This window comes from Phascolarctos cinereus, unplaced genomic scaffold (genome assembly GCF_003287225.1).
Source record: "Phascolarctos cinereus isolate Bilbo 61053 unplaced genomic scaffold, phaCin_HiC Scaffold_2;HRSCAF=192, whole genome shotgun sequence".
Lineage (NCBI taxonomy): Eukaryota > Metazoa > Chordata > Mammalia > Diprotodontia > Phascolarctidae > Phascolarctos > Phascolarctos cinereus.
In genome coordinates, this window is record NW_027555625.1 from 145,882,476 (window position 1) to 145,954,564 (window position 72,089).

The 72,089-nt window shown below is 43.4% G+C and overlaps 1 protein-coding gene across 2 annotated transcripts; it reads right to left on the minus strand.

Annotated features, from left to right (window-relative positions):
* Nucleotides 1–24,125: 24,125 nt before the first annotated feature.
* Nucleotides 24,126–43,551, minus strand: ARID5A (AT-rich interaction domain 5A). 2 transcript variants are annotated; one of them, XM_020988595.2, is made up of 7 exons: nt 43,427–43,551; nt 31,805–31,914; nt 29,881–30,001; nt 29,572–29,624; nt 28,510–28,607; nt 26,307–26,466; nt 24,126–26,009 (listed from the first exon to the last, which is right to left on the minus strand). In XM_020988595.2, exons 1-7 carry the CDS (start codon nt 43,428–43,430, stop codon nt 24,693–24,695), a joined length of 1,863 nt encoding a protein of 620 aa, XP_020844254.1. In that variant the 5' UTR covers nt 43,431–43,551; the 3' UTR covers nt 24,126–24,692. The 2 variants fall into 2 exon arrangements, with proteins under 2 accessions (XP_020844254.1, XP_020844260.1); XM_020988601.2 differs by lacking the exons at nt 29,572–29,624; nt 29,881–30,001.
* Between the last annotated feature and the right edge of the window lie 28,538 nt (nt 43,552–72,089).

The window sequence follows — 72,089 nt, forward strand, 5'->3', positions numbered from 1 at the left end:
TACCTCAATTATTTGATGTACCTATAGGAATAACCCGTCTGGTTTTCTTGCACAGAAACATTTAAGAAATTCCTGGAAACATCTATGGGGAAACTGGTTGGCCTGAACAGTGAAACTAAACCAACACTGCCATCTAGTGTTCTGGGAAAGGACCAGCTTCAGTTTTAGGCACAATCTTAGTTCCAATATTGGAACTAACGTTTCAGAAGTATTTAAATCCCAGATATGAGGTAGGAGTGGGTCAACTGGCTGAAACTTTCTTGCCCACAAATCCTTGGTTCCTGTTCTCTCCTACATGGGTAGGATGAATTAGCCTTGGACAGTGTCTCTTAACCTGACAGCAAGAGATCTGCAAGGGGTGTCTGGGGGTGTACTTGCATGGAAAAAAACCTACACTTTATTTTCACTAACTCTAACCGAACATTTCAACGATTTAAATACACTACTCTGAGAAGAGGTCCACAAGCTTCCCCAGACTGCCAAAGGGATCCATGACGATAAAAAGATGAAGGATGTCACTATAGTACATTCTGTTACCCATGGGAAATCTGATTGAGACCCATGCCTTCCCTTTCCACCATGCCTCAGCTTGCACCGAAAAGGGGATATAACACCTTCCATCTCTTTAAATGGTCAAAGCTTCTTCCCAAAGTTCTCTCTCTGTCAACATTAATTGTAGTTCGTGGCATATAGTAAGTGCTTATTAAATACTCATTGACTGACACAAGTATTTAGATTGTTACCAGATTTTTTTCATCAATCAACCTATCAACAATCAATTGTCTGACACAGTGACAGACATAATCTTTCAAAAGGGCACAATAAGTAAGTAAAAAACTCTTGCCCTGGCTGCTTTTCCTTGGTTGCTGAGAGGCATAGATTCCTGTCTCTCCTTTGGTCTCTTTGTCACTGAATTGCGCAGAAAGCAAGGTGTGTCTGGTAGTGAGCATCCCACACATCCTCGAAGAATTAAAGATTTGAGATAATGGAGAGAAAGAAGCAGCTGTAGCAGTTAAGCCTTGTGAACACACCAGTCGGCTTCTGATGACCTCTATTCATCCAGTCGGTTCTGATTGCCACCATCCTGCCACAGACATCGTGCAGAGACCTAAAGAAAATTGGAACATTAATGCATTGTTGGTGGAATTGTGAACTGATCCAACCATTTTGGAGAACAATTTGGAACTATGCCCAAAGGGCTATGATAATGTGTATACCCTTTGACCCAGAAATAGCACACCTAGGGCTATATCCCAAAAAGATCATAAAAATGGGAAAAGGACCCATATGTACAAAAATACTTATGGCAGCTCTTTCTGTGGTGGCAAAAAATTGGAAATTGAAGGGATGTCCATCAATTGGGAACTGCATGAACAAGTCATGATATATGAATGTAATGGAATATTATTGTGCTGTTAGAAATAATGAGCAGGTGGACTTCAGAAAAACCTGGAAAGACTTACATGAACTGATGCTGAGTGAAGTGAGCAGAACCAGGAGAATGTTGTACACAGTAACAGCTACATTGTGCGATGGCTAACTTTGATAGACTTAGCTCTTCTCAGCAATGCAAGGATCTAATACATCTCCAAGAATCTCATGATGGAAAACGCTATCCACATCCAGAGAAAGAACTATGGAGTTTGAATGCAGATCAAAACATATGTTTTGCTCTTTTTTTTCTTCTGTTTTGTTTTGTTTCCTCTTTCTTGTGGTTCCTCCTGTTGGTTCTAATTCTTCCTTACAACATGACTAATGTGAAAATATGTTTAATAGGAATGTATATGTAGAGCCTATTATCGGATCACATGCTGTCTTGGGGAGGAAGGCAGAGAGGGAGGGAAAGAAAAATTTAAAACTCAAAAGCTCGTGGAAGTAATTGTTGAAAACTAAAGATTAATTAATAAAAACAGAAAAGGGCAGGGGAACAGGCATCCAGAGAGGAGATACACATGTTTAAATCTATCTACTGCCCTTCAACATGGCATGCAAGATGGAAGGTCTCTTGCCTTTTTATAGGTTATACATGTGAAGTCATGCAAAACATATCTATAATAGTCGTATTGTGAAAGAAAACATGGACATGACAAAAAAATAAAGAAAGTAAAAAAGTATGCTTAAGTCTGTATTCAGATACCATCAGTTCTTTCTCTGGGGATGGATAGCATTTTTCATCATAGGTTCTTCAGAGTTGTTGTCTTAGATAGTTGTATTGCTTAGAATAGCTAAGTCATTCACAGCTGATAATCTTACAATATTGCTCTTACTTTGTACACAGTACATTTGACTTTACATCAGCCCATGCAAGTCTTTTCAGGTTTTTCTGAGATCATCTTGCTCATCATTTTTTATAGTACGATAGTATTCTATCATAATCACATACCACGGCTTGTTCAGCTATTCCCCAATTGGTGGACATCTCCTCAATTTCTAATTCTTTACCCCCAGAAAAGAACTGCTATGAATATTTTTGTACATATAGGTCCTTTTCTTTTTAATCTCTTTTTGGATACAGACCTAGTAGTGGTATTGCTAGGTCAAAGGGTATGCATGGTCTTATAGCCCTTTGGGCATAGTTCCAAATTGCTCTACAGAATGGTTGAATCAGTTCACAACTCCACCAACAGTGCATTACAGTCTCATTTTTCCCATATCCCCTCCCATATTTGTCATTTACTTTTTCTGTCCTATTAGCCAATCTAATAGGTATGAGGCAGTACCTCAGAATTGTTTTAATTTGCATTTCTCCAATCAATAGTGAGTTAGAGTATGTTTTCATATGGCTATAGATAGCTTTGATTACTTCATCTGAAAACTGATCATATCTTTTGATCATTTATCATTTGAGGAATGGCTTTTATTTTTATAAATTTGACTTAGTTCTCTATATGTTTGAGAAATGAGGCCTTTATCAGAGACACTTGCTTCAAAATTTTTTCAGTTACTATTGCTAACTGTATTTCCTTCCATCCTATCCCCCCATTTATTCTATTCTCTCTCTCCTTTCACCCTGTCCCTCTTCAAAAGCGTTTTCAGTCAGAAGCAAAACTGCCCCTTCCCCTAACCTGCCCTCCCTTCTATCATCATCCCCCCTTCTCTTATACCCTTCCCCTCCTACTTTGCTATAGGGTAAGATAGATATCAATACTCAAATGAGGGTGTATGTTATATTTGATCCAGTTGTGATGAGAGTAAAGTTCATTCACTCCCTCTCACCTCCCTCCTCTTCCCCTCTACTATAAAAGCTTTCTCTTGCCTCTTTTATTTCTCCTGCCTTCTTTCCCAGAAGTCTCAATGCCAAGTTCAAAAACATTACCAAACTGCTGAATTCTGGGACAGAGCCTGTTTAACCATTTCCAGAATCTGACATCTCTATGGCAGCACTCTCCAGAGAGCAGCCTGGAAACTGAAGGATTATGTAAAAAGCAAAGAATCACAAAATCTTAGAATTGTGAAATAGCTCAGAGACTATTTAGTCCAATCCTCTCTATAACATATGTGGCAAGTGATAATCTGAACTCTACTTGAAGAATTCAAGTGAGGGGAAATCCACTACCTCCCAAGGCAAACAATTCCTCTTTGGATAGCTAGCTCTGTTTCCCAGAAGTAAACCCAGCGCTCCAGATATGGTCTGACCATGGCAGAGGACAGTGAGAGTGTCATCTCTCCAGTTCTAAACACTGTGTCACTCTTAATGCAGCCTATCCCCTCTTGGCTGCCATATCATAATGTGGACTCATATTGAGCTTGCGGTCTACTAAAACCTCAAAATCTTTTTCAGACCAACTGCCATCTAATAATGCCACCCCATCTTGTATTTGGAAAGTTGATTTTTGGAACTGAAGTGTAAGACTAGATTTATCCCTCATTTGATTCATCCCAATGTTTTGGCCCTTTAAGATCTTTATAGGTCCCAACTCTTGCCATCCAAAGTGCTAGATATCCCTTCCAGCTTGGTGTCATCAGCAAACGTGTGATACGCATGCCATCTAGAGCTTCATCTATATCATTGATAAAAATGTTAAATGGCACAGAACCAAGCACCTATTGCTTGGGACACTCCATTGGAGACCTCTTTTCATGTTAATTTTGATCCATTAATGACATTTTTGGGGTCTAGCCATTCAGTCAGTTCCAAATCCATCTAACTGCATTATCATTTAATTGACATCTCTCCATATTTTCCATAAGAATAGAATGAGAAACAACTTCTGTTACAATCATGTATAGTCAAGCAGAACAAATTCTCACATTGGCCATGTCGAAAAAATGTGTCTCAACTACATACGGAGTCTATCACCTCTCTATCATGTTTCATCATGATTCCTCCAGAATTGTGATCGGAGTTGATCCATCAGAGTTCCTAAGTTGTTCAAGGTTGTTTGCCTTTATAATGTTGTTTGTTATTGCATAAATTGTTTCCCTGTTTCTGTTCATTTCACTCACATCAGTTCATACAAGTATACCCATACAGGGAGTTCTCTGAAATAGTCCCCTTCATCATTTCTTATAGCATAATTGTATTCCATCACATTCCATTTATATATAATTTGTTCTGCCATTCTCAGATTGATGGGCACCCCCTCAGTTTCTAATTCTTTTCCAATATTTTCAATATTTGACCAAAATATTTTCCAATATTTTTGTATATTCTTAAAATTGTTTTGCTTAGTGCCAGTCTCTCTCTTAATCTGTCCTTCTTATTCCCCTCTTGCTTATCCCCTTTCCCTCATGTGTTCCCCTATTGAATGAAATGTATTTCTATGCCAAACAGAATATGTAGGTATTTTTTTCCCTCCTTTGATCAGTTTGGATTAGAGTAACGATCATATATCACCTGTGCCCCCCACCCTTCCTCTTTGTTTACATAGATTTTTACTTGCACCCCTGATTATTATATAATTTTCCCCTTTATTCCTCTCCCTTATCAGTCATTTTTAAGATCATCAAAATATCCTAAAGAATTCATAAAAAAAAGAAGAGGACCTACATATGCACAAATATTTGTAGCAACTGTTTTGTGGTGGCAAAATATTAGAAACTGAGGGGATGCCCATCATTTGAGGAATGGCTGAACAAGCTATGGTATATGAATACTATTGTGCAATAAAAAATAATGAACAGGTAGATTTCAGAAAAATCTGGAAAGACTTGTATAAACTGATGCAAAGTGAAATGAGCAGAACCAGGAAAACATTGTACATAGTATCAGCAACATAGTGTGATGATCAGCTATGAATGACTTGACTCTTCTCAGCAACTGAAGGACCCAAGACAAGTACAAAGAACTCACAAAGGAAAATGCTATCCATATCCAGATAAAGAACTGATGGACTCTGAGTGCAGCTTGAAGCATATTTTTCACTTATTTTATTCTTTCTTGTGGTTTTTCCCCCTTTTGATCTGTTTCTTCTTTCACAACTGTGACCAATATGGAAATATTTTTGCATGATAGTACATGTATAGACTACATCAAACTGCCTACCATTTTCAGAAGAGGGGAGAGGAGAAAGGGAGAAAAATTTGGAACTCAAAATCTTGTAAAAATGAATGCTAAATGACATGTAACCAGGGGGGAAAAAACCAGAATACTGTTTTTTAAAAATACCTTGGAAAAAAAGATCATCAAAATATGACAGAATCACTCCTGGTCCTTCTGTGTAATTATGTGCCCCCTTATGATCCCTGATGAAGGTGAAGTTCCAGGGGTATCTTCCCCCCATCTTAGAATGTAGATAGTTTATCCTTATTTAGTCCTTTATGATTAATTGTTCTCTCATGTTTACCTTTTTATGTTTTTCTTGATTCCTATGTTTGCACTTGAAGGTTTCTATGCAACTCTGGTCTTTTTATCAGAAATGCTTGGAAGTCCTCTATTTCATTAAAGATCCATTTTCCCCCTTTAGGGTTATATTCAGTATAGCTGAGTAAGTTATTCTTCATTGTAAGCTTACATCCTTTGCCTTCTGGAATATCATATTCCAAAAATATCCAGTCTTTTATAGTGGTAGCTGCTAAATTGTGTGTGATCCTAACTGTGGCTTCTTGGAACTTGAATTTTTTTTCTTTCTGGTTATTTGTAGCATTTTTCTTTGACCTAGAAGCTATAGATTTTAACTATAATCCTGAAAGTCTTCATTTGGGGATTTTTTTTGGTGAGGTGACTGCTATATTCTTTTTGTTTCTACTTTACCCATTAGTTCTAAGAGATCTGGGCAATTTTCTTTTATGACTTCTTGAAACATTTTGTCAAGGCTCTTTTTTTGGTCATGCTTTCAGGTAGTCCAATCATTCTTAAATTATCTCTTCTTTATCTATCCTCTAAGTCAGTTATTTTTGCCATGAGATACCTTTCTTTTTCTTATTTTTTCAATCTTTTAAATTTTTAAAAAATATTTCTTATTGTTTCACGGAAGACATCTTCTCTTTTATGCATTCTGATTTCTCAGGGAATTTGTTGCTTGGGTAAGGTTTTATACCTCTTATGCGAAATTGTTAATTCACTTTCCAATTCTTTCTTCCATAATTCCCACTTCTTTTCCAATTTTTCACTCTAGTGCTCTCATTTCATTTATAATTTAAGAAAAAACCTCACTTTTAAAACTTTTGCTTCATCTCTCCCAGGAATTCTAGCTAAACTTGTACCTATGCTATTTTTATTTGAGGCTTTACTTGTTGTTTTAGAATTATTCTCTTTTTCCTAGTTTGTGTCTTAACTGTCATTGTTACCATAATGACTTTTTATGGTCAAATTCTTTTTCATTTCCTTTTTCTTCCAGCCTACTTCCTGACTTTGGAATTTATGTTCAGGCTCTGCATACTTCCAGAAGGAATGTCTGAGCTGCCCTTCTCTTCTATAGGTTCCTGTTACTGTTTTCTTTTGGTCTTGAATTTTGCGTTATTCCAAGATTTCCAGGACAACTCAAGCTAAGAACCTGCAAGTTCTTAGTGCTCCCAAATTGGGTGATTCAAGGTAAAGTTTTATCACTGTGTTCCTGGTCTGAGTTCTCTAAATTCTTGACCTGGGCTTGAGTGTGAGCAACATACCTGCGGGTTCACCCCTGGTTGGCATTCTAGTAGATTGCTGCCGGACTCAGCTACTATCGACCAGCTGAAAAGCTCTGTTGGTTCAGAGAAAGAAAGAGAGACAGATAGGCAGACAGACAGAAACAGAAACAGAAGGACAGAAAGAGAAGTATAAGCTTTCCTTTGGCCTGGGATTCCTGCCCTGGTTCATCTCTTTCAGGCTTCAGACTGTTCTGGAAGCTAGAACTGAGACCCTGCTGTGCTCTTGGCCTCAGAGCACATAACTGCTACTCGCTTCTGAACATCATCCCTGCAAAGCTGCAGTCACCTATGACCCAAAACTGGGTCATAGTGATAGAGCTGCCAATTGGCAACTATTCCTTCACCCTTAAAAAGTTTAGACTCTTCTATGCTGGATTTGGGACTTCTTTTTGTCCTGTTATATGCTATCCCTGCAGGGAATGCTCTGTATGTGGACCATCAGATCTAAGCTATCCTTTCTCTGAACTCTTTGAAATCTGTTCTTCCCAAATCTAGGGTGCACATCAGACTGTGCCCAGTGTTCCTCTCCTTCTGACTAGACCCTCATCCCCAGGTGTTCGCAGAACTCCCTGTTCTAACCTGGACTTTTAAAGGATTTACTGATCAGGACTCAATTTGGAACATTTTTGAGATCTTTGTGGATGAATTGTGTTGGGGTTGGGAGTTCAGTTGTATTTCTTCCTGCTATTCTGCCATGTTGACTCATTTCAATGTCTTTCAAAGATGACTAACAGTGGCTCAGCAATTATACCACAGTACCTTCAGTCCCCTAGGATGTAGCTCATCTGTATCTGGTGACTTAAGTATCTAAAGAACAATTATCAAGGTGGCATGCTGTGCAGTGTGAATAAAGCACTGGACTTGGAGTCAGGAAGAGCTGAGATTGGGGCAGCTAGGTGGTGCAGTGGATAGAGCACTGGCCTTGGATTCAGGAGGACCTGAGTTCAAATCCAGCCTCAGACACATAACACTTACTAGCTGTGTGACTCTGGGCAAGTCACTTAACCCCCACTGCCTATCCAAAAAAAAAAAAAAAGGAAGAGCTGAGATTAAATGCTACCAAAAGATACGTACTAGCTATGTGGTCCAGGGCAAGTCATATAACCACTCTCAGCCTCAGTTTCCTCATCTGTAAAATTGGGCTAGTAATAGCACCTACCTTACTGAGTTGTTGTAAAGAATAAAAGAGATACCCAAAGAGATCAAACAAATGGGAAAAGGACCCACATGTACAAAAATATTCATAGCAGCTCTTTTTGTGGTGGCAAAGAATTGGAAATTGAGAGAATGCCCATCAATTGGGGAATGGCTGAGCAAGTTGTGGTATGTGAATGTAATGGAATACTATTGGGCTATAAGAAATGATGAACAGGCTGACTTCAGAAAAACCTGGAAAGACCTATATGGTCTGAAGCTGAGTGAAGTGAGCAGAACCAAGAGGACTTTGTACACAATAACAGCCACGTTATGCGATGACTAATATTGTTAAACTGAACCCTTCTCAGCATTACAAGGATCTAAGACATCTCCAGAGGCCTCGGGATGGAAAATGCTGTCCACATCCAAAGAAAGAACTATGGAAGTCGGATCGCTATCACTTATTTTTACCTTCTGTTGAGTTTTGTTTCATCTTTCTGACGGTTCCTCCTATTGGTTTTAATTTTTACTTACAACTTCACTAATGTGAAAATATGTTTAATAGGAATGTAAATGTAAAACCTATATCAGATTGTGCGCCGTCTTGGGGAGGGTGGGGGGGAGGAAGGGGGAGAAAAATTTTCAACTCAAAAGCATATGAAAGTGATTGTTAATAAATCATAAATTAATAAAATTGGGGAAAAATTAAAAAAGAATAAAAGAGATAACATATGTAAAATGTTTTGCAAACCTTTAAGTGCTCTATAAATGCTAGCTATTATTATACTATTTTTTTTGAGTCTCCTATTAGCTATTTTCATTCTATCCTTTACATTCCAAAGATCTTTTTCCTTGGCCAGTAAAACTGGGAGCAAAATAAGAGTTCAGTGGGTCTTCCTTCTTTTTATTATCCCTTATCATTATCCCATCCACCCCAAGCAGCAATCTTGTCTCTTCTTTTATCCTTTTATTTTCCCCAAATCCTTTTGTTGTCCTTAGCTTTCCCTGCCAGTTCATTCTCTTATATACTCCATTACCTTCCCTTTTCCACCACATTCTGTATCTCTCTTTAAAATCTCAAAAGTGAATGAGTTTCTTAAGTAACCACATCAATGTCTTTAGACAATTTCCTCTTTTTCTACTCATTAGAATTGTTTGTGTTTTCAGAATTTTATTCTTGAGAGTTTCACATACCTTCTAGTCTGATTTTGCCTATTGAATCTTAAGCCATGGGGCCTTACCTATCCTTTCTCAGAACGCTTTGAAATCTGTTCTTCCAAAATACAGGGTGCATGTCAGACTGTGCCCAGTCCTCTCCTCTATCACAAATTCCAAACCAGAGTGATGGCTTCCCCCCTAGCTTCCCATCATTTCTACTCAGGAAACCAGTTTTTCCTTATTGACAAGAATAAGGTCCAGAGTAACTATTCTCATTAGTTTCTTCACCTTTTGAAGAATGAAATCATCATAAAGGCAAGTCAAGAAATTATTATCTGCCTGCTTGGGTGTAATCAAAGTCTCCCATACCATTATAGCATGATCTTATGTTATGCTTGTGATTTGTGGCTCAAATTTCTTTTGTCCAGGTGGTCCCCACAGGACAATATTGTTTCTATTTCTGCTTTCACTGATTTTCACCCAGCTGCTCTCCACTATGCTTCCCACTTATGGCTCCTATATTTCCTCACATGAGGAGCCATTCTTAACAAACAGTGGTACTTCGACCTCTCTTCCCCTCCCCTCTTAAATTTTTTTTTCTTTTTACTAAGAGCTGTATTCCCAAAGCTATTCATGAGTCTTTCCCTTCCCTCCTCCTACCCTCCAAGTCTTAGCTATACCTACAAGATCAAATTTGCCTCCTTACACTGGGCTATCTAATTCTTCTTGCTTGATAAACATACATTGTGTGTTCTCTATGGTGTCTAGCTTGGTCAGCATACGCAGGACATTTTGTCCTTGCACTTTCATTTGTGAATAGATAAATGATGGAATGTTTTATTGTTAGATCCTTTCTTGGATTTTCTCTCTTGTGACTTTCTGGTCATCTCTACGACTATTCTTTTTTTTCTTACCTTGTACTCTTGGTGGTGTCTAGCTTTGTCACTATATGTAGGCAGTTTTGTTCTTCCCCCTTCATTTTCTGTCTAAAGCCCATTTATCTTGTCAGATGAAATTTGTCTTTGACAAATAGACTATCTTTCCTGTATGTTTATGTCATAGTCCAAAAATCCAAATCCAGTTTTTAGGCACTAGCTCTTTCAACAATTCTTCACTTTTCAAATCTGCCCTTGCATTTAATGGGAATCTGGGATGACAATTTCACCTTTGCTCCTCAGGCCTTCAATTTCCTACCAGAAATTTCATAATCTTTAGCCATGCTTTCTAGATTCCTTCTGACTGTATCATCTGTGTTCACATGAATCACCAGACTTGGGTAGTGGTTTGAGACATCCTGAGGACACGACCTAGAAAGTAAAGACAAAAAAATCTCTTCATTGTTGGTAATAGGTAGATAAAGAGCTGTCTCAGTTCTCCTCAGTGGGGTGCTTGATACGACCACTTATCTGTTCTTCCTTTGACCCTATAAAGTCCTTGTGATTAAAAAAGTCAGAATGAAAAGTTGGTGGAGAGGTGTGGTTAAAAAAAAGCTATTTTTAAGAAAAAGATCTGGAGGGTTTAGTGGACTACAAGCTCACTATGAGTCAACAGAATAAAATCATAATTTAAAAAAACAACTAATGCAGTCTTAGGGTTAGTTAGAAGAGGCATAATGTCCAGAACATAAGTGGTAATAGTCTTGCTATCTTTTGCTCTAATTAGGCCGTGAAATATTGTATTGACTTCTGGATACCATAATTTAGGAAGGATATTGATTAGCTGGCTGTTTAACTAGAAGACTACTTATGTGGAACATGATATAGCTGTTCAAGAATTTCAAGAACTGGAATGTGGAAGAGAGATTAGATTTGTTCCTTTGGCATGAGTAAGTAGAATTAAGAGCAAAGGGTAGAATTTACAGAAGGACATATTGAAGCTCAAAAAAAGGGAAAGCTTTCTAATCATTCATACTATCCTGAAGTGGAATGGGACATCTTGGGAGGTAATAATCTCCTTCTCACTAGAGATTTTCAGGTTTAGGTTGTATAATCCCTTATCAGGTATGTTTTGAAGGCTCAGACGTGACTGGAAAGTTTTATGCAGTGGGAGTGGGGTTGGCCCTGCACAGGCTGAAGTTACCGGGAAAGGGGGGTGGGGAGGAGTGGTACAGTAAGGAGGGGACCAGCACATTTGTCCTTCTGCCAAATGACCAAGTGTGTGGGCTGCTGTTGTCTGGAAAGCTGGCTGGCCACTTTGAGGAAGATGGATGTTTATTTTTAGCAGGATCATTTATCTCCCCTTTAATTAACGAAGTCCAACAGGAGCCACCATAAGAGCCCCTGCTGCTACCCAGACTGACTCTATAAATATACCCCTATGAGGACATATTAGCATATTCCTAACAGGGAATGCACAGTAACTTTATGTCATAGTTTCCTGTCCCTCTTTTAGGCTGAGATGGTGGGCAGTGGGTAGTATACATAGAATAACAGGGAACTCCAAGAGCCTTGAGTCTCATCCCACCTTTTACAGCTGAAGAAACCAAGACCCAAAGAAATAAAATGTACAAGGTCACCCAGTGACAGAGCCAGGACTTGAGTACATATGTGCAACTCATAAAGATCAATTTAGACCCAAAAGGAATAAGATCTGATTTTTTTATATTTCAGAAGAATCTGAGACCTAGAGACAGAAAATGCCAGGCATCCCACTTATTGATTAAGTGGCATAGCTGGTATTTTAATCCAGGTGAAGCAACTCAAATTCTCTGAATTTGAACTGAATTTGAATTCTAAATTGTTGCTTGACAGCAGAAATACACACACACACACACACACACACACACTTAGAAAATTTCCCCTTTCTCTATCCACTTCTCTGATCTCTCTACCACTGTGAAAGTGCTATCTCTTTCTAAATCAACCCTATCAGAAATTTGTATTAACCTATTAGAAAGTTTAATATTGAATCCTCTCTTTATGTTCTGCTGTGTACATGGAAATGTCTTTTTTTCTCTTTTCTCGTTTTATATTTAAGTTTAAAATGATTTTTTAAAAAAAAAAATTTAAATGTAAAGAGAAAGCAATTAAAAACTGTTTCCTGATTATGAAGTCAGAAATGGGGATTAGACACAGAAATGCCTAGCTAGTTTCCTTGCTTGTGATGCCTGAGGTGAGAAGGAGGGGCTAGAGACTAGGATTAGTTCTCCATTCTGTAAAAAGCCATAGAGGGAGGGAGGAATGAGCTGCCCTGTTGCAGAGAGACAGCCAAACATCCCCTATCAACTTACCATGAGGTCACATTTCTATAGAGTTTTATTTACAGTTGACAAAGTGCTCTCCTTAACACACTCCTGGAAAATGGATAGTACAGACATCGCTATCTCAATCCTGCAGATGAGTAAACTGAGGTGCAGAGAGGTTAAGTCACATAGTTATTAAGTGGCAGAGTTGGGACTCCATATCTAGAATGCTTTCGACTGAACCACATTTTCTGGGTGGCTTTTGACCTTTGCTTTCCTTGAGGAAAAGATGAAATTAAGGGTTACCACTCTGTTCTTCTTCCCTTTCATCAAGTAATATCTCCAAGCATAAATTCTATTGCTTGGATATGGAGTTGTCCCCCTGGGGATTTCCTAAGACATCATGGAAGCTGCAGTTGAACTGTGTGATGGAGAGGAAGCAGTGTGTGATGGAAAGAGCAGAGTGGAAAGATCCCTGGACTAGCAGTCTGAGGATGTGTACTCAAGTTCTCGCTCTGTTATTAACTGACTGTGTGACCTTGAATGAGTCACTTCACATGTTTGGGTCTTGGTTTCTCCATTTGTAAAAAGAAGGAGTTGGACTAGATGATCTCCAAGGTCTCTTCTAGTTCTAATATTCCAGGAGTCTCTCTTAATGGTGCCACCTCACTCTAAATTTCTGTGATACAGATGTTATCACAGTCCAGGGGTGACAGAAAAGTTTGTCTCCAGGTGATCAGGGAAAAAGATAGGAGGCACAGCACCAAGGAAAGCAGTTGTGAAATAGGGAACTGTTGAACAAACTATGTATATAAATGGAATTGAATGGAATACTATTGTACCACAAGAAATAACAGAAGGGATGATTTCAGAGAAACCTGGGAAAACTTAAATGAACTGATGCAGTAAAATGAGCAAAACCAGAAAAACAATTCATACAATAACCATATTGTAAAGACAAATCACTTTGAAGAACTTGAGAACTCAAATTAATGAAATGACCAGCCACATTTCCAGAGGACCAATGATGAAGCATGCTATTCACCTTCTGACAAAGAGGTGATGATCTCAGGATGAAGAATTAGATATGTATTCTTGGACATGATCAACATGGAAGTTTGTTTTACTTGATTCTGTACATTATTATGAGGATTTGGGGGTTTTTTAATTATTATTTTCCAATGGGGGAAGGTGAGAGAAAATAAATGCATGCTAATTGAAAACATTTCATTTATTTTAAAAAAATCAAGTGGGCATGAAAGAAGTTCTGCTTTTAAGCAGAAGGGAAGCACCCATATCCTTCACCCTGCTGTCAAGACAGGAAGCTAGCAGCCTTCAGACTAACTCAAGGACCCTCAACTGAAAATCAGGAATGGGGATAACCTTGAGCAAAATTCTGAAATACGCAAATGTGATATCCCCTTCCCTCTATGGCTTCCTCCTCTTCCAGGGCCCATCTGGGACTGAGCCTTTGACCACCATTAACAGGAGGAGGAACCTGGTGACAGGTAACAAGGGAGTCACACTTACTAGCTGTATGACTATAGGAAAGTCACTTAATCTCTCTCAACCTCATTTACCTCCTCTGTAAAATGAGGGCGTTAGCTTCTAAGGTCTCTTGCAGTACTAAATCTGTGATTCTATGAGTGAGTTTGCCTAACATAGAGATAGGAAATAAAGTTCCACTTGTTGGAGTTTTAAAAGAAAAAGAAGATAAAACAAAACAGCCATCCACTGGAGGAAGTAGACTCTTGCCCTGTAGTTGTTTATCTTGCTAAGACTTTGATTCTGTGCCTTGAAGGAACAGGTTTGGAAGTGAATGGTAGAACTGTGGAACTGGGAGAGTCTGGAGGTGTGAGCACAGCAGAGAAACCAGTCTGGGGAAGGAAAGGAATCAACATCTGATCTCAATCACTTTTGGAGCATTTTAAGTTGCCCCCAAGAAGATTTGACTCTGAGTACTTTAATTACTTTTATTTGTACTGCTGCGTTTTGGCTTGTCTGTGGGCCAAAACAGATTGGACTGCCTGGTCATGGGTGGCCAGTTCATACATTTTCATGTGTTAGATTTTATTCCTTTTATCCTATGCTTAGCATTTAAACACTGAATTAAATTGTGCCATGCTTGATGATTAAATATGATTGAAATACAATAGGAAAGGGAAGAGGGAAGGGTTTCCTAGATAAGCTAGAGTCTAACTGGATAAATCCACACTCACCAAACCTTTAGAGTAGCCTTGCCACCCACAAAATTGGAACAACATAGGAAGAAGCTGGCTAATTTACAGTTCCATGGAGAGCTTGTCGTTGCTGCCAAAGCACTTTTTGGCATTTTATGAAATGAGTAACTACTGGGGTGAGTGTATGACTGACAGTGTCTTGGCTTTACTGTTAAACAGGAGTAGACAAATGTTTAGCAGCACCCCTGGTGGTTAAAGTTTGAAGTTCGTCTCTAACATCTTTCTGTGCCACTTCCTCCCACTTTGAATCCTCCCTTTTCTCAGCCTGGACCCCAGTGCTCTCTTGGCATCCATTTCTCTTGTCAGGGAAAGCCTTTGAGAAATTTATTTACTTAATGTGAAATAAGATGTAAGAAATTTAATGTCTTACTTCTAAGAGGGGAGGGGAGGGACTAGTATTTTAAAGTATTTACATATATAGCATCTCATTTGAGCCTCATGGCACTCCACTCTAAGGTAGGTATTATAGGTGTTAGTATCTACATTTTACAGATAAGGAAACAAGCACCTATAAATTAGGTCACACAGCTAGTAACTGTCAGGTAAAAGATTCAAATCCATGTCTTTCAGACTCCAAGGCTAGCTCTCTCTGATTCATGAAATTTCACTATTAGAGATTCATACCTTTGCTTACTCTAGGGAATGGGATTGGTGTAATCTAAATCCCTGTTCCTTATTTTCAATACCTCAACCTGAAAAAAAAACCCGTTGGAGTAGAATTCATTATCTCTGGATTCAGATTCTGGCACTACCACTTAAAAATCTTGGGCAAGGCATTTACCCTCTTTGTTTAAGTTTCCTCACCTCTGAAATGGGGATAATAACATTGATACTACCTACTTCATAGGACTACTATAAGAACCAAATGAGATATAGATAGCACTTTATAAGCAGAAAAGTTAAGATCACAGGATTGAGAGTGGAAAGGACTTTAGAGTTCATAGTCATAAAGTTGTTACTTCAGTTATTATTTTCTGGAAGATAAGGAGGTCTGGCTAGGTGATGTCTCAGGTCCTTCCACCTCTCCCATCCAATGAGTCTAGGTCACGTACCAACTTCTGACCATTAGTCTATTAAGTAAATCTTGTTTGCACTTCACAAATGGTATATTTCATTAGAAGGAGATAAGAGCTGATGACTTCATATTCCAGGTAACACTAAGGGTAATAATTCCCTATCCCTAATATCAGTGATGGAAACCTAAAATACAACTCCAGCTAAAGTTTTGTCTTTACAATGGACACTTCCTGATTTTGTTAATAATTCTTCCCTGCCAACCTTTGCTTAGAGTCCTCAGAAAATATCCACCAGTCTCTGCTGAGACACTACTACAACTTTTCCAGCTGATTCCAAGAGGGCCTTTTCAGCAGATGGACTGATTTCTCCAAAAATACCTCTAGAGGGCACCAATTATCTTTCCTTGACCACGCTGAGACTGGATCTACTCTTCAAGCTTGAAACAAAAAACAGCGTAGCAAACATTAGAGTCCAAATGCTAAACGTTACTCTTCTTCTTGCCTTCATTTTGCTGCAGGTAGTAGTGACCAGCTCTGACCGCTTCTGGAGGTTCACCCCAAGCCATCCCTATTTGTAGCAGGAAGGATTATAGATGTAGATTTGGAAGAGCTAGTTGGAGTGACTGAGATCCAAGGAGGCTGAGTGATTTGTATAAGGTCACACAGGTGATTCCAAAGCCAGTTGTCTTTCCACCGTACGTACCATTTCCTTACCACCCATCAGCGGACCTTTCAAAAGTCTGAGACTGCCTTCTTCTTTTCTATATCCCAACTCTTCCCTGTCGCTCTTAATATTCTAAAGTTTCTGATTAGGCTGTTAATCCATTACTGTGTGTAATATTTAAATATCTCTTCTTAGGAAATACAATTTTAAATCTTAGTCTTAGGTCTCATCCCTTATTCTTCTTTAGACTTCATGCCTCCAGTTATAGTCATGTATTGCATAGTGTTTTTCAGGAATGATTCTCCAACTAACTCAGTATATAGTAGTGCAAGACCACTGTATTGGAATGGCACCCCAGTGGCCATTCAGATACTTGCTTTGTGTTGTTTGACTTTTTTAACAGTATTTCAGGGTGTAAGCTTATGTGTGTGTAAATAGGAGGGAGAGGGAAGTAGAAGTAGCAGTAACCAACTAGCCTGGAACCCTTTCCTGTTAGTATCAAGGCAGTTTGCCTGGCCTAGCTGTAAAACATGATGAGCCATATAATCCAGCAAAACCCATGTAACCTAAAATGAAAAAGATTTGAGCATCTAGGCAACTTTAAACACTGTTGAGTGTAGGAGGTGAAACAGGGTCATGGAAAAGATGATTGCAAAGCCCCAAAGAGAATATGGACACCCTTCTCCTCTCTATCCAGAGCATCTACAAGGGGTAGTAACAGATCTGACCCTTTAGGAAATGTATTATAATGCCTTAAGGTTAGGAGAAGACGGAGACCTTTATGTAAATATGAATGCTTTGCATTTCCTTCAGAAAGTACATAAGGGAAAAACTTTTTAGCGATCAGAGCTGTCCAGAAGTGAAATGGGCAGCCTCAGGGGGTAGTATGGAATTTCCCTTCACAAAAGTCCATCCAGCAAAGCCAGGATGATCCCTTCCCTCTCTATGCTGGGTATAGTATAGAGAGGGAATGCATGTCGTATTGGATCCTGAGATTCTGCAATTCTATGGGAGCAGGCAGCTTAACTCCTGCCTGCCACTTCCCCCTACTCTACCTCCCACCTGAAGGCCTGAGCTGGAGGTGCTGCTTGCTGGATGCAAGAGAAGCAAATATACGGATAGGGAAGAGGCGGAACTCTGGCAAGCTCGGCACACAAAGGTCAGAGGACATCACTTTCATAGATTCATAGACTTTGGACGGTGGTGACTTTAGAATCATAGCAAGTTGGGAAAGGAAGGAATCGTAGAGATGACCTAGGAGAATTCTCCCATTTTACAGATGAGAAAACTGAATCACAGAGAACTGAAATAGCTTGCTTATTTCTTTCTATAATATCCACAGTGGATACTCATATACCTTCTGCTTTAATACTCTAGTGAGAGGGAACTCAGTACCTTCCAAGGTAGCCAATTCCATGTTCCAATAGCTCTAAATGTTATGAAAATCTTCTTAGATGAAGTCTAAATTTTCCTCCCTATCACTTTCATCCATTGTCCCTATTCTGCCCTCTGGGCATAGGTGGAACAAATTTAATCACTTGTCCTTATGTCAACCCCGGATGAATAGCATGTGTATTCTCTCTCCCAGAGTTCTTTCCCCTTCCTCCCACCCCCACAACACCAAGTGTCCTCTTCTGCAGGCTAAATATCCCTAGTACATTCAATTAAACCCGGAGTAGCATAATCTCTGATTTTCCCATTGCCCAGTGGCCCTTTTCTGGCAATCCTCTTGCTTTCTAAATGTGACACTCAGATATGAGTTATAAACAATACTCCTGATGTGGTCTGAGTATGGTGTAACTATGACCTCCAATATTCTGAACACCATTTCCCTCTTAATGAAATGAAGGATTCATAATGATGATGATGATGATGATGATGATGATAACTAACATTTCTATAGCATCCCCATCTGCTTCTCTCCATTCACACACCCTTAGTTCAAGCCCCATCACCTCTTGCCTGGACTACTGCAGTAACTGGTTTCCCCACATCCAGCCTCTCCTCTCAAATCTATCTTTTAAAGATCCACCAAATTAATTTTCCTAAAGCTCGGATTTGATCTTGTCATGCCCTTCCTCAAGAAGTTTCGATAAAATAAAAATTCTTCTCCTTGGCATTTAAAACCCTTCACAATCTCACTCCAACCTCCAGACTGATTTTGCATTGCATACCTTCACATTCTACATTCTAGCCAAACTGGCTTCTTTGCTGTTCCCCCTACAAGACATTCCATCTCTCGCCTTGATGACTTTCTTCTGCTGGCCACAACTGACTGAAATGTTCTCCCTCTTCACCTTTGCATCTCGGAATTCCCAGTTCCCATCAAGTCTCAGTTCAAGTGTTGCCTTCCACACAAGGCATTTCCTAGCCCTGTTCTTGTTAATTCCTTCTTCTCAAAATTACTTTGCATATATTTTGTATTTATTTGTGTTATATCTCCAAAATATGACAACTCTATGAGGGCAGGAACTGATTGGGTTTTTCTGCATCCCAAGTGCTGGTACAGTATTTGGCAAATAAATTCTTGTGGAACTGAATTGAATTTGTGGAGCCAGGACTAGAAGCCAGGGACTTTACGTGTAAAAATGGAGAATGTTGTTGTTCAGTCATTTTTCAGTTGTGTCTAACTCTTCATGACTCCATTTGGGGTTTTTCGTGGGAAAGATACTAGAATGGTTTGCCATTTCCTTCACCAAGTCATTTTATAGATAAAGAAACTGAGGCAAACAGGGTTAAGTAACTTGTCCAGGGTCACATATCTAGGAAGTGTCTGAGGCTGCATTTGAACTCAGAAAGATGAGTCTTCCTGACCCCAGGCCTAGCACTCTATCCACTTTGCTACCTAGCTTCTTTCATTCTAATGATGGACATCTGCTTTTGATTGAAGGGCTGACTAATGTTTAGACACATGCATATCTTCCACCCACCTGCCCTAAAAGATGGGGGTTACCAGAAGATAAATACAACAAGGAAGAAAGAGGATCAGGGCTAACATTTTGGGGCCTTTCTAGTTGCCTGGATATTCCCAACTTCCCCTCCTCTGAATGCAAGCTCCACATCTATATCACCATGAGGTGGCATAGGTTATATTTTAATGTGATCTTAGCCAAGCCTACCCAGCCAGACTATAAACTCCTTGAGGGTTAGACTGTCATAAGCACAGTGGAAGCCCCATTAGAATGTAAAAGACTAGGGCCCATGTTTTTGCCTTTGCATCTGAAGCACTTATCATAGGGCCTGACATATTGTAAGTGTTTAATAAATGCTTGTTAACTGATGGACCGACAGGGACTGAAACATAGAAACAATACCCATAAGTCTGGGGCTTTTTAAATTTTAAATTTTTTCAAATCAAATTTTAAATTTTATTTTTTAAAAACTTTATTTTGTTGAAAACAAGGGAATTCAGAAGACTGAGGAAGAATGCCCTCTCCCTATGATAACACTCTAATGGAGGGCTTGAGACATTGTGAAGAATGAAGAGAAAGTGCTCTCCTTAAGCATAGATCAATGTCTGCTTCCTAACCAGTCCAGGGAAGGAAGTAACCAGCCTGAGCCATTCAGAGAGTAGAGCACCGGTACCTTCTGTCTCACATCTGAGGCGAGCCTCGTTGGGATAACAGTAATTCAGCCTTTCCAGGAAAATGCTGAAAGAGCAGAACAACAGGGCAATGTCCTTCCCTTCTGAGAAAAGCTGCTATGTAAATGTGGTGGAGCATGTGTGTGTTGGGAAAGAAAGATGCCTTTTCTCAAAAGAGCATCAGTTCTTTAATTCTCAGATTTTATGGTCTTAAGAACATGTTGAAGCTGGAAGGCACCTTTGAGATCATTTATTCAGGGATCCTTAACCTGTTTTGTGTCATAGGACCCTTTTCACAGTCTGATGAAGCCCATGGACCCCTTTCTCAGAATAATGTTTTTAAATGTATAGAATAAAATACATGGGGAACAAAGGGAACCAATTATCTTGAAATATTATTACAAATTTTTTTAAGTTCATGGGCTCCAGGTTAAAAACCTCCTTTACAATTAGAGAACCTTTCATTGAAGAAACTCTCAAAGGAGGAGACGTGAGACATGGGCACAGCATAACAGAGTGGGCTTTGGGGGGAGGGATGTCGGGCAAGTAAGCATTCAAGAAGGATGTTTATATATTGTGGTTTGGGCTGGGGACAACTGGAAAGTGGGCAGGACTAGAGGTGGCTGAACAAATGATGGGACCACAAAGTTGGAAGGGACTTCAAGGTCATATAAAGCAACATTTCCCAACCTAAAGTACACTTTGGGCTGGTAATTAGCAAAATTTTCTACCAAAGCCTGTGCTGCCCCAAAAGTTCTCAGCAGTTCACAGGGTATAAACCAGAAGGAAGAGGGCAGTGGAAGAGGTAACCTGTAGATGATCTGTAAGGCCCCTTCTCTAAATCTTTTGAATCAAGGAGTCTTTTCTTTTTTTAGGTGTAAAGCTTGTAAGAAAGTTCCATGGTATTAAACATCTTACAGAAGCAACCATTTGCCATAAGACTAGTGGCTACTTTCTACGTGAGCAGTTGAGAAACACTGATTTAGTCCAAACCATATGTAAACAATAATAGCAACTTACTCTTCTATAGAGCTTTGTGGTTTTCAAAGCACTGTCCTCATGACCAGGTGAGCAATACAAGACACTGTTCCACTTTAAGCAGCAGTTCACTTTGGAACTCTAATCATTAGGAATTTTTCCTTCTAGCCAGGATCTTCTCTACTTTCTACCCATTTGGTCTTCACTCTGCTCTCTAGAGCCAGGCAGAACAAGTCTTAACCGTATTCCATCTTATATTCCTATATGATAACCTGAATAGTTATCATAACCTCCGAAGTCTTCCCTTCTTTAGGTTTACCATCCCTGGTTCCTTTATCTGGTTCATGCAGGGGCATGATATTGAGTCTCTTTACTATCTGGCTCACCTTATTCTAAGTTGTTAACATCTTTCCTAAAATATGGTGACTCAAACTGAACTCTGGATACGATCTGACCAGGGCAAAAAAACAGCAAGTCTATAATTCTTCCTTCTTGTGGACATTCTCCCTTTAATCATGAAGCCTAAGATCCCATTAGAACAACAGACTCAGTCCAGGAAGATGAAACATAAAGGAGAGAAGTGCAAAGTCAAGCACACACATACAAATGATGAGGGAAGTATGACTTGACAACGGTGTGTGTGGAAAAGACCTTGAGGATTCAGTGGACTGCAAGTTCAATGAATTAAGACAGGATATGCTGGTAAATGTTTAACCACCAGCTCTCAGAAAAAAAAATACACACATGACACACTTTTAAGTTTAATCTGCATTTTTAACATTTTCTTCCTCATTTTCTTTAAGTGTAGACAATCAACAAAACAATCAGTCAAGCTGAAAATTTAACTGCAGTTTTAACACTGAAAATGTAAAAATCAGCTCTGTTGAACCAGTACAAGCCGGCTCCAGCACACCACTGACTAAGAGTATGACATGCCGGCCAAAACCATTGAATGTTTCACTAACCTAGTTCCCAGACTTGTGGAGGTTCTTATCCCAAGGTACTCTGTCTTAGTCTGACAATATCAGGTGAAGGACACTGAAAGTGCACTGAAGAGGGCGACAGGATGGCAAGGGGACTCAAAACCACTTACTTCTGAGGATCCACTGAAGGAACTGGGGCTTCACTGTAGAACACTGTAGAGGCTTAAGACAGCTGGCAAGTATGTGAAGGGCTAGTCATGTAGAAGACTGTTTTACTTGGCCCAGTAGGGCAGAATCAGGAGCAATGAGGGGAAGTCAACGAGAGGCAGACTTTGATTCAAGAGGAAGAAAACAAATCTAATCATTGGAGCTGTTCAGAAGTGGAGTGGGATCCCTTGGGAGGTAGTGAGTGTTTGCTGATTGGAGATCTAGTCGATCAAAGACCAAGCGCTAGAAGGGACCTTAGAGGATATCTGGCCCAAGCTTTCTCCTCAGTGCACAGATGAGGAAACTGAGCACTAGAGAGGTCAAGTGGGTTGTCCAAGGTCACATGGGCTAAAAGTGGTAAGGGTAGGATTTGAGTGTAGCTCTTGCTACTAGGGGCAGCTAGGTGGTGCAGTGGATAGAGCGCTGGGCCTGGAGTCAGGAAGACTCCCTGAGTTCAAATCCAGCCTCAGACACTTACTAGCTGTGTGACCCTGGGCAAGTCACTTCACTCTGTTTGCCTCAGTTTTCTCATCTGTAAAATGAGCTGGAAAAGGAAATGGCAAACCACTCTGCCAAGAAAACCCCAAACAGAGTCGCAAACAGTAGGACATGACTGAAAAACAACAGCAACAAACTTTGCTACACACCACAGTGTTTCGTCTAGGTCTTTAGAAGAATCCTGCTGGGGCAGCTAGGTGGTGCAGTGGACAGAGCACCGGTCCTGGAGTCAGGAAGACCTGACTTCAAATCTGACCTCAGCCACATGATATTCACTAGCTGTGCGACCCTGGGCAAGTCACTTAACTCCAACTGCCTTGTCCCCCCCAAAAAAATATTTTGCCAAGAATAATGTAGATAGGATTCCCCTTCACATGTGGTTTGGGCTTGAGGTCCCTTTCAGTGTTGAGGGGTTATGATTGTATCAATGCGGTCCAGGATTACATTGATATTTTTGACGCCATGTCTTAACAATGGACACCTACTGAGCTTGTCATCTCATTTAAATCCCCAAGTCCATTCACACAAACTTAGTTAGCACCATCTCTCTCATCTGGTGTTAGTGCTGTTGATGTTTTGAACTCAAGTGTAGAACTTTCCATTTGTCCCTAGTTAAATTTCCTATTTACCTTATTTACATCTTGATCACATTATCCAACACTCACTATCATTCCTCCTGCACATTTGATAAGCATTTTATCTCTGGCTTCATTCAAGTCACTGATAAAAAACACAGTAAGGCCACAGCAGATCATTCCACTAGAAACCTCTCCCCAGGTTGACACTGAATTCTCTTCCCTCTCTGAGTCCCGTCTTAGAAATCTTCATAGGTTGTTGGAGGCTTTAGTGATCCAGTCTCAACCTTTTCATTTTAGAGATAAAGAAACAGGATCAGAGAAGAAAACGAGCTTGCCCAAAGTCACACAGCTGGAACTGAAACCCAAACATCTTGATTTCCGGGTTCTGTACTCAAGCCATTCCAAAACTGCCTCCCCTACCATTTCCACCAGGACAGCATGGGAGACTTTGTCAGATGCCTGGCTAAGACACAGGGGTGATGATGAGAACAGCTGACATTTGTATGATGCTTTTTTACTTCCTTCAAGGGGTTTTTTCTGTGCCTGACCACTCAGCTTCTATAAACTTGCTGAAGAGGAATCTATAAATCTCTCCTCCGATATTCACTGCAAACCAACTCTGGTTCTCTGCTCCTCACCCAAAAAGCCTCTGGCTTGGGAATGCCTGCTACACCAGCCCTGGAGTAAAGTCGGTTACCCACTGACACTGTTGAGGGGAGTATCCTCTCCTTCTCCCCACCAGGCTAAGCTTTTGTTTTTGAACCAGCCAGAGTTAGAGAGGCAGAAGTTTTCTAAATCGGCAGGAAGTGTTTGAGTGTGTCCGACCCCCTGGTTCCCGTGGCTGACCCGGCAAGAAACCACCACCAAACCACACAGTCCCTGGCTCCATGAAAATTAAGAGCAAGCAGAGGTGTTTTTATTGGGTTTTTGTATTGTTTTAATCCAGATGGTTCAAGCCAATGCCCCCTCGTGCCAGTGGGATTCCAGAGTCTCTTAAACCCTTCTTGTTCAACACCTCAGACAGAGTCATGATGGACACTTGGACACGATGGACCCGATGACAGAGAAACTCAAATTCATTGTTTCTATTGTCCCTGACTGTTATCACACTAAGAAGCCACTTGATGCAGATGTGGGCAAAATCCACCTGGTCTACACACCTGCTGTGTGCAGGCTCTTATCACAGCTCGGCCAATTTTGCAGCTCCTTGGTCTCTGGCTTGGGGCTGATTGCCTCACAAGTTCTCTCAGAGAATACACCCACAGTTTTTCAAACAGTCCACCTCATATACAGACTCAACATGGGATGGAGATATATTTTTGGAGTGAAGTGCAGCACAGCTGCCCCTGGCCAGCAGCCTAGGAAGTGCCTGGCAGCCCAGCCTGTATCTGGGAGTGCTCAGATGCTCAGAAGTATGAAAGGAAAGGAAAAGAAAAAGCCTGCTCATGCACAAGGCCCTGCCTACAGCTTGGTGTTGAGGTGGAAGGAGGAGAGGTGAGGGGCTTGGTACGTCGGCTGCATGTGCCACGTGGAGACTGGGTAGAGTCTGTGGCGGAGAGACCCCTCAAAGGACGTGGGAGGGTAGTGTACCAGGCCCGCTGCCATGGGAGAGGGGGTTGAAGTGGTGAGGAAATGGGCAGGGAAAGCAGGGATGACCAAGGGACTAAAGGGTAGTGAGGCTTGGCCTTTCAAGGGGTCAGACATATTGGCGAAGTTTAGGGGGAAACGCACCATGGTCCCCTTGTAGGCCTCCTGGGGTGGAGGCCCAAGGGTTGGACCCAACAAGTGAGGAAAGCCCAGGCTGGGCCCAGGAGGCTTCACTCCAGAGTCTTTGGGTTCTACCTCCTTGAGGAAGGGAGACACAGCCCTCAGCTTTTTGCCAAGAGCAAAGCTTTCTTCCTCTAAGCTCCGCTTGTTGCGAGAGCCAGAGCCAGACCCAGGGCTTGGGCTGCTGGGAAAAGCGGGGGGTGTTGAAGGCCCCTTAGGAGTGGCTTTAGCCATAGGGGGCACCCAGCAGGCTTTGGGCCTGGGGTAAGGGCTGTTCTTCCCTGCCCCACCTTTGTGGAATGCTGAAGGGTGGCTGGCATCCCCGCCCCACAAAAGCTGCGGCTGGCTCTCAAGCTTCCCCCCTTCTTTCCCGGGGGGCCTAAAGGGGGAGCCAGCTTCAGCCTCATCCTTAGAGCTGGGAAAGAAGTCATGTGGATGCCGGCTAACTGGTTTCAGCACCTCTGCAGGGTAGGCATGGAAGCAGCCAGTGAAGATTGGAGTCGAAAGATGGGGTTGGGCTGGGCCTCTGTCATTCCCCCCTGGTTGAACATCCTCCTTGGGACTGTGAGCTGTTTTTAGGGGTTCTTCAGGGCTAGCCAGACGATGGAGCAAGGAAGGAGGTTCCCGGGGACTTTCTTCTTGAAGGCCTGGACTCTTTGGCCCTTCTGTTGGGTAAATGACTGAGGGTCGTGTTGGACCCGCTTCTGAACCACTCAGCCTGTGGTCACAAGCCTCATCATGGCATTGCAAGGCCTCAGCCTTGCTCACCTGGGCCAGGAGCTTCTTCTTGGCCAATGGGGACATGATGCCATGGGTTCCTTTGCAGTAGAAGCTAGAGAGGAGGCGTTTGTAAGCCTCAGCACAGCCCCCAGCTGCCTCCGGTATTCCCGGGAAGGGCAGAGTGGCCATCCCTAGGGAAGGACCAGGGGGCCTGGTGCTGCTCTCCGGCTCCTCCTGGCCTGGAAGCCGAGTTGAAGAGGTTGTTTCTGGTTTTGTTTTATCAGCTATGATCTGGAACCAAAACAAACCAGTGGTTAGGGTTGGAGAAGAAGTCCACAGGCCCCCCCCCCAAAAAAAAGACTGCCCTCTAGAATGGTATGGCTCTATGTGGTAGTGGCAGGAGAAAGCATGCCCTACATGTGGATGGCAGTGGATGTGGGCCCTGGGTCTCTCACCATGGCAATGAAGGTCACAGGTGCCCCTGGTCTAGAGCCAGGAAGTGGTATGAATGAAGGAAAGGGTGAGTGGCAATGCAGAAGATGGCAAAGGGCCTTTTCAGTGGTCCCTGCACCCAGCAACGGCTCTCACCTGGCCCCCACTCCTTTCCTCCTTGGCTTTCTTTGGCTTCTCCACTACAGCTTCATCTCCCTTGGGCTCCTTAGAGACCTTGTATTGTTTCCGGGGTTTGGTCGGGGGCAACGGCTTATCATCTTCTCCCTTCAAGTGTCGCACGTAGGGAAGGACAAGCCTGGGGTGGGGGTGGAAATGTGGAGCTGGGTATATATTGCCAAATAGCCCGAGTCAAGACCCACTCTGCCCTGCTCCTTCTCCCAACCTGCCAGCACCCTTACTGCTTACTCACAAACTCAGTTGTGGATTATCCCAGCTATAAGTCTTATTTCCCAGGGAGCTGAGCTTCAAGCCTGACTCTTCCATGAAGCCTCCTCTGCCTTAGCTCATTGAAAAAAATAGCTAGCTTTTATAAAGCACTTTAAGGTTTGCAAAGCACATGACAAATATCTCATTCGATCCTCACTACTACCTTGGGAAGTAGGTGCTCTTATTATCTCCATTTTACAGATGAGGAAACTGAGGCAGATAGCAGTTAAGTGATTTGTCCAGAGTCACAAGACTAGTAAGTGCTTGAACTCAGATGAGGATTTGAAATCAGGTTTTTCTTTTCTTTTCTTTTTTTTTTGTGTGAGGCAATCGGGGTTTAAATGACTTGCCCAGTGAATATCATGGTGAATATCATGTATCTGAGGCCAGATTTGAACTCAGGTCCTCCTGACTCCAGGGCCAGTGCTCTATTCACTGTGCCACCTTGCTGTCCCTTAGGTTTTCCTTAATCCAGGTCCAGCACTCTTATCCACTGGGCCCCCTAGCTGATTCAGTGTAGTTTTTCTCTCTGAGTTCCTGGAGGATTTTCCATCTCTACTGCTCATTTGACACTCAGTGAATATTGTCTTTTGCACCACTCCATTTTCTCACTCCCTCTCCCCTTCTCCTGAACAACCTCACAAAATCTATCTGAATCTAAGATATTAGATTTGGGGGGCTGGAAGGAATCTTAAAAATTATCTAATTAAATAGCCCTTCACTTCCTACAAAGTCCAAGTAATGCCACCTCTTCTATTAAGCCTTCCCTGACCCTCCCAGGCAAAAATGATCATTTCTTCCTTGGGTTTTTCGTTGCATTCTAACTTCTCTGCCCGCCTCATACCTATTCTTCCTTTCATTAGACTGTAAACCCCTTTGAGAGCAGGATATTGGGTGTTCCTAATATCTAGTAGAGAGCTTCACACATGAGTAGAAAATACATAGTTGTGGAACTGGATCTTTATATCTTATCTTCCTTATTTGACTGTAACCCTCTCAGGGGCAGCTCAGTGTGGGTGGTAAGAAGCACAGTACCCTGCAGATGCTTCAATATTCCAGGGATCTGTGATTTTTGTTAGAGTAGGTATTTCCTCCACCAACATAGAGGGCAAACACTGTAATGACTTAGTAGAGGAAATTGCTAACACTCAAAGGGGATCAGGAGGTAGTATATGCGTATCAGGAGGTTCTGCATATGCAGAAGCTGGCACCTGAGCTATACTTTGAAAGGAGCTGGGGATTCTGTGAAGTACATGTGAGGATGAAGTACCTTCTAGATACATGCCGAGGCAGAGATTGGGGAATAATAAGGGCTAGCAGGCCAGTCTGACAGGAACAGAGTGTGAACAGAGATATATGCACAACCCACCTCACAGGGCTGTTAAGAATACTATCATGTGTGAAAAGGATTACCCAGTGCTTGGTAACAGTAAAGTACTATATATCAATGTAAGGTCCTAGGGGCAGTCCTCCTGTCTCTATCATGTAGCACAGCTACTCTGACTTCAAGAAGTCCCAGAGGTTTTATTTTTGATGGCTTGACTGATGGAGGGCAGGGATCGTGTCTTGTATTTCTCATGGATCCCTTGAAGACCTTGGCTCAGTGTTGAACCCCCAGGGAGTGCTTCATAAACACTTGGTGAATTGAACTGGTTGTCTAAGGGGCCTTAGTGGAACACCATCCCAGACTAGAGCACCACGTGCCAAAAATACTGTGTTGTCTACTTCTCCTGAATTCCCTTTCCCCTCCCATGAGGGTGATACGAAGGGGGCCCTTCTGTGAGCATTCCTAAGCTCAGAGTCTCTCTTACTGTGGAGTGACATATTCCCCAACCATAGACCAGCAGGCCAGGGCTCAGGGCTTAGAATTATTACTAGGCTGCCAATTCTTAGCCAGTGTGGCTGTGGGTACCTCTCATAGTGCCGGCGGGTACAGGTAGCTGCGCTGGTACTACCAGGGCTTCCGCCCAGTTCATCATAGACATTCTTCCACAGGCGGCGCCCAGTCACCTGAAACAAAGGGAAGGGAGTGAAGGGGACCCACAGAAGACCATGCTCCCTAATGGGTAGGCAGAGTAATAAGAACTCTCCTGCTGGGGGGTAGGGTTCTACTCTATTGGTAGATAAGAGCTGGTATGAGCTTTGTGGCTGATCTCTCTCAACTTGGTGCCCCTTTGGAATCTGCAACAAATCAGAAACCTTCTTCCATCTTCCTCCACCCAAGGACTCAGAGGATTGGAATGACTGTGAAAAAGGGGGCAGAGAGGGCCCGAGCTATTGCAAGGGCTTATTACATCAACTGGCTTTTGCCGGCCTGTCCAAGCACAGGTCAAAGGCAAGATGGATTTTGTCCACTCTCAGTTTTAATGGAAAAACTGCTGAAATTGCAGCCTATTTCTCCAGCAGAAGAGGGTTAGCTGTGGCCCTAGCCAGTCCATGCTCCCCTCTGAGGAGCCAACCTCAGTGCTGACACAAGCAACTTTCTTGGACAAGGGGAGACAAGGAACAGATGGGGGAATGGAGGAAAAAGCTGCTTTGGCCAGCAAAGTGTCAGTGGATAAGTCAAGCTGTTGTCCACCCAGCATGCCTCAGGCCCCTCAGGATGAACACAGCAAGGACTCGGGTTCTAAGAACCTGCCTGCTGAAGATTGCCTCCCCCCCACTCCACCCCTCAATCCTGGGTGAAAATGGAGCCAACTGAGTTGGCCTTCCCATTCCCCAGGAAACAGAGGGAGATATTTCCCTCCCCAGTCCCTTTTTTCATCTCTACTTCCCTTTCTTCCCACTCCCAAGATGCAGCAGGGAAGTCCACTATGATTTTTTTTTGAAAGATCTGGGTTGGAAAGCAAAGCTAGCAACAGGTTCCACGTCCTCCTTTCCTCCCCCCCAAAACAAGCTCTAAGATACATGTTTTTATTGGAAATGGGATGGAAAGACCTGCAAGGAGACCCACCCAGAAAGGCTCCTTCCTTACCAACTCATAGGCTCCAAGTTTCTCCACAGCCTTGTAGATCTTCCACAGGTTAACTGGACAGAACAGAGGGATATGCCCAAGGGATCAGAGTCTTGCTAGGGGAATAAGGGGTATTCTTCGGCCCTTTCCCATCACCCCCAAGAGCAGGTATTGGGAGCCAGAGAATCGACCCAGTTCAGAGTCAGTCCCTACCCAGCTCAGGGGCTCGTGTGTGCCCAGGCCTTTGAGCTTGTCTAGTGCCCAGGAGCTCCCCCACCCCAGGGATTTTCCCATTGCTTCCCGCCCTCCCTTTCTGGCCCAGGGACGCACTCTGCTTGAAGCCAAGGTGGGGCACCCTCTCGATAGGCGTGTGTCGCTCCTTCATGAACTTGTAGAGGCTGACCAGGAAGGCCTGCTCCTGCTCCCGCTCCCCGCCTGCTTCTGGGGACTCCTGGAGAAAGAACAGGAGGTGTCGGGATGGGGTGACTTGTCCTCCAATGGAAGCCTGCCAGGCAGAGCCCCAAGTTCAGTAGATCATGGGGGATGGAGGGTGGCACAAGGGAGAAGAGATTGACTTTTAATGTTTCCTTCCTGTTTTTCATCTCAAGTGAGAAGCTGCTAGTTCCTTCTATTTCTGGGCAGGGAGATAAATGGAAAACTGTAAGAGTCTGGGGCCTCCAGAGACCTAATCAATGGAGGAAGCCCTCAACAGACGCTCTCCCTATATTATGGGAACATAAGTGAGAGAAAAAAAAGTGTGCTGTGCTGAGATTCCCATTTCTGGGGTGGGAAGACCAGGGATCGCGTATCAAGAACCAGAACTTTGATGTCACCATGGTAAGAAACCTAAACAGGGACATCTCCAAAAGGCTCTTATGGAGATACTGACCCTGTGGCATGGTCCAAGAAAAGAAGAAAGAAAACATTCTGGCTGAGGGTAATCCCATAGGGAACCTTGCTATCTATGAAAGATAGGTTAACTAGCCTTTTCCCCAACTGGCAAACATCTTGCTCTAGCTGAGGTGGGTACTGAGGAGGATGTACACACAGCCTTGCTGTGAGCACCCATCGCTCCCGTGGATGGGTCACACAACTTGGCTAGTTCTGTACTTGGAGGGGAAAATTGGTTTAAGAGTAAAACAGGAGACTTCTTTGGAGCATCTGTGCCAGTCAGGCCATGGGAAGCTTCCTTCAGAAGACCCCAGGGAATGCCTGATGCTGCTGGGAGTCTGAGCTGCCTTCTCTACTTGTAGGGTCACTGGTGAAGAGATGATAGGAAGGGCCAAGACCAGATTTCATCAACATGGAGCCCAGGCCCAGTGGGGATCCATATAGTCTGTTCCAGACAAGTGAGGCCACAACCCATTCACCATCTTTCCTGCACCCTAGTCCTTCCTACATCCAAGTGGACGCCTCCCCTGGATATGTAAGCCTTGGCTGTGGCCAGCCCTCCTGACCTGTCCAGGCCAGCCCTGATTGACTTCCTGGAGGCAAACTTCATTTCTGGGTTTCTGCTGACACATTTCTATCAGACATGCAGGACTTTCAGTTTCCTTTCCCCGAGGGGATATTTCTGCTGGTGTCGTTCATGACTGCCCTGCTTCTGCCTGGTTGTTGAGCGGCCAGAGCCAGCAACTCAGAGCTGGCCATTCTTCTCCAAAGGCTCGGCTATGACACAGGCCTCAGAGAGGCCCTGGATATGTGCTCTCCTGCTTAGGAGACAAATGCCTCCTCCACTTCGGTCTTGGGTGCAGGAAGGGTCCAGGTGATCCCATAGGGAGAAGCTGGAGCAGTAGCTGCATGGTGCCAGATGAACAGAAGTGATCTTCCAGAGAGGTCCCTGGGAAGTAGCACCATAGGCTCAGGTCTGCTGGAGAGAGACTAGCTTTGTCCTCTGATCTGTTCCTACTTCTGAAAGGCACCAAGTAAAGTAGGTGCCAAGATGGAGCTGATTCTTCTGCCCTCACCCAGGGCTAGCACAGAAGTGGAAGAACTCCTTGGGCCTCAAGTTTCCTTTTTTTTTTCTTTGTGGGACTGTCTGAGTTTACTAGGCCATCTGGGAAGCAGGGGATGGGAATTAAGGGAATGAAAGAAGGTCTGTAAGGACCAAAGGCTGGATCTGAGGGCAACTGCAAGAATGTGGGCTGTGGATGTTCCAATGCACGAGTCAGAGAAGTGGAGCAAGGGGACCCCAGAGAGAAGCCTTCCAACAATCCTACCGTGGCCCATTCCCAAGGCTAACTCCCCAACTTACCACAGGCTCTGTGGAACTCTGGCTCTCTTCACTGTCAGGTTTCGGAGATGTTGGCTGGTCCAAGGGGTCACTCCCCTCTGACCGTTTTCTCTTCCCTTTGAGAGGGGGTGCTGCAAAGAGAAACATGAGATGGAGCAGAGGTGAGGTAGGGATAGAGGAGAAGTTGAGGAGTCTCCAGGGGGTCCTAGAGAAAAGGCAGGAACAAAGGAGGAAGCTGGCTGCTCCCCATCCAGTCATCCTGGTATTCCATAACCCTGGGATCAGGCCTGGCCGAGTGTGGCAGGGCCTTCTTTTCTTTCTAATTCCCTCACCTTATCCAATCATCTGTTCTCTAGGAGCTGAGCTACATTAAATTCAATACCCAAAGCATACATCTATAGATCACTTTGTCCAGTTATCTCACCATGCCTTCCAAGTGTAAACTCTCATTCTTTTTCTACACCTGCAAACAAACTGTCCCTCTAAATGAAATCCCCCCAATCTGAAAGCTACTCCCCTCTTCTCTTCCTCCCTATTACAACCCTTCCATCTCAACCTTCCTTTCCCCAATTACTGTGACTAGAATTCAGTTACATTCAACAAACATTTATTAAGTGACTACTACATACAAAGCTACAGAAAGAAAGACAAAAACGTAAAAGTCCCTCAAGGAACTTATGTTCTTCTGAGGAGGAGGGACAGAGAAGGGAGGGAGGTTGTCACAGCCACTTACTTGTACACAAGTAAATAAATACAAAGACTATAAATTAATACAAAGTAATGTCAATGGAGAGAGATGGCTAATAACTCAGGGGATCAGAAGAACCATCATCAAGGAAATGGCACAAGAGCTGTGCTTTGAAGAAAGTTCAGGGTGATCTGAGGCAGAGGTGAGGAAGCAGTGCATCCCAGATGAGGGGGACCAATTATGCACAGGCAAGGAGGTAGAAAGTAGACTACTAAGTACAGGGAGCAGCTAGCAGGCTGTCCTAGTTTGATTAGAATGGGCAGTGAATGAAAGGGTTGAAACCTCAAACCACCCCCAAAGCCAGAGCATCAATAAACTAGGGGGCAGGGAGTAGAATGAGGGGAAATCCCAGTTCCAGCATCTCCTTTAGTAACCACCTGCCCATTCCTGAGGGTGTTAGCGGGTTACAGGTTGAGCAGAGTTCAGAACAAGGGATCTTTGCACCAGGTCAGTCATAGAGACTTGAGATTCCCAGAAATGTGCTGGCCCTATACTCAGAAAGTAGGGCATAGTGAGTAGCATGCTAGACTTCAGAGTCTGGAAGATCTGGGTTCAGATGCCAGTCATAAGCCATGGGACCATAAGCAAGCACTAAAGCTCTCTGACTCTCAGTTTCCTCATTCACGAAATGGGAATACTAACATTTGGAGTACTTACCCCTATAGTTCTCTCCTGAGGCTCAAATGAGATATTTGTAAGGCCTATGCAAACTTTAAAGTGCTATAGAAATGTCAGGTTCTCATCATCATCGTAGCAAGCATTTCTATAGCCTTTTACAAGTATCTCATTTGATTCTCACAGCCCTGGGATACAGGTGCTATTATTATCCCCATTTTACAGTTGAGGGAACTGAGGCAGACAGAAGTCCAGTGACTTGCCCAGGGTCAAACAGCTAGAAAGTGTCTGAGGCCAGATTTGAACTGGGGTCTTCCTGACTCCAGGCCCAGCGCTCTATCTATGGTGCCACTGAGCAGCAACACTATAACATCTGCTTAAGCAGATTTGTAGAGCACAATTAACTTTTTCAAAGCTCTGTCACACCTACTATCACATTTGGCCTATAAGCCAGTGAAGTAGGTAGGGTAGTATTATTAGCCCCATTTTACAGGTGAATAAACAGAGGTCTGAAGATGCCATCTAGGCCAGGAGCTACACAAATGCAAGGATACTACCACTGCAGAAACATAACTGCTGCCATAATTAGGTGACTTGCCCAAGGTCACACAGTAAGCTGATAGCAGAGCTGAGACTATTATCATTATAATAACAGTGCATGCATTTATGTATTTGCAAAACACTGTACAAATGGTATCTCATTTGATCCTTAGAACAACTCTATGAAGTAGATATAATTATTATCCCCATTTTACAGATGAGGAAACTGAGCCCTGGATCACACAACTAGTTAAGTTTTGGAGGTCAGATTTGAACAAGTCTTCCTGACTCCAAGTCCCGTGCTTTTACCCACTGCTCCATCCACATCTCCTCTCTCTCCTTTCAGTCAGACCTTTCTGTCACTTACATCCCTAAATTATTCCAGTTTGGGAATTTCTTGCCACTGAATCTCCTGGCCCCTGTGAAATTTCCCAAACTTGCCCGGCATCATGCTACACTGGGCAAGAGATGAATCCTTTAGGGAAATATCACCATGTGGACACACATTCAGACTCGGCCCATAATTTTTCATATTATTTCTGTAACTATAATTGCTGTTATTACTAAAAAATCACATTTGCAAAATCTAGAGGACATGCCAAAACAAACTTGGAGGGGAAATGTGTACAGAGGCTCAAGAGAGAAAGGAAAACTGAGGTCCTGAGCCATGTATGACCAACCTTTCTGCCTGCCCAGTTAATGCTCATGGGGAATTAAGTGTCAACACTCCTGGCTTCTGATTTCTGAACTTGGAAGTACTTTCAACCAAGTCCCATTTTTGCTCCACTCCTCAGTGTCTCCTTATGAAGTGAAAAGCAGGACAGATTCTGAAGCACTGGGTCCCTTGCATGCCTATAGGTGGACTGCTGGGGCCTTCCACTTGGCCTCTGGACTTCTTGCTGGTTGCTCCTCCCCACATACCCATAGTGTCCTCTGCCTCTTTTCCCCCAAGTAGTCATTGCTGAGCTACACTGGGGCTCAGCCTCTAGCTTCTCCCACCTGTTACCCATGGATAGGATATGGCTCATGCTACTCCTTAAAGATATTATCACTAATTAGGCAAATTACTTCATCTCTCTCAGCCTTTTTTCACCATGTACAAAATGAAAGGGTTGAGATAGATCTTTAAGTATCCTTCAATTCAAATACCCTATGTTCTATGAATCTACTAATTTGTCCAGTTGGAGAACAATACAGGAATGCAGAATTCAAGTCACTCAGAAGTGAGTTCACTAGTTCTACACTGATGTTATCGAAGCTGCTAGATTGAAGATGAACTCACTTAGAAAAATCTTCCTTTAGTTCCAGTCCATAGGGCCAAGTAACATCTAACTCCCTGATCAAACTCTCCTACCCAGGGTGAAGGATGCCTTGCTCTTTCTTCATTACTGATTTACTTCCCTCCAGAGCTAGCCCAGTCATGTGGGGATGATCTGTGGACTGGGCATCAGGTAGCTCTGGGTACAAGTTGTAGTTCTACAGCTCACTAGTCATGTGATATTATGTAATCACTCGACCTCTCTCAGAGCCTCAGTTTCTTCATCTGTAAAAATGAAGGGGTTTCTGTTCAAATCACAGAATCTCTAAAGGGACTTCAGGAGTCAAATAGTCCAGCTCATAGCCTGAACAGAAATGCCCTCTACAGCAGCCCCGACAAGTGTTCATCCACCATTTGCTTGAAGACTTCCAGTGATAGGGAACTCATTACCACTCCAAGACAGCCTATTCTATTTTGAAAAAAACTTAATTTTGGGGAAGTTCTCTTTTCCCAGTCCTGTTCAGCTCTGGCACTTTGACACATTCTCTTGGGTTTTACATCTGAACTCTTTCCTTATTTTTTTCCCATCACTCTCTGACCCCCATCTTGCCTTCAGCCTTAGACTAGACAGCAGGTCATCCCTAAAGTTTGTGAGCAGAGCCAACTCTCCAAAACTTAGAGAACCCAGTCCCCCAGCACCACCTAGAGTTATAGAAGGAAAAGAATTCTCTCCTGGGTCCAATTACTGCTTCTCTTCCCAGCCACTGATCTGATGCTTTGTGACATTAGACACCAGCTTCTTATTCTTAGGTCTCAATTTCCTCTTCTGTGATAGGGGAGAAAAAGCTCTGCTCTACCTAGATCATTGAGATCATTGTACTTCAAGATCCTGGGAACAAAGATGGGGATGATAATGACCATAAGGTCCTTGAGGACAATAATTTTTGTTTTGTTTTGTCTGTGCTCCTGACCACCTAACTGTCTTGTTTAATAAATACTTGTTTAATAAATGTTGAATTGGATAGAAAAGTCCTTACAAACATATCACATATGGTTCCAAAAATCTCCAGAGTTCCCTCATTTTCCAGGGAGGGAAACTGAGGCACAGAGAAATCACAATATAATGCAATTTTTTAAGTAGCTACTATGAGTAGAGCACTGGGCTAAGCACTGAGCAAGTTAGAGTTCAGACAAGATGGGAATCTAAAGTTGAATAAGGTCCTCAATGGGCCCAAAGAAAGTCTGAGGTCTGGGCCAAGTCTTAGTGACTAGCCCTCTCCTCCTTCCTCCCCTGCCCCCCACATGGCTAAGGAGCCATTGTAGAATCTATGCTATTGCGGAATTTACTCAAAGCACAAGCATCATACGATCAAAGATTTAAAGCTGAGTGCACACTTAGAGAGCATCTATTCTGATCTCCCCATTTTACAGGCAAGATGATGTGGGGTCCTTTCCAGGACAGCATTTGTAGCTCTGATTCTCTGATGCTAAGACTTGAGGGACTTGATTCCAAGATTCTAAGACCAAGGTCCTAAAGAGGTTATTTTCAGTACCATATTCCTCCTAAGGATGCCTCAAGTGTGTATGGGGGGGGTGGGTAGGAGGTGGGAATCTCCTCATTTCATACACATTCTCTAAACTACTCTGAGAACAGCAATTGAGGATGGTAAAAATTAGTCTGACCCACAAAGGGTTACAGCTGCTAGAAATCTCTTCCCTTGACTTTCCAGATATGACCTTTGCAGACATTGGTGGAAGGGTAGGAATAGTTCAGGACCCTCAACTGACAGGGGTTACAAGGGATATCAAAATACTTCTCATCTATACCTGCTTTTCCCCTGGATCTAATTTCCTTCCACTCTCACCAACCCTCTTCTCCCCTTTCCTCCCATCCCCCACCACATACACATACACTACCACACAGTCACATTCATGCAAAGAATGTAAAGCCTTCAGTGAGAACAGACAGAGCCTGAATTCCTCCTAGAGTAATAATAACCCCCTGCCACCCCCACCCACCATGTAGCAGTTCCAAGAATCTGGCCTCCTCCCCCACATCTGTCCAGAGTGGTCACTGATAGGGTCTATATCCTCCAATCATACTTCTCACTTCTCCACAAGCATCAGCTCAGCCATATCACAGCCTAAGCCAACCAGGCTTCAGCCAGGGCAGTCTCCAGCCTCCAGGTCAGCTAGGGGAGTCTAAACTATGAGCAACACTGAAGTGGACAGCAGGCCGGAGCTGGACCTACCAGATATTCAAGGAGCGGCCAGCTGGCAACCTAGCCAGTATATTTGAGGGGCGCGGCAAGGTTGTTCCTGGCCTTGAAAGCAGGAGAACTTTTCCTAAATTCTCTGAGTTCCCTAGGCTAGCAGGGAAGAAGGGGATAGAGGTATGGGAAGTGAAAGGGCCTTCAGGCCTGGGCCAATGGCTGGGTCTGAAGGCAGTGGTTTAAGACATAGAACACAGTGGTTCGAAGACAGTAGTCAAAGAAAAGGGAGGGACCCCCAAGAGTAACTTTCAAACAACCCCATCTGCTTACAGAGCTGGACACTCCTAACCCGGAATTTCCTTGTCACCTCGTGGAACTCATCATTTTCACTCACTTTCTGCTTGAAGACCTGTGCTGATAGTATAAACTCTTCTATTTTGCGACAGCTGTAATTATTAGTAACAGGTTCATTAGTAAGGGTTGGGGGCTTTTCTCCAGAGGTCTCTTGATAAAAGGCAAGTTACCTTAACATAGCTATATGGACAGTTTACCCAGTATCAGTTATCACCCTGGAAAAGAGAACAGGGCCCTGAGGGGAAACAATATAAGGCAGGTTCCTTCTTTTTTGTTGGGGGAGGTGAAGGAGACAGGGCGGAAGGATGCTTCGAGACAGGATAGGAAAGGTGGTTTGGAGAATGTGATACGGTCCAGGGAGAGATCCTGGCCTAGATAGAAAGAAGGAAGAAAATAAACATTTATTAACTGACTACCACGTGCCAAGTACTATGCTTTGTTTTACAAATATTATCTTATTTAAACCACAATAACCCTGGAAAGTAGGCACTGTTATTATTCTCATTTTACATTTGAGGTCACTAAGGTAGACAAAGGTTAAGTGAGTTGCCCAGGTTCACACAGCTAGTAAGTGGTCGGAGGCCACATTTGAACTCAGGTCCTCCTGACTCCTGGCACAGGTACCCTATCCACTGGGCCACTCAGCTGGCTAGGGATGGGGGGTGGTGGGCAGGGAGGAGAGGGAGGTAGAATCGTCTTATGGCATATGTGAAATAGAGAGCCATTGAATTAAATTAGTGCACAGTTATTTATTTATTTATTTAACCTATTATTTAGGAGGCTCTGTGAGAGCTACTTGAAAAACAAAGATAAAATAAAACACAAGTCTTACCCTCAGAGAGCTCTCTGTGTCATAAGGGAGATAAGATAACATAAACAACTATAATACATATTAGAATGTGGTATGTACAAAGGTTAGATCCAAAAAAAAAGTGTTAAAAGGAATCTGAGGAGAGAGAGAGAGATCAAATCCAGCTTGAAGGTGGGGTGTGGTAGGGAGGGGGACAACAGTGCATCAGGGAAGCCTTCACGGAAGAATTGAGTCATACAGGAAGGGGAGATTTCAAAAGATGGGGACAGGATGGGCTCTATTCACCTACTGATAATTTTAATCAGGACCACACTTGATACAGACAGCAGAAATGGGTGAAAGAGCCTACTAGTCCTAATGTACAGTCTAGAACCTCAGCCTCCTAGTAGGTTCAAATATGAGGGAATATGAGAAGGCTAGAAAGCATCCCCAAGGTTAGGGTGGAAGAGGAAGAATGGCTCCTTAAAAAATCTGTATTTTACTATTAACCCTGATCCATTCACTTGGCCTTTCGGTTTCTTAATATGAAATGAGGAGTTGGACTATGTGATTTCTATGGTGCCTTCAAACTCTGATATTCTAGGATTTCAATGACCCAAACAGGAGAAAGTAAGAAATAAAAAGCAGGGAGCTTCTTTTCCCAGTCTTAGAAGCCTCATTTCCAGTTTTGATAATTCAGGTGAGTCAAATAAGCACTCACTAGGTACCTACTATGTGCAAGACATGATGTTAGCTGGGCACTAGGGGTACAAAGAGAACACAGAAAATCTCTGACTTCTAGGAGCTTACGCTCTATTGGAGGGACACATATAAACAGATAAGTATATAACATGATAATTTCAGGAAGAAAGCACTGACAACCAGGAGGATAAGGAAAGGCTTCCTGGAGGAGGTGGCATATGAGCTAGGCCTTGGAAGGAAGCTACACAGTACAATGGATAGAGTGCAGAGCCTGGAGTTAGGAAGACCTGAGTTCAAATATGACCTGAAACTTACTAGCTGGGTGACCCTGGGCAAGTTAGTGAACCCTGTTTGCCTCAGTTCTTCATTTGTAAAAATGACCTAGAGAAGGAAATAGCAAAGCATTCCAGTATCTTTCCAAGAAAACCCCAAATGGGGTCACAAAGAGTAGGATATGACTGAAATGACTGAACAAGGGAAACAGATTCTAAAAGATGGAGGTAAAGACGGAAGTAATTCCAGGAATGAAAGAAGGTGAGAACACCTTGCACTTTCATATACATTATTCACCTGATTTTTCACAACCTCTCCAAGGAAACTAATAAACACGTCCAGTCCATTGGCCTTCCCTAGGTCACAGAGACAGAGCCATAACTTGAACCCAGGTGTCTGGATCGCTGGTCTGTTTTCTCCACTATGGCCCACTGTTTTCAAGAGATTTTTTTAAAGAGAATTTCATATCTCTATATCACTTTAAAGATTTACATAGAGATGTATTCACAACAACCTGAAGAGGTAAGCAGTACAAGTATTATTACTGCCTGTTTTACAGAGGAGGAAATTGAGGTCGAGAGAGGTTAAGTGACTTGCTCAAGGCACAAAATTAAGTGAGATGATATATTGGAAAGAATGATGGATTTGGAATTAGAAGATACAAGTATGAACTTAGCTTTTTCCATTTACTATTTATGTGACCTTGGGTAACCATTTTTTCATCACTCTTTTAAGAGCCTCAGTTTCTCCAAAAAATAAGAGGTTGGATTAAACAATGTCTAAGGTCCTTCCTGACTCTAAATCTATGAGCTTGTGAAATACTAGTCAGGATCTACCTAGAATCAAAGATACTTGTATTTACTTGAGAACAAACTTTATGCTTTCTAAAGTAGCAGACAATAATCTGATAAATTAATTTGTAATTAATGGACTCTCTCAGCTTTTCTTCCCCTTTAGATGGCAGGAAGGAAATGATACTTCCTTTCTTGAAAAGTCAGCCCCTAGAAACCCTGAGTCAGTGATGACAAATTAATGGTGATAATAAATAACAATAATAATACCAGCAGTCTTCTCCACCCCCTCCCCCATGCAAAAAACCAGAGGCTTTTGATTTTAGTTCCTCTTGGCCTGCTCCTCAGTTAAAACAAAGACATTCTTTAGGCTAGCAGCTCCCTGACAACCTGCAGGAGTCCCCTTCCTGGGGCTGCCCCATGACCACAGGAGAGGGGAGGGCCATGCTAATTCCAACAGGTAACACTTGACATCCTGCTGCCCCCCCACTCTCACTCCCCCACTTCGGTGGGAACAGCTGAGCCTGACCTTAAGAGTGTATTACAGAACTCTAAACACCCCCAGCAGGAGCCCAGGAATCACAGAATCACTGAGCTGGAAGAGACCTTTGAAATCACCTACTCCAACCCTCTGCAATATACAAAAGAGAGAACCAAGGTCCAGAAAGGTGAGGTGATTTTGTCTAAGGTCAAACAATGAGGTAGGAAAAGAGTTGGGGTTTGAAATGTTTCAAGGCAGGTTGTCTGACTCCAAATTCATGTTCTCTCCATGTGTCAGGCTGCCTGTAAAGTGCCCAGCAGCCTCAGGGGGAGGAAAACCCAACGCCAAATACACTCCCTAAAAAGGGAAAAGCTGACTGATGGAGAATAGTGAGGAATGGAAAGGAAGCTGGGGGTATGAGCATTAGGTTGTGTTTGTGTATCCCTGTATCCGTGTGTATGTTGGGGTGGGGGGAACAGGCAAGGATTGGTAGCCACATGGTTGTTAAGGAACTCAGGAAGAAAAGGATAGAGGGAATACCCAAATCAGGAAATTACAACTTTACATTTTGTTTTTGGAGTATTTCCCAATCTCTCCCACCCACTGTAGCTAACAAACAGTCACTGTCCCCTACTCCAACTGTCCTTCAAATTGCAAGGGTCCCTAATACAAGCTAAATGCACTTTGATCTCCAAGCAATTCTCTCTTTAGACCTTTCAGAAGCTGGTCTCCTAAACAAAAAAAAAGTATGTAAAACATTACTCTTGTTTCCCATCTGAGAAAACAGGTAATGAAGAAGCCCCATGGGCTTTTGTCATTTTTATATAAATAGTAAAGATTCTCCCTAAAGGTCCCTGATCATGAAACTCCTGCTCTGTTACGAAGGGTTCGAAGCCCCCCAGAGCCAAGAAACGTTGGGGCTGCATCTCTCCTTCCCCACTCCCACGCACCTAACTCCACCCCACCCCAAGCTCTCCCAGCGGTCCTTCTACCCCATTCCTCAGCGTCCTGCGGCCCAGAATGCAAGCGACAAAGGCTTTTGTTCCCACCAGTTGGGCTTCGTCTCCCGGCGGAGAAGCACCTGTTCTTTGGCTCCGCAGCCGCCTGGCAAGCCACGACCCCCTGAGCCCGCCTGCTGGCCCCCCTTCTTCTTCTTCCACCCCCACCCGGTGCTCTCCTCCCCCCCACCAACCCGCCCCTCTCCTCCTCCCCTTGGCTCCTCTCGGCTGGGGAAACTCTGGCGCCGGGACAAGAAAACAAAGAACTGCCGCAAACCCGTGCCAGCCCGGCGCCTGGCCGGACGCGGAGGGGGAAAGGAAAGGGGGAGAAAGGAGGAGAGCGACCCTCCTTCCTTCCCTTTCCGACCCGGCCCGGGCCCCTGTTCCCACCGCCTGCGCTCCCCGCCCGGAGTCTGTCGGACTCCCCCAGTCCCGAGCCCCCGAAGGACGAGGCACTAAATGAATTCGCTCCCCTCCAGCCCCCCAGCGGCCGCGAGCGCTGAGTTGGCGTTCCAGCCACTTGGCTCCGCTACAGCTCGGGACCCTGCCAGAAGAGATAGTATATTTAGATTCCGTAACAGTGATCGCTCAATCTCAGGTGAACTTAAACTCGAATCAAAACATCCTCTTTCAGTGTGTCTTTGTTCCTTTTCTTTTCCTACCCCATACCCCCTTCCTCCCTCCTCTCGGTCCCCGGTCGGTCCCTCGACGGCATCTTAGCCTTGCAGGGATGCGTGTGAGTTAAAGCCAGCAGTGAAAAGGGCATTAACTCTTCTCCAGGGATGGCCAGGCCTTCAACGAGAAAAGGGGGGAGGAGGGGAAACGGAGAACGAAAAGATGGTGATTGCCAAAAAGGTCAGCATACTTCTTGGCTGAGGAAGACACAGTGGATTCTTCAAAGTGCATTGAGCAAGTTCTTAAAAAACACACGCAGAGTCACTTTCAGGAAATGACCCGTTGCAGTGGAAACGGCATCATGCGTGCGTGCGCCCTGCAAGAAGTCCCTTTAACCCTTCTCGTGCCCTGGGGAGCGGTGGGGATTTCTGAGTAGGCAGACATTGAAGGGGGATGGGGAGAGAAGGAAGAGAAGGAGAGGATGGGGACGGCGGGGGGGAGAGGAGGGAGGAGAGAGATGAGAGGGGGAGAAGAGATGGGGGGTAGAAAAGATGGGGGTAGAATGAGCAGAGAAACTGTTGCTGACAGCTGTCACAACAAATTAGCTGAGAACAGCTAGAGATTCAAACCGCAGCAGGAAGTGGGATGACAGAATCGTACAGTACTTGGTAAATTTCAGTAGAGAGACAGAAAAAAAAGTTTCAAGACAAATGCCTGGGAAGCCCCTCGCTGCCAATTTTTTTCTTTTTTTCTTTTGTTTGAAAGGAGGGGCACACCCGCACACACTCGCGTACGGACCCACACACACGCGCGCGCGCGCGCACACACATACACACTCACTGTCCCTGCCTGGTGAGAAATAGGGTAGCGCATAGTTCCTGACTAAGCACCCCTGGGGAACCAAGAGCTGTGGGCCAGCAATGAGGGAAAGTGGCCCAGAATCTAGGCTGAGATAAGCCCCACCAACCCGCAACCACCCGATCAAAGGATGTCTCTTGTCTCTCCGCCGTCCCCCCTTCCCCCCCCCCGCTCCGGCTCCAAAAACAGGACACGACACGTGGTAGCGGGGGCACATTCCACCCCCACACTCCCCAAAGTCCGTTTCTCTCCCCACGCCCCAAACCAACACCCATGAAAAGTGCAGTTACACCAAACTTTTCCGATTGAAAACTTTCTCCCTTTTTCACACTAGGGACTGGAGAAGGCTTGTTGGTCACCTCTGGGAAGTTGTGATGGGTTTCAGGGAGAGGAGACGCTCCGCTTACCCATGACCGGAGTCGGTTCGGCTCTTCTCGGCTCAGCTCAGTGCCCGCTCCGCTCCACCTCCATGTGACCCACCAACTCCGGGGCGCAACTGACCCAGCAACGAGTCACCCTCTGGGCCAGCCTCGCTGGCAGGCCCCGCCCCCCTAGCCAGGAGTCCGGGCACAGGCCCCGCCTTAGGGACTCTAGTTGGCCAGTCCGGCTGTACCTTCAGGGCTGAGGCCCACCCTCTGTGCCCAGAGAACCCTGGGAGTTGTAGTTCGAACTTCCCTTTCGCATTCTTCACCCATTCACCTCCTTAAATAAGGACCAAGGAAGCAGAGCCAAGACTTCTGCAATGGAGAGTGAAGTGATGTCTAAGGGCAATTCTCTTTGCCACTTTGTGTCTTAATTTCTCCATCAGCAAAGCTAATTCTAAGCTTGGACATTCTCAGAAAAGTAAGTGGTTGCTCTCAGCTCTGATACAGGCCCACCAAACATAAAGAAATGCAACATACACTGAGCAAGTGCATATTGTGGGCAGAATATAGCTATAGTCCTATTGGCATCATTTCAATGTAAAGTAAAATCAAGAAAAGCCCCTAGTATGTTGGGTGGACCACCTCTCCCCGACACCATGGTGAACATGGGACTGAAAATGGACAAGAAAAATCTTACAGGATGGAGGGGATGGATGGATTGCAATCTGCAGTACTGAAAAGTGCATGACATCATAGATCTACCTGAATTAAGTTGTATGTATCATCCTGTTCCTACCTAAACTTTGTATCCCTCCCCCAAGCCCGAAGCAACAGTGTGCTGCACACAGTAGGCATTTGCTAGATATCTGGTGAGTCAACTTTGAGCTCAACAGTTTCATTAGTAAGATTGCAATAGCACTTCATAACATGCTTATCTATAGAGTTATGCTAGTCCCCGCTTATGACATTTCATTTCCCATCTCTGCCTTTGCACAGGTTGTCCACCTATGCCTGGAATTCACTTCTTCCTTCCCTGAGCCTCATAGGCCTAATTCCTACATTCCGTGAAAACCAGCTCCTAAAGGAGTTACTAATGGCTGTCCCGATTATTCTGAATGCCTCCTACACCTGTTTTGTATTTACTTCTCTGTGAATATATTGTTTTCCCCCAAGAGAGTATAAAAATCTTCAGTGCCTATCACTTGCTCAGAGTAGGTGCTTAATAAATGCTGTTAAACTGAATTGCGTCTGAAAAATTGATTGGGTTTAGAGTAGATCTCTTCTAGCTCTAACAATCTGAGTCTGTGAAAACTTTCCAGAGCAACAAACCAACCAAGTAGAAATCTTGAAGCCTATTATCATCAACAAGTATTTGTTGGCATGCCTGCCATGTATGTGCAAGGCACTTGGATGGTTGTTGGCATATGACAGTTTTATTTTCTTTTAGCACTCTAATTTGCACTACCATTATTTATACTAAGAGAATAAATGTGTTGCCTCTTTCTGTCTTATTAGAAATTATTTTCACTATCATCATCATTCTTTAAACATCCACTCAAATGTGAAACATGGGTTTCCTCCATAGATTTCACATAGTATTTTGTTTTGTACCTCTCTGATGCATATATAATATATCCTTGTATATTGCAGTTATCTGGACTTGTGGATTATCCCTCTCCTAGACTGGGAACTCCATAAGGGTAGGAGCAGGGTCTTGCCTCAATTTGGGGTTTGCCCTGATGCTTACTTAGCGTGGTGCTGTGCTAGCAGGATCGGCTTAAATGTTTGTTGTTTTGTTGTCATGTCATTCCAATAATAATAACGGTCTGACATCTTTGAAGAGACAGAAACACTATAGAAATTGGTCACATCCGGGCCACCCAAAGACAGAAGAACGAAGCTACTGGTTTAGTGGGATTTCTAAGAATGTCTCCTCTAGAGCACAGTACAGTAGGTGATAAAGATTTACCGTGTGTGAACTCTTTTGTGAAAGAATTTAGAAATGTACATCCCTTTGGATAAGTTGCAGGCTGGCAGTTCTGGGATTCAGTGTCTGCCTTCTGCTGTCACTCAAACAAATCACAGCAGGAAGGAGGGCTGCTTATACTTCCTTGGAGGCAAGAGAGGGCTCAGGGTTTGAGAGGACTAAGAAACTAAGAAACTAAGAAAGGTTACTAGAGAAGACAAAGATAACAGTTGCTTACATATTTACGCAGCATTTTATGGTTCCCAAAGTGCTTTCTTCTCTTTACTCCTGCTGTTAAGGTTGTTAGTGCATGTATGTTCACCCCCATTTTACAGATGAAGAATATGGCATCTAGAGGATTTGTGTGACTTAGCTAGGTCACATGGGTAGTAGGTAGCAGAGGCATAGCTCAAACACGGGTCTTCTGACTTTAAATTCCATTCACAAATGTGGATGAAAGGAGGCACAGTGCTCTGTCTGCTCTGCAGTCTGAGAATCCGGCCTGGGTTCTGCTCACCACAGTGCTGAAGGTCCGGGTAAGTCCCTGCGGTCACCTCCTAACCTGGTTTCTACCACTGAATAGTAGTGAGAAAGGCATTATTTTAGAGAAGGAAAGGGCCTCAGAGATTATCTAACCACAGAATCACAGAGCTAGAAGGGATCTTAGAGATCATATCAACCTCCTCATTTTACAGATGAGGAAACTGAGGTTCAGAGAGGTTAGGTCACACAGATATGTAGTTAGTGGGAAAACCAGAATCTGAAACCCCTGCTCTTGACTACAAAGTATTACAGCAGCCCTCTCATTTTCCATATGAGGAAACTGAGGCCCAGAGTGTTGAAGTCATTTACAATCATAAGCTCAAGAGCTAGAAGAGACTTTAGGGACCAGCCAGTCCAATCTCGTATTGCCCAATGCCATAGTCAGTGCTTGGCAGAGTGGAGACTAGAGCTCAAGTCTCTTGCCTCTCAGGCTGTTATGTTTTCCACTATACCCCCTACCTCTTTTTCCCTCTCCCTGGGCAACTGTGAAGATGGTGCTATCCATTTGGTGCTTTGAAATCCTCCTGCAGACCCATATATATTTGGCATGGATTTCAAGCCTCCCCAACGACCCCAGTTCCCAGACTGAAAAAGAGATGTGGAAGAGATGGTTGCAGGGAGGAGGATCAGAAGCTATGTTTTTCTTGCACTTCAGTACCCAATGTGCTCTGGAAATAGAACTTGGAAGCCTAGTTTCCAGCTCCAGGCAGCTTTGTTCCCAGGCCCTGCTTGTTTGCCAGTGGCCCTCGGGACTTTCTTTTCAAAGGAGAAAGGGAACCAGGGAAATATTTTGAACAGCCCCTCCCAATGTGCCTGTCCCTCGCTCTCCAGGAAAGGCAAGTTTCGGGAGGCATTTGCAACTCATGGAAAACAATTAAGTCCCTGAATAGAAGGCATCAGCTCTCAGGAATGGGAAAAATTGGCTCATGGGTTCGAATGACTTTTTTGGGGCTTGTTGTTGTTTTTAAAGCTGCAAGAATATCTTGTGGCCCTGGGGATTTGGTAAGGGGTAGGGGCAGGGGCGGAGGGGTGAGGCCCAGATCACTGAGGCTGCACAACTTCCCGACAGAGAATTCACAATCCAGGGTTGTGAAACCAGCCTCATCACCAGGGAAGTCAGCAGGCTGCACTAAATGCTTTGTATTTCCTGCTTTGCTGCCCTAGCACCACCCCCACGGCCCAGGACAAGCCTTCAGGGTCCCCCTGTTTCTCTCTACCAGCTCCCCCTCCCACTGAGCTTTAATCCTGAGAGAAAGAGATTTTTCCTCCATCTTGTTTCCAGGGATGAAGAAGAAGGGCTCATTGGTAGTGAATATGGAAGGCTAAGGGCAGGCACTGAGGGGCAGAAACAAATATGCTGGAAAGAATACTAGTCTGGGAGCCAAAAGATATGAGATCAAATCCCAACTTGCTGGTCACTGGTCCAAAAGTCAGAATTCAATTCAATTCAGCAAACATTTGTTGAGCAAGTGCTTAACTAACATGCTAGTCTCTCTCCCTCTCTCCCTCTCTCCCTCTCTCCCTCTCTCCCTCTCTCTCTCTGTCTCTCTCTCTCTCTCTCTCTCTCTCTCTCTCTCTCTCTCTCTCTCTCTCTCTCTCTCTCTCTCTCTCTCTCTCTTCTCTCTCTCTCTCTCTCTCTCTCTCTCTCTCTCTCTCTCTCTATATATATATATATATATATATATACACACACACATATACACATATATATAGATGAAATTCTCTCTGTCATACACTCTCTCTCTATATATATATATTCTTTTTCTTTCTCTCTCATACACACACACTATACAAAGATGAAAACAAAACAGTTTCAGCCCTCAAAGAGCTTACTGTCTACTCCATTTTAAGGAAAGTGTCCAGGCCAGCTAAAACTTCATTCTGGGTTGCACTTCTGGAATTTCCAGACTTTCTCCACCATGCCCTTCCCTCTTACCCTACTTTTATGTGTTGTCTTCCCCATTAGAATGTAAGTACTTTGAGGGCAGAGATTGTCTTTATTTCTACTTATATTTATTTGTATGCCCCGTTCTTAGCACAATGCCTGTTTAACAAATGCCTGTTGACTTTACTGTTATTAAACAGCTAGACTGGGAGTTAGGAGACCCTACTTCCAACTACTCAACTTACTAGCTGGTGATCTTGATTTTGGAACCATCTGATACCACGTTGGTCACCTAGTACAATCCCTTCATTTTGCAGTTAGGGAAACTGAGGTTTGGAGAAGGTAGGCAACTTTGCCAAGTTTACAAATGTTGTAAGTAGTCAATCTGAGCCTCTCTCCTTTGGCATCAAATTCTGTGCTTTTCCCCCTACGCTCTAGTGAAAGCCACCTAACTTCTCTATGTGTCAGTTTCTTCATCTGTAAAATGGACTGCATTAGAAAATAGATTGTATCAGGTGACCTCTATCATGCCTTCAAGCTCTAATGGTCTGTGTTAAATGCATTTATTGAGCAGCTGTTAAATGCTCAACACTGGAGCACAAGCTGATGGCCGGGACTTTCTAATTCATTCCGACCTAAAACGTTCTGCTCACCACTGGCAAATTCCATGCAAATCAACTTGATATTTTTGAGTGAACTTCTCAAAATAGGTCTGGAACACTAGCCCCTGTGGCATCTTCTCACTGTGCAATTCAATCAGCACAGAGCTTTCATGGACAGCTTGCCTCAAAATCTTCTCCCAGCTGGCATCACTATTCCCCAGTTGCTGTGATCTTCCAAATCTCTCTAGTATTTAGGACTGGGAGAGACCTTAGAGATCATACAATTTAAACAGATGAGAAAGTTGTATACCAGAAAAGGGCAGTGACTTGTCCAAAGTCACATAATTAAAACATGGCAGACCTAGGATTAAACTCCAAACCCAGTATTCTCAACGTACCATGAACTGGGGGGTGAATGGGGGCCAATGATGCTTTGACCTGGGTTCCTTCAGAATTCCAAGACTGCTTTGGAGCGTTAGCCTCTCTCCCTCCATCCTACCTCCTTTTTCATAGGGCTTTCCCTAGTTCTGCCTCCCACAGCAAAACCATCAGGCTTTAGGGAATGCTGGACAGTAGGGATTCTATTTGTGCCGTGGCTGAGAGCCAAGCATCAGCCCCCACCTCCTCCCCAGCTTCTGGACCTCTGGAAGTCACAGTGATGATCATCTATTGCCCTGGGGGAGGGGGAGGAGGCCTGTGGCACAATAATATTCCAGATCAACCCTCCAGATTTGCTAGTCACTGAAGGCAGAGTTCCAAGGATCAATTTCCCCATGATACATAGTGTTATATAGTAGAAAGGGGTCGAGACTGAGCAGAGCTGTAAGGAAAGAGGGACAAACCAGGCTTTGCCCTGTAGCCGAGGGTCTTGCTTCCTTCCTGTGGCTGCCTCCCCCAATCTCCCCACAGCCTCTTCCTGGACTCTAGAACCCATTGCTCCAGAGATAGGCCTCCCCCTCTCCTGGTGTGACTAGACTCTACCCAGGCAGACTATCTTCTGCTTTCCTTCAATCCCCCCAACACAACGGAATTTACAACTCTAGGACCAGTAGGCAAAAGTTATGAGTGGTTACTAACTAGTTGTGTGGCCTTGACTTCTTTTCTCTGGACTTTAGTTTGATCTCTACTATAAAACCCCAATCCTGCTTTGGAGGTTTTCATACATCCTTAAGATTGAACAAACAGATTCTAAGAGTAAAATCCTTTACCTATTTTATGGGTCATCAGAGATGGGCCTCAGTTTCCTAATCTGTAAAATCAGAAGGTTGGACTATATGATGTCTAAGTAATCTCTTTCACTTCTAAATCTTAATTATTTTATAAAGCCTCCTTTCCACTTCTCTCTCCTTCCTCTTTTATAATTCCAGCTGTGTCCATCTCTTGAATATATGCCCCCCTTTCTTGTGACACTGCCACCCCTCTGGTAGAGACCCTTATCACCAGACACCTGCACTATTGCAATAGCCTGCTGGTGGGTCTTTTTTTCTGAAGTCTCTCCTCATTCCTATCCATTCTCCACTCAGAGTTTTAATCCTGACTTTTCTCCTTACTATCTGTATGATCCGTGGCTGGTAAATTCCCTTCTCTGGGCCTCAGTTTCCCCATCTTCAAAATAAGGGGGTCTAACTCAATTTCTAAGGTCTTTTTCAGTTCTAAATCCTTTGAAAGATTCATTTAATAAAGGCATAGGAAGTGATTGGAGAATATTTTTTTTTGCCTTTCTTTGTCTTCCCAGAATTTATCACAGTACCCAGTACATAGTAGGTCCTTAATAAATTGCTTATTGACTCAGCTGGATGGTTTCCTTCCAGTTCTAATCTATGACACCTGTGACCTTTAAATAATTAGTGGCTTCCACCCTTTCCCCCAGAATCCCCCTTATCTGTCCCTGGCCACTCTTCATAGAATCATAGATTTAGAGGTGGAAGAGAGCGTAGATATTATTCATTACAACTTCCTTATCTGTAAGATGAGGAAACTGAGGCCCAGACAGAATAAGTGCTCTGGCCAAAGTCACGGTACAGGGAGCTGGGCTTTGAATTACAGACCTATAATTCTAAAGCTGACATTCTTTCCCTCACTCCCCTCCCTTCTCCTCTTCCTTCCCTCTTTTGCTCACCTTCCAGGCAATCGGCACACTCAAATCAGGCCAGATGGGCTCTAGCCAGCTGAGGCAAGACCTGTCAAACACTAGACTACGTTTCCCAGAATGCCTCCAGGGCGTCGGGGAGTGTGGCAGAGAACGGAGGTGGGGCTGGGCCAGTCATACACATGGCTGTAATTTCTCGGTTTAAAAAAAAAAAAAAGAAAGAGAGAGAGAGAGAGAAAGAATCAAAGCAGCCAGCGTCACATCTAGGAATAGCATCGGAGCGGGGCCAAGTTATTACAGAAGATGAGTAATCCAGTTAAGTCATTTCTCTAAACACCATTCCTTGTAAGAGAATTAAAATATCGGCTTACATCAGAAAGGGAGAGAGTTAGTTGTGAGGGGCTGGGGGGCCTGGGAGACTTTCCAGAGAGAAGAAGGAAAGGGGGAGGGCAGCACCCCCTTTCCACCCCCCCCACTCTCTTCCCCCCACCTCCCCCAAACCAAACAACTGGTGTAGAAGGGCCCTGTTCTGAGTCAAGGGGTAGACTAGTTGTTCCAGGGAAGATAGATTCAGATTCAGTCTTTTTGGTGTTAGTGAAGAGGAATCTAGATTAAAGAAACAGCTGATGGCTTGGAAAGTGAGGGTGGGGATGCAGTGGGATGGAGGGGAAGGGGGTCTGCCCACCTCCTTCCCTTAAGGGTTAGGACCTTATATCAGGAAGAAGTCTTCTAATCCACTCCATTTTACAAATGAGGAAGTGACTTGCCTTAATTACAGAGTCAGAATTTGAACACAGGGCCCATGACTCCAACTCCAGCACCTTTCCCAATCTACCATGCTGGCTGATGGATCTTAGAGCTGGTTGGGAACAACGGATGGCCTCACTTTCTCTTTTGAGTCCAGCAGCCACTTCCTTGGCCGCTAGGTGGCGCAGTGGAGAGACTGCCAGGCCTAGAGTCAGGAAGACTCCTCTTCCTGAGTTCAAATCTAGCCTCAGACACTTACTAGCTGTATGACTCTGGGCAAGTCACTTAACTCTGCCTCAGTTTCTTCATCTGTAAAATGAGCTAGAGAAGGAAATGGTAAACCTCCCCAGTATCTTTGCCAAGAAAACCCCACATGGAGTCACAAAGAGTCAGACAAGACTAGAACGATTCACAAACAGCAAACCTTCTTCTTAGGGAGGCCTAGAAGTGCTTGTAGGTTTCTCATCAAGACTTATGGTTTGAAGCATCTCCACATACCCCTCTCCTGTCACAGTTAGGGTCACCTTCTTTGGGGGTAAAGGTATGGGGGAGGGAAGAGCAGGAGCCCTGAAGGACAGAAGGACTTTCTCAGGAAGGAGAGTGAGGGGCAAGGGTCTGATAGCTGGTCTTCCATTGGGGTCACCTTTCTGCCCTACAAGAGGCTGGTAGAAATAGACTGGAGAATAAAACCACTAATTGACCTAAGGCCTTTCCCATTCCCCTCCTCCTCCATTCTCACTTTATATTTGTGTTATATTCTGAGATCAGGGACTTTCGATTTTTGTCTCTAAAGACCCACAACTTAGGACAGGACCTTCCAGTAACAGGATAGGGATGGGGACTGGACAGGTGATTTCATCGATAGAGAGAACTTCCAGGAGAGGAAACTCTATCCACCAATGCAGGTGTTACCTTCTCTGAAATTTACTTACAAAGTTGCCTAGAGCTCCGAGAGATCGCATAATCCACTAAGCCAGAGCTTAATGCATGTTTGTTGAATCAAACTGAACTGTATCAATGGATGGAGAAGAAAGGTCGGCTGAGCCTCCCTCAGACTCAGCCCCTCTTGGCCAAGCACTGGTGAAGACAGAATGCTCTCCAAGTGTTCCAAACACCTCCCTCAGATTCCAGGGTTGAAATCCAAACAGCTGTGGGCTTCATCGGGAGTAAGTTGTCACAGCTCAGCAGCAGCTGCTCATCTTGTCTGGAAATGCAACATCGCTTTGGGGAATGGGAGGGGAGGAGAGAGGGAGGCGGGGAGTGAATTCCTCAGTGCAGCTCCTTGGGAGTAAAGAAAGTCCAAGGGGGCTGCTCTACGCAAGCCCCAAACAGATTGATTTCCCCCTCGTTTTACAAGAAAGTTCATTCCCCAGGAGAAATGACTTAATTCGCATTCCTCCTCCCCCAAACCGCCATACTCTTTTTTCAGAAAGACTAAAAATGTGAGGCTGGCAGTGCTGTTTTCCAGCTCTGACCCTAATGTCACTACATCCTTGGGCCTGCAGGGTGTTTGTTTGATGGTGATGGGGTTAGAGGGGAGAGGTGGGAGGAGCAGGGAAGGTGGTCAACCCACAGCTTCTTCTCTGAAGCCTTCTAGACATCCTCCCCATGCGATCATGAGATTGTGGGGCTGGAAGGGGTCTCAGAGATCCTATAATCCAAATCCTTTACTGTATAGGGGAGGAAACTGAGGCTCAGAGAGATTGACTTGCCTGAGGTCACACAGGTGAGGAGCTGAGGAGCTGAAATTCAAACCCAGGCCACTTGACTCTGAGTCCAGTACTCTTGACCTTATGCCATCCTGTTCCTCCCCATCCTCAGCAGCTAAATGCTGTTGTTGTGCCTTTTCTGTCACGTCCCCCTCTTTGTGAGACAATTTGGGATTTTCTTGGCAAAGATACTGGAGTGGTTTGCCATTTCCTACTCCAACTTATTTTTACAGATGAGGAAACTGAGGCAATCAGGGTTAAGTGACTTGCCCAGGGTCACACAGCTAGTAGGTATCTGAGGCCAGGAACTCAGGAATATGAGTTTTGTTGACTCCAGTCCTGGCACTCTATCCACTAGTATATAGTAGCTAGGTATTCTTGAGCCTGGGGCAGCCATGGAACATGGGGAAAATCCCTACCTTTCCCCTATGAGAGTTTTGCCAATGAGACTTTTGTCCCAAATTGTTACTATGCTTTGATTACCTAAAGGCCTTATCTGGAAGGACCTTTGCTTCACCAAGGGAGGGAGTGAGGTGCAGCAAGAGCAGAAAGGCAGGGGCAGCTAGCGGGTACAGTGGAAAGAGTACTGGCCCTGGAGTCAGGAGGACCTGAGTTCAAATCCGGACTCAGACACTTGACACTTACTAGTTGTGTGACCCTGGGCAAGTCACTTAACCCCATTGCCTAGCCAAAACAAAACAAACAAACAAACAAACAAAAAAACCCAAACAAACAAAAAAAGAGCAAAAAGGCATGTGAAAATGAGGAATTCAGAGAAACGTGAGAAGACTTGGGTGAACTGATAAAAATCAAGGAAAGCAGAACCAAGAGAATAATGTACCTAATGATTAGAATAATGTCTATAATGACATTAAAGTATGGCCAACTCTGATAAATGTGCATCTTGGTTCTGGGAAACAGAAGATGAAATGTATTCTCTCAGTAGCGTGGTGGGCTCTATGGGTACCTAATGCTGCAGATATGTTTGTTGGATATGACTGCTTGTCATTTGATATTACTTACTTTTCTTTCTTCAAAGGGAGGGCTTAGTGTCTGGAAGGCGACGTGGAGAATTGGTTTTGATATTAAAAAATAATAATTTTTTTAAAAAATAGCGCTGGGAATCACTTGGGGTTGGGACGGGGTGCGGAGAAGGCTTATGACTCATCCCAATACCCTGTAATTAACCTTTTCTTTACTGGAACACTGGGCTTTTAGAGGGGGGGTGGAGGTGCTATTGTTACTGATCTAAGTCCTGCTCCCCAGATGAGCACCAAGGCCTTACTAATATCAGAACTGAAGCTTTCAGCCTCAGAGATGGATGTTTTGGGGTTATCTCAATTTTAGGAACACAGATTACCCTTGAAGACCCATTTTCCAATACCTCTACTCTGTCAAACTGAGGCTCTATTAGGGGTCTAAGGACTATAGGGTAAGCTCCAAGAGATGCAGGAAGCATGTGTACCTATTCCTGATAAATAGCACACTTGGCCTGAAATGGTTAGAGCCTTTGAGAGGCTGGGGTGGAGCTGCCTTTTGTATAGTAAAGACTACATCCCTCTTTCCTGCTGTTCTGACTGAGCTCGTCTTCTTCCTCTTCATTCTCATTGCCTTCACACACATGCATCCAATGCACACACTGTACGTCCGCACATACAAACGCACAGGCTCATAGCGTTCACAGCTGAAAGGGGCTCCAGAAATCATAGAGTCCAAGCTCACGCCTTGAAGCAGAGACTCGAAATAGGGAACTCACTAGGAAAGACTCAAAGTACATATAAGTGGGATTCATGCTGCCTTGTATCTGCACACACATAGCTACATACAAGAATACCCAGGGACTAACTAGATTATAAATCTTCAAACTGCCTGAAGGTAGGGACATAACATTACCAAATCTTCTTTGAACACTTGTTAAATGGAAAAATTAATAAGGGCCTCTAGAGTCGTAACCAGCCTGTCTTACATTCCCCGTAACCGAGGCCCTGGAGAAGCCACTCATGCCTCAATATTCCTGATGGTAAAATGGACTTATGACTTAAGGCTCATTTACCCCAAGGTTCTCCCACATATGCTCCAGCCCACTGAAGCTTTCTATGATCAGACCATAAGGTTTTTTTCCCTCCATGAAGCAGGGCTAACTCCCAAGGAGTTTCATTGTGTCAAAACATCCCTTTCCAAATGCCTCAGCAGGTACTTTCAGGAATGGATGAGTCAATCCTGAAGCAGCTGAGGGTCAAAGAGACAAGGTGAAAGCTTACCTTAAAGATGGGCACAGAACCAGCTGTGATCTGGAAGCAAGTGTGGTGCTGGATTCGGAGTCAGAGAAACTGGGCTAGAATCTTGGGCCTGCTGCTTTCAACCTGTGTGACCTGGGGGTCAGTATTTCACCTTTGTGTGGCCTCAGGAACCTCACCAGTAAAATGAGAGAGTTGGGATCTCCCAAGGTCCCTTTGAACTCTGTGTCCTAGGATATTATGGAAATGCTAATTGTGACTTTTTTTGGTGTATGAAGAAGAGAAAGTGAGGCTGGAGGGGATGAGGGAAATTTGGGGTCATCCTTCTTGACCTCTCTGGAGCATTTGACAATGCTGACCACTTTTTCCTCCTGGATATTTTCTCCTTTCTGGGTTTTTATGACATAACTTTCTCATGATTTTTCTCTTCCTTGCTTGACCACTCCTGAGGATCCTTTGGCCAAGATCATTATCCATCTTTTGCCACCCCCCCCTCAACTCATCAGCTCCCATGACTCAATGGTCATCTCTACGCAGATGATTTCCTGATCTATATGTCTAGCCCTGACCTCTCTCTTGAGTTCATCAATTGCCTATTGGATATTTCCACCTTTATGTCCCTTAGGTATTTCAAGTTCAAGAGAGATTATCTTTAACCCCAAACCCACCCCTCTTCCTAACTTCCCTATTTCTATCAAGGATACCATCACCTCTCCAGTAACCCAAGTTACCAAAGCAGAGCTGTCCTGCCTTGTATTTCAGGGCCTAGCATAGTGACTAGCACATAATAGACAGTAAATACTTGTTCATTGATGGATGAATTGACACTTGACTCCTCATTCTCCTTTACCCCACATCTCCATTTACTTGTCAGCCCTAAAACTTCTCAGAGGTTCTGTTCTCCCTACTCAAACAGCCAGCACCCTAATGCAGAGTCTCATCATCTCTTGCTGGGGTGCAGCCGCCTCCTTTTTGGTCTTGCTGATTTCAGGCTTTTCTGCCTCCTACTCATCCTCCACATAGCTGTGAAAGTAATATCCTAAGCACTAACCTAACTAAATCACATCTCTGCTCAGCAGGCTGCAGAGGTTCCCTCTTGCCTGCAGGATAAAATTTTTAAATTCTTCTTTTTGACATTTAAAGCCCTTTACCACCCGCCTCCAGCCCACCTTTCCAAATTTGTTACAAATTCCTTCCCTTCACCATACTCAATGACCCAGCCAAACTGTCCATCTGCATGTTTCGAACATGCAACATTCCGTCTGTGATCTCCTTGCCATTCCACAGGCTGTCTGCCGTGCCCAGAATGCCCTTCCTCCTCCACTCTGCCTCCAAGAATTCCTAGTATCCATAAACTACCACCTCTGAGCTCTTCCTTGATCCCTCTAGGTGCTAGAGCTAACCCCGCCAAACTTACCTTGTATTCACTTTGTGTATATTTTACATACACTGATATTTGCGTGGTGGTACATTGGTTAGAATACTAGACCTGTAGTCAGGAAGACTCAACTTCCTGAGTTCAAAGCTGACCTCAGACACTTGCTGGCTCTGTGATGCTGGACAAGCCATTTAACTCAGTTTGCCTCAGTTTCCCCATTGGTAAAATGAGCTGGAGAAGAAAATGGCAAACCACTCCAGTAACTTTGCCAAGAAAACTCCAAATGGGGTCAGAAAGAGTCAGAGATGATTGCAAAACAATTCAACAAAAATATTTGCATGTGTTGCTCCTCCCAACAGATCTATACTCCTTGAAGGCAAGAATTGTTTCATTTTTGTCTTTTTATCCCTGGTGCCTAGCACAGTATTTGGCAGGCACGTAGTAGGCATTTAGTCAATGTTTATTGATTGATTTGATTGATCAAGTCAGTCAAGCTCCACTATAACAAAAGACAGAAGCCGACAGCCCCTCATCATTTCAGAAAGACCTCTACTTTATCCCTATTACACATAAGGCTGGTTTTTGGTTTTAGGTAGATACTTCTTAACATGTTCAGTGAAAGTACATTTATTCTTTTATTTTCTAGTGTTTCTTTTTAACAGAAATGGGTGTTGTATTTTGTTAAAAGCTTATTGCAATTGATACAATCCTATGATTTTTATTGATCTTATTATGTCAAGATCTAGGTGTAGACTGTAGACCAATATATCATATTAATAATATGGTCCATTATATTTATAATTTTCAAATATCGAACCAACTCTACACTCCTGGCATAAATCCAACCTGTTCATTGTGTATCATATTTTTTAAATATTTGGCATAGCCTCTTTGCTAATATTTTATTTGAAATTTTGGCATCAATGTTCATTAGAGATGTTTGTTTATAGTTTTCTTTCTCAGTTCTGACCCTCCCTGGCTTAGGTATTAAGACCATGTTTGTATGACAAAAGGAAATTTGTAAGGTCTCTTCTTATCTTTGCAAAGTTTCTGTAATATTGGAATTCATTGGTCTTTGAATGTTAGGTAGGATTTTCCTGTAAATCCGTTTTGCCCTAGGGTTTCATTCTTGGGGAGCTCAGTTATGGTTTATTCAGTTTCTTTTCCTGAGATTGCTCTTTGTTGTTGTTGAGCTGTTTCTGACTCTTCACTACACCATTTTTGGGGTTTCCTTGGCAAAGATAGTGGAGTAGTTTGCCATTTCCTTCTCCAGTTCGTTTTTCACAGATGAGGAGCTTGGGGAAACAGGATTAAATGACTTTGCCAGGTGTCACACAGCTAGTACATGTCTGAGGCTGGATTTGAACTCGCAAAGATGAGTTCCAAGCCTGATTCCAAGCCCAGTGTTCTATCCACTTAGTCATCTAGCTGCCCAGACTGCCACCTCCCCACCCTACCCCCCTCCTGCTATTTTGCTGATTCATCCTTGTGGGAAGTGCAGAGCCTTCCAAGCCGATTTGTCCTCTGAAAATTCAATCTCATCCAACAAGTATTTATTTAGCTTGTTAATTTACAAGGCATTGTGCTTTGTGCTGCTTGTAGCTTCAAATTGTCTACTTGCCAGATCAGTACTTCATGTAGGAAATTCAGATATTCCTAGAGACTTGATTTCCTTTCTTGCATGGCAGTTACCTACTGGTTTGTCCTTACCTCACTTGGGATCTTATCCACCAATCTGTGGAGGTAGGACTTAATAGTTATTCTTTCTTCTTTGAGAACCTTCCAAGCCTGCCATGTCCTAGATCTCAATAAAGTCAATAGCTTCCTTCTCCCTTTACCCCAAATGCACTAGAAGGTGGGGCCAGGGTTCAGTAGAGTATGAAGGAAGAAGGTGGTAAAGGGAGAATTGCCATTCTCCTCTCCCCTCTCTGCAGATCATCAAAATTTACTGTCTGAATTTTGCTATGTAAAAGTTACTGGGGATATCTCCCTGTGGAGATGCAAGTAGGGCCTTGTCATCCCACATTCAGAATTACACAGTCAGGGTCACTCTGTAGCCTAGGGATGGGGCTAAATTTGGGCAAGGTGAAAGCAGTAGGGGCTAGTGGCTTTACCTGACTGAGTTCCAAGTGAAATGTATATGAGAGTAGACCCTCCTTGTACTTCTTATCTGGTTTCTTGTACAAATGAGGATGCTTAGCAGGAGAAGAGAAGGTTTAGGCAAAACAAATATTTGAAAAGCGATTATATGGAAGAGGGATTAGATTTATTCTGTATAGTACCAGCAGAGAAGATGAAAACCACTGAGTGGAAAGTACAAGGAGGAGGCTGATTCTAGCTCAATATAAGGAAGGATATTCTAACAGTTAGCGTGGTCCAACCATGGAAATAGTATGTTGGGGAAAGAGTAGATACCCCATTACTGTAAATATTCAAGCATGGTCTGGAGTTTGTGGAAGAATTTCTTGCATCAGGTCAGGAGTTGGAATAGATAATTTTTAAGGACCCTTCCAACTCTGAGCTTCCAAATCATTGTCAGCTCTAGTTTTGAGTTCTGTTCAAAGCCTTAGTACCTTTACTAGATAAGCTTGCAATATCCTAGATAGCAACAAGCCGGTTATAGTCTACTAATTCAGTTCTACGGTACAGGGTATCAATCAGTTGTGTTCTCTCCCAGATTTCAGCTTATTGTGGTGGTGAATATTTACAAATCACAGCAATGGGTCCAGCCCTCAAGAAGCTCACAGAAATTTAACACCTTGGCTTTGATTTCACTCTGAGACCTGCTGAATGACCTGTAGGGTCCTTCCTAGCTCACAATTTTGGTCCCTGGGGCAAGCAGAATAGATAAGCCTCACATCAAATTTATAATCTACTAGACCAGGGGTGGGCCTCAAGGCCACAGGTTCCCCACCCCTGGGACCAACATCTTACACCATATACCAAGATAAGATCAAAATGGGTACATGATTTAGACATAAAGGGTGATACCATAAGCAAATTAGGAAAGCAAGGAATAGTTTACCTGTCAGATCTATGGAGAAAGGAAGAATTTGTGAGCAAACAAAAGGTGGAGAACATTATGAAATACAAAATGGATAATTTTGATTACATTAAATTAAAAAGATTTTGTACAAACAAAGCCAATGCAACTAAGATTAAAAGGAAAGCAGAAAGCTGGGAAACAATTTTTACTGCCAGTGTTTTTGATAAAGGTCTCACTTCTAAAACATATAGAAAACTGAGTCAAATTTATAAGCATGCAAGTCATTCCCCAATTGATAAAGGGTCAAAGGATATGAACAGGCAGTTTTCAGATGAAGAAATTAAAGCTATCTATAGTCATAAGAAAAAAATGCTCTAGATCACTATTGATTAGAGAAATGCAAATTAAAACAATTCTGATGTACTACCTCACACCTATCAGATTGGCTAATATGACAGAAAAAGAAAATGATAAATGTTGGAGAAGATTTGAGAAAATCAGAGTACTAATGCATTGTTGGAGCTGTGAATTGATCCAACCATTCTGGAGAGCAATTTAGAACTATATCCAAAGGGCTATAAAACTGTTCATATCCTTTGATTCAGCAATGCCACTACAAGGTCTATGTCCCAAAGAGATCATAATAAAGGGAAAAGGACCCACGTGTACAAAAATGTTTATAGCAACTCTTTTTGTGGTGGCAAAGAATTGGAAATTGAGGGTATGCCCATCAATTGGAGAATGGCTAATCATTGTGGTGTATGAATGCAATGGAATACTATTGTGCTATAAGAAATGATGAGCAGGCAGATTTCAGGAAAACCTGGAAAGATTTACATGAACTAATGAAGAGTGAAGTGAGCAGAACCAGGAGAACATTGTACACAGTAACAGCAACATTGTGCTATGATCAACTATGATAGACTTAGCTCTTCTCAGCAATACAATGATCCAAGACAATTCCAAAAGACTCATGATAGGAAAATGCTATTCACATCCAGAGAAAGAACTATGGAGTCTGAATGCAGATTGAAGCATACTATTTTCCCTTTTTTTGTTTTTTCTTTCTCATGGTTTTCCCCTTTTGTTCTGATTCTTCTTTCACAACATGACTAATGTGGAAATATGTTTAATATGATTGTATATGTATAACCTATATCAGAATGCATGTCGTCTTGTGGAGGGAGAGGGAAAGGAGGGAGGGAGAAAAAAATTTGGAACTCAAAATCTTTTAAAAGTGAATATTGAAAACTCTTTAGGTGTAATTGGAAAAAATAAAATACTATTAAGTGGCGGGAAAAAACAAAATAAAATGTAATCTGCTTTGTCGAAAAAACAGAAGTCATTAAGACAAAATCAGCTGATGGGGGAAGGGGAAACAATTTCCTTTAGATTTCAGCGCCTTAGAGCAAAGCTCCAGTCCCTTCTTCACTCAAGGTACAGCTTTGTTTCTAATATTCATTCAATCATTCCTCCTGTGGGTCCAGGGAGAAGAGACTAGGCTATGCCCTTAGCTGGCAGGATAGAGAGATATTCCGACAATGTTCTTGAAAAAAAATCCATCTCCCAGCCTCCTATAAAAACACAAACCCTTTGAGAAACTAACCTGTATTTGCTTAGGACCTGTCTCCCTGGGCACCCCAGGAATGAGCCAGACAGAGGCAGCACGCACTTGGGGAAAGCACCCTAAATTGAGAGCCAAGAGATCTGAGCTCTAAGCTGTCCGCTAGCTCTGCGATCTTAAATAAGTTGCTTCATCTCTCTGGGCCTCCCAGCTTTCTCATTTGAAAAATGAAGAAGTTAGACTAAATAACCTCTAAGGTCCTTTTTAGTTCTAGGATTTTATGAATCTTAGTCAAGTTTCTGCAACTACCTGCTCTATTCAAACAAGACATACAAAGTGTGAGTAGGGAAACTGGTTCCTCTCCAGCCTTGGAAGGTCCCCACCAGTCAACCTATTAACTCTTTCCATACACATGTGGATTTTTAATGACTTTTTTGGGGAGGTTCTTTTTATAAACAAGGGCTGCATGAAACCCCTAATTTTCTGGTAAAGGTTTTGAAATAGCTTAAAATTCCCCCCCACACCCCCCTTGTGAGTCAGCTCCCACTCAGGGGCAAGAGTAATAAGCAGAACTGGAGAGTGGGCGGTTGTAAGAGAAATTCTGCAAAATAACAGGCTGGGCAGAGGCTCAAGGGGCCCTGGGGATTTGAAATTAAGGTTTGAAAATATTAGCCTTCCTTAGAGTGAAATTGGGGGCTGAGAAGCCCTGGAGGGGAAGGTGGAGGGTGGTAAAAGGTGACCCATAGGGCCTGGCTGCAGGGATTGGGGAGCAAGAATTGCTCTCCAGCAATAGAAGTAATTACTGGCACATAGAGTACTTTAAAGTTCACTAAGCACTTGACGAATATTATCTCATTTGAACCTCATGACGACTCTATGAGGTGGGCACTATATCTCTTATTATTCTTCCTATTTTACAGAAGACCAATCTGACATTCACAATAGTTTAGGTAATTTGCTCGTGGTCACATTGCTACTAAGTGTCAGGGGCAGGATTTGAATCTAGGTCTCTCTCAGACTTAAAGTCTAACATTCTTTCCACTATGCCATTTCCTTTCATTGGAAATATATAAATCAGAAGCTGTCCAGGATGCTAGAAGAAGGGATTCCTATGTGGAGCAGTGTAGAGGGTTGTGGTGCTACTCTTTTGAGGAGTGGGAATGATGAGCCAGGGAAGGAAGTCCTTGGGGGGCTTCCAGACTGCAAGTATGGCCAATGAAGCAGTCGAGATACCCAGTAGAGATTAGCATCAACTGGGCTGTGAGGGGGGCATAAAGGATGACCCCAATGCAACCCACCTTCTGCATGCCTTTGCCCATCATGAACTCATCTTTTGAGTCTGTGTCCAGGCTCAGACTGGGCAGCTGGAAGGGACAGGTGGCTTATCCTTCAACATCTGGGCCTGAAGAAATAGGAGGGAATACAGATTTGGAAAGGCTCTCCCAAGCTACTCTGTGAGCCCTCTCCAAAGCCACTCATGACCTCACAGGCCAAGAACACCTATTAACGGAGGAAATGAAAGGAGGGGGAGGGAAAATGATGAAGGAAAACCAAGGCAGGAGTGGGTGCACCTGGGAAAGAAATAGAACATGATGTGTAAGATGAAAGAGGGAAAACATTTCAAGAGAGAATAAGAAAGGGGAATAAAACAGGCTAAGAGGATCAGGAAAGGGAGCAGAGAGGAGGGATGAAATTGGGAAGTGGGCAAAAAGATACAGAGTGATAGAGGAAGGAGCAGAGTAAATGGAGTGGGGGAAAAGGCCCCCAAAATGCCCTGGGAGCCACTGAAATTTGGGTGTCAAAGCCTCTGAATGACTGGCTGGGAGTTTCAGTGGTTAGATTAACCCTTTCATTACAGGAAGGCGCTTTCCACCCCCAGCTTTAGCAGACTCAAATAGGGAAGTTGGCTCAGAGCAAGAGAATAATTCGGTTAGCCAAGGGCCTCCAATATCTCTCCAGAGCCCAAATTATTACCAGTCAGTGAGCATATTCATTTGAAGTATACCGAGTCCCCCTGGGCTTTGCCCAAAGCACCCAGTGCTCTACAGAGGCTCTAATCTTCGGCCCCTCCCTTCTTTCAGTCATCTTCCTTTGGCAGACATCAGTAAAATCTTTCTGGGAGTTGAGTCGGAGCAGCCAAAAGATCATAGAATTAGAGTTGGAAGGAAGCTCAGAAGACATCCGGTCCAACCTTCTCATTTTACAGATGGGGAAACTGAGGCCCAGGGAAGCTAAGTGTCTTGTCCAAGGTCACATTAATAGTAAGCTTCAGAGGTGAATTTGAACCCAGGTCCTCCAGACTCCAGAAGCAGCATTCATTCTGGATTTTATTCAGAGGTCTCTTCCCAGTTCTTCTCCACAAACGTTTCTATGGATGACCCTAGGGAAGTCTCTTTCCTTTTGGGGTCTGTAGTTCCTAGCCTTTAATGTGGATTTGCTCCCCCTCTCTCCAGGGAAAGCTCCTTGAGGTTGGGCATCTCCATCTCCCTAGGGTGGTCTTCTCAGCTAATGAAGGGCCTACTAGAACACAGGGTGAGGCCTCCTCCTTGCTATGCAGTGTCTTTCTGAGGCCTTCGGGACCCCAGGATTCTGCATGCTGTGGCAAGGAATGACTACTCTGCCCAGTGCCCCTGGCCTGTAGAGAGGGAGACTCATTCTGCTCTGAACCAGAGTCCTATAGGACAAAAGTATCTAAGGATCTTTGAGTAGAGAGATGGGATCAGAAGGTGGTGAATTTTCTTGATCCTTTCCTGACCAAGGGTCAGCCCCCATAAGTTGAAAAATGAGTACGCTAGGGGAATATTTTGTTTACTCCCTCCGTTGACACTTAGCCTTTATCCAGAAAAGTGCCCATGTTTTTGCCTCTCTTTTGTTTCATGACTTTAAATCAATTCCCAATTCTCCGATAAATCAAAATATATCTATATATGTTAAAGCGTTTGGCACAATCTTGTCAGAGGCTTTTGACAAGTTTTCAGAAAATAGATTACATCTCCTGGTTTTCTTTTGTTCTGTTTTTGTTGTTGTTTTACACTTTTTCAAATATCTTTAGTAGATTAGTGAAGCGTAATTTCCTATTACACAAATCAATTTGAAACCAGTTTGAAAAGAGCCTTGTCCCCTGGTCCTCTGGTCTCTGAGTGTCCCAGGTAGGCTAAAGTCATTTACACAATATTTTAGCATAGATTGACTAAAGCTTTTCTCTATATTGATGCAGGCCTGCATCAATTCTTTCTATATTCTATAAATTCTTTCTATATTATAACTCTCTACTCCAGTGAAATTGCAGGTCTGGTCCAAATAAACAAAAATCCTTAAGCCCGGCTTAGCTTAGCCCAGGTCTAGATTGTCACAAATTCCCTCTTATGGGGGCCCTGGGATGTCCTTTTCATGGGCCTTATCTCACCGGCCATTAGAGACAAGTAATTGTATACATGACTAATTACTGACAGCAAGTCATAATCCAAGGTGGAAGACAGACACAGCCCCAGGGAGGAGTCACAAAGGGCAGCTTCTCTCAGTGAGCTCACCTCAGGGCTGTCCAGGTGGACTGGGATTTTGTCAGCTCGGGGGCATGTTCTGCCATCCTCCCAGAGTCCTTTGAGCCCTTTCCTTGGTGGACTTTTTGGTGTCAGGTAGAAGGACAGCTGCCAAGTAATGCATCCCAGTTGTGGGAGAGGTGACCCACCTCACCCACTCTCCCATCCTGGCCTCTGCTCTTTCCCAGGAAAGGAGAGTAGCTATACCTGACCCAGGGACAGGTGTGCAATGGAGTGGCTGATGGCTCATCTGCCCCAACTGGGCAATGCACACCTGGCCGCTGCAGGTCCCGTGGCCTCCACCCCAGCCCTCCTCCTCAGCACAAAATCTGCACCATTAGCAAGACTGCCATTAACCCCCCCAGTCAACACACGAACACATGAATTCATCCAGCAGACTCAAGCAGATTCAAATCCTAGAAATAATAGCTGACATTTCGATGGCATTTCATTGTTTACAAATACTTTTATGAACATTATCTCATTTGAACCTCCCAACAACCCCTGCGAGGTAGGTGCTGTTGTTGTTCCAGACCTGTGGTTTCCTGGAGGGGGAAGTCCCAGTGGGGAAACTCCCTTCACTCATGCTGATCATCAACTCAACTGTAATTTAACACCTTGCACAGTTACTGTGGCTTTGACAAGGTAATCAACTTGTCCAGGATCACATAGCAAGCATATGTTAGAGGCAGAATTTGAACACAGGTCTCCCTGACTCCATGGTCAGCTCTTGCACACTCTCTCTCTTTCTCTCTCTCTCTCTCCTCTCTCTCTCTCTCTCTCTCTCTCTCTCTCTCACACACACACACACACACACACACACACACACACACACACACGTTTCTCTCAAAGTATGCACTATGGTTATTATTGTTCTCATTTTATAGATGTGAAAAATTAGACAACAGAGATTAAAAGTCTTGCCCGTGGCCACACAGTTATTAAGTATTAGAGGAAGGAGTTGAACTCAGCTCTCCCTTGACTCGAAGTCTACTGCTCTTTCCCTTTACTATGATGCTCGCCATCAGGGACTGAGATCTGACACGTACAAAGTTGGATTTTTTGTACACACGTATGCGTGTGTGCATGCATACATGCACACATCCATAAACACATAGTGTCCTAAAAGGCCTATTGCAGTTTTAAGCTTTAATAGCTATTAATAAGCGTTAATAGCTTGCCAAAAGCTATCAAAGCTTATAATGGCACCAGGACTTTTGGGACACCCAATAAATGGACACAGACTAATGCAAGTCTCCATGCAAGGCCACCTGTGCTTGACAGGAAGATCTGGGCACACATACACACATACGTTTCCATGCCATGCACATGCATGTGCCCATGCCCGTGTATGTGCACACACAGAACCACCACTAGATCTCCGTTCTATTCTTGCCTCAGTGTGTGGGAGCATCTTTTGGGTGCCCTTCCTTTTTGTTTAGAAATCATTCTTTCAGATTAACTCTAACTCCATGAAAGGGGAAGTGGTTAAAAAAAAAAAAAGGTGTGGCTGATAATGCAAGTGGATCCCGTCAGCAGCAGCAGGGGCTGGACCACAGTCCAGAAAACTTTCCAAGTGTCAGCCCTCAGTGATAGGCCTTATCAGAAAGAGAAGAAAAGCAGGTGCTGGATATGGCTTCAGTTGGCATTATGGCTAGGGAATATCTTCTCCTTGGCAATGAACCCAGAGGAATTCTTCCCAAGAGCCCTCTCTTGGGGCAGGCCCAAGGCTCTGAAACTCTTTCTTGGGACCAAGCCTCCATCCTCTAGGCTGGTCTAAAGGACAGCCATCCCAGAAATGGAAATAACCGGAGGCGTCCACCTTCTATAAGAGGTCCTTATGTTATTAGAAGAGGGGGAAGAGGTGTTACACATTGTATGTTCTTCATCTAACAGAGGAGGGGAGCATACCCAACAGGAGCAGGACTTAGATTTCATTTGATTTTGTGGTGAGGTGGAACTTCTCCTAGATCGGTAGAGCACAGAATGTTGGATCCAGAAGGGCGCTTAGAGGTCATCTAATTTAACCCCATCATTTTACAGATGACACCGAGGCTTCAAGAGGGGAAATGATTTATAGGCTTATAGATTTGAAACTGGAAAGATGGACTTGGACACCAGCTAGACCAATTCCTTCATTTTACAAATGAGGAAACTGAGTCCCAAGGAACTTAAGTGGCTTGGTGAGGGTCCCAGAGGTACCAAGTGTCAAAAGTGGGCTTTAAACCCTGGTTCTCTAAAGAATCAGCATTCTTTCCACTTTACTGTGATGCCTCCAAATAACTTGCTCAAGGTCTCAAGGTGAATTAGGGACATAGCTAAGACTACAATCAGGGTTGCTTGATTCCCAGATCAGTGCTTGTCTTTGCTGCCTCCCAGGAGACCAGGGTTTGAATCCTGGCCCCTTTTCTTCAAGCAAGTCACTTTATCTCTCTGACCCTCAATTTCTTCATCTATAAAACAGGGATAAGGAATTTGTTCTTATCTTAGCTAGGTGGCACAGTAGATAGAACACTGAGCCCTGAGTCAGGAACACCTGAGTTCAAATCTGGCCTTAGACACTTTCTAGCTGAATGAACCTGAGCAAGTCACTTAACCCTGTTTGACTCAGTTTCCTCATCTGTAAAATGAGCTGGAGAAAGAAAGGGCAAACCACTCCAGTGTCTTTGCCAAGGAAACCCCAAAAGGGGTCATGAAAAGTTGCATGTGACTGAACAACAACAACAAAGAACATTTGACATCTTACTTCCTAGAGGTAGCTCGATAGAATGCCAGGACTGCTTTGGTACAAATCTAGCCTCAGGCCAGATGTGTGACCCTAGGCAAGTCACTTAACCTCTGCCTCAATTTCCTCAAATGCAAAATGGGTATAATAACATATATGTATGTATATATATATATACATATACATATATGTATATACATACATACATATATATATATATATATACAGAGAGAGACGGAGAGAGAGAGAGAGAGATAATAATACCTCTCAGGGTTGTTGTAAGGACCAAATGAGGTGATCTTTGTACTTAGCACAGTGCCTGGCATTTAGTAGGTGCTTAATAAATGCTTATTCTAACCTCCCCCCACCCTTCTCATAGGATTGTTGTGAAGATCAAATGATATAATGCTATAAAGAGCTATATTAATGCAAGCTCTTCTACAAGTCGTGTGACAAAACCCCTCATCTCTCTGAGCCTTGGTATTCTTGTTCTTAAAAAAAAAAGAGGAGGGTTGGATTAAATGACCAGTAAGACCCCTTCTAGCTCTGACTCTATGGTTACTATTGTTGAAGAAAGCCTGTCATCTTATCCTGGCCAGCTGCTTTGCTTTATCTGTGCTTGCCATCTTGGGACCCTTTTATTGGGGGATCTCCAAGCATTGTTAATTCAGGAAGCAAAGTTAGTAGGTTTTGAACCTATTTTCTGTGGTCTAGTGTAATTCAATGTACAGTCAATCTTCAGTTAGCCAGGATATTTAGGAAAGGGGAGGTGGCAGAGGGTTCTGGAGAATTAAAATTTCTGAGGGTTCACTGAAAAGCTGCTTTGCTTCAGTCATGATGAGAAACTCTTCTGAAACACTGAACTTACTCTCTGGAGTCAGAAGAGACTGGTGGGCATCATTGTGTCTTGATTGAGCTGATAATTGATGGTCTTGCAGGGTCTGAAGCTCATCTGTCTGCAGGGAAATTAGTGATCATTGTACAGTTCTATAGACGTGGGAGAGAAGGGAAGAAGGAAGGAAGGAAGGAAGGAAGGAAGGAAGGAAGGAAGGAAGGAAGGAAGGAAGGAAGGAAGGAAGGAAGGAAGGAAGGAAGGAAGGAAGGAAGGAAGGAAGGAAGAGAAAGAGGGAGAAAAGGAGGCAGTGAGGGAGCATTCATTGAGCACTTCCACTGTGCTATTTCAAGCACTTTACATATACTATCTTATTTGATCCTCACAACAACCCTGTGTCAGGGTTTATGAGGGACTAGAGCTAACAGCAAGGTGAAGCAGAAAGTACCATGGGCTTAACAATTAGTAGTAGTAGCCATCATCGTGGTAGTAATTGTAGTAACGGCATTTGTATAAAGCTTTAAGGTTTACAGAATGCTTTACAAATATCATCTCATTTGATCCTCACAACAACCTTGGAGGAAGGTGCTATTATCCCCATTTTACAGATAGCAAAACTGAGGCAAACAGGTTAAGTGCCCAGAGTCACACAGCTAATAAATGTCTGAAGCAGGATTTGAACTCAGATGTCTCTGATTCCAGGCCCAGTTCTATATCCACTGCACCACCTAGCTGCCTAATCAGAATCAGAAGGCTCAGGTACAACTATACCTGGCGATCTAAGTCAAACCACTTAATTTCTCAAGCCTCAGTCTTCTCATCTGTAAAATGGGGACAATAAAACCTACCTCATGGGATGTCATGAGAAAAGCATTTTGTAAACCTTGAAACTTAATATATCATTATGTTAATATCATTATATATGCTGTAATATGTCATCCTATGTGAGCCCTGGAGCCTGGAAGTGCCCTCTGCCTCTGGAGTCTCTCTTTCTGATTGGAAGACCCCTTTCAGAACCTCCATTTAAAGAGGGCACCCAGACCAACCAGCTCTTCATTTCCCACCAGGCTACACTCCCCTGGGCTTATCTATCATGTCCTTGTGCTGGACACTTTCCCTTTCTCCCCTTTTCAGCTTCCTTCCATGTGTTATCTTCAAGTAGTATATAAACTCCCTGAGGGCAAGGGTTGTCTTTCTATTTGCTTATATTTGCATTCTTTTTGCTGTTATTTGCTTATATATATTTCTTTTTGCTTATGTTATACTGGCACACAGTAATCACTTAATAATTGCTTGTTGGCTCAATTAACATTTAAGGAAATCCTCATCTGATGTTGTGCCCTTATGATTTGTACAATTCTTCTAAACAGCAGAGGGAAGAAAACTATTTATTTGAGAGTTTGGGTTCTATTTGTTGCACTCAATCATACATTTAAATCATTTTTATTTGAATGTTCTTCTCTCCTATTATGCATTCATTTGTTTATTCAAAATAAATTTATCAAATAATTACTATGTGCTAGATGCTGTGGGAGATGCAAAGCTGGAACAGGCATCATTCCCTACCTACCTTCAAGGAGCCTCTGTTCTAGTAAGGGAAATAAGAGAAAGTTACACAAAGAAATATAGTACAAAGTAGAATGCAAAAATTTAGCAGTCTCTTAAAACAAAGTACTCTAGTGCATCAAGGGAGAAAGAACTTATTCCTGGCTTGGGCAAATCAGGGAAGATTTTATAGAGAAAATGGAATTTGGATTGGGACTTGAAGAAGGTGTAGGAGTTGGTTAGGTAGAACTCTAGGGGAAGGACCCTCCAGGCAGAAGGAACAGGCAGGAAAGCAGGGAGATGGGAAATCCCTGGGTATGTTCAGCAGTCCAGACTGACTGGAGTAAACATTGTGTGGAAGAGAAGAACAGGAGATAATGCTCTAAAGGAAGTTCAGCACCAAATTGCATAAGAATGTTTATTTCCAGATTAAGTATAATTTAAGATTTCTATGCCACAGAGATTGAAACAAGGCACGTTTTCAATAAAACCCTCAATTACTCAGAAAACTTAATTCACCAGAATCTACTGCCGCCACCCATTTCCTGAGCATTCTGGTTAATCGAAGTTTGACTGTACATCAAAGCCCAGCAGACCATAAGAAACAGATTCAAAGGCCATCAACCTCATTTCCTTGAACTCATGCTATGTTTGGAGATCCCCAGATTAAAAAGGTCCCAAGATAACAAGCACAGATGAGTCAAAGGAGCTGGTCAGAATAAAGTGATGGATTCTTACTAACAATAATAATCAGAAGATCATAGATTTAAAGTGGGAAGATAACCTTAGTGGTCATCTATCCCAACACCCCCATTTTATAGGGAGATAATGAGCAACCACTTTAGGCTTTTGAGCAAGATTAAATTATAAATTCATCGAGGACAGGCAAGGATTGCTACTTCTGCTCCCCTTTGCACTTCTCCACATATATCCAGTCCATAACTTAGAACTTAGTTTTTAAAATATCTCTATCTCTATCTTATCTTGCTTGTTTATATTTGTAGCCCAGTGCCTGTCACATGGTAAATTACCATCGTAGACAAACTTAATATATATATAATTATATACATACATGTATAATTATATATGCATATACACACACACATATACGTATGGGTATATATACCATTAAACACAGTATTGACAAAGCTGCTTCATAGAAGTATTGCTGGGTTAAAGGGTGTAGTGACTTTGGGGTGTAGTCCCAAATCATTTTCCAGAATGGTCGAACCAATTCATAACTGTATCAACAATGTATCCATGTGCTTGTTCTTCCAGAATCTCTCAAATGATTGTTATTTTCTGCTTTTGTCATTTTGCCAATCTGATAGGTGTGAAATAGGACCTCAGGGTTTTGAATTTGTGTTTTTCTAATTATTAGTGATTTGGAGATTTTTCATTTGATTTTTGTGAGAAACGTTTGGCCATTTATCTATTGGGGAATGGCTTTTGTTCTTACATATTTTTATCAATTCTTTATATAGCTTGAATTTTAGACTTTTATGAGCAAAAAATTTTTGTAAAGTTTTTCCCCCAATTGCTTCCTTCCTGATTCAACTGTCTTTATTTTGCTTGTGCAAAATAATTTCAATTTTATGTAATAAAAATTATCTTCTTTTATCTTTTATGATTAGCCTTATGCCTTGTTCAGCTAAGAATTCTCCTCCAATACATAGTTGTGAAAGCAGACTTCTTCCTTTTTTTCACTAACTAATTATGGGGCGTGTAGGTATTTAAGGAGGACTAGCACCTCCATTGTGAGGGCTTGCTGAGCCCTTTTCAGGGCTGCTCATCCACCTTTGGTGTCCACCTGATACTCAACTCTCACCCATGGCTCCAAGAAGCTGTAGCATGAGCCACATCCTAGTAAACCGTCTCAGCAGACAGGCTAAATCAGGTTGAGGGTAACCAATGGGCCACAAATCTGTCAGTGAGTTAGAGAGGTGTCTACCCCAAGCATGTGAAGATTCTGTAGTAGAATGGACAGATGAGAACAATTCGTTCCAACAGCCCATGAAGCAGGTGCTGTGGAGGACTTAGAGCTTGGTCAGGCATGGAAGACACCAAGGTCATCCACTGGATCCTGGGCAATCACCAGTTTGTCCTGACTTTTGTCTTGCTGCTAGACATTGATGAGGCTGACAACTTTGTGCAACTCTGCCTCACTTAAATCCAATTCAGTCACCAGTGAAGACATCACTATGATGCCATTGGTCCTCTTCAAAAATGAAGGACAAACAACAACAATTGTTGATGGGTACTTCTTGACCATTTCCAAATCATGCCATGGCATTCTACATGCATACCTTTCCTACTGGCAACCATTTACATTTCTAGCTCCCTTTTATGTGCTATCTT

Coding starts and splice junctions, on each gene's coding strand:
- ARID5A (XM_020988595.2), bottom strand. Junction 28,608..29,571: donor AACTTGGAGCCTATGAGTTG/GTAAGGAAGGAG, acceptor CCTTTGTTTCAG/GTGACTGGGCGCCGCCTGTG. Junction 26,010..26,306: donor AGGAAAGGAGTGGGGGCCAG/GTGAGAGCCGTT, acceptor TTTTGGTTCCAG/ATCATAGCTGATAAAACAAA.